Below are 72,089 nucleotides of genomic sequence, written 5' to 3' on the forward strand. Positions count from 1 at the left end.
TAGTTGTGCATGTGGTGCACGGCCGTGCACGCATGCACGGCCCCTGGCAGACTTTTCTTCGGCTTCGCTGCCCCCGCTACGCTACGGTGCGACGACAGCTAGCATCCGTGTCGTTGTATGGTCACGTCGCTTTCGAATGAGATATTTCGCTTGGAGCTTTGGTAGGTACAACAGACAAATATACGTATATATATTTATTATTAATATATAATAGGCCTTGTCACAATCAGCACACAAGGTTGTTGACTATTCATACGTGCTCAATCGTATGCTACGGGCCCAACCGTCACATTTTTTATGAGCAAGGTGCGCGATGACTTGACTTCATATAAAGATCAGCGCAGCGTGGCGTCAGTTTATATGTTAAGCTGCCCGTGGCCGGCCTCTCTTGCCTGACAGCCTGAGCAAAGTCGTAGCAGTTGCTAACTTCCTCATCCGATAGATGGATCGTCTTCATCAGCAGCACATCCAGCTCGCGGCTACTACTTCCCGTGGCGGTGGCACATCTGCAAGTGCCGCACCCACACCGGCGCCGACGCAGCCGCAACATGATGATGCTACATGCTTCACCGGCATGTGCCCTATCCTCCATGGCAAGGTCTGCCTAGGGGAGATGACGGAGGTCATGGCGATGCTTCCGAGACAACAAGTCGCAGCGGTAGATTGTCGACCCACTGGTAACAATATGACCTCACAACCTTCTTTCTTTCTTTTTCTTCTGAATTCATTGTTTGTTGCTACGATGGGAGTGGGCCAACCCGGCCCTAGGCCTTGGACCTAGTCACCTAGCCCCATGGCCTCAAGATTGATTTAAACGGCCCTGAGTTGACTCATTTCACTTAAATAAAAGGCTATGGCCTAATTGGTCCAATTAGTAGTATGGATCCACCTAAATATTTTTCTGTTATTTTAGTCCATGAATACTATCAAAACATTCAAAGAAGATCAGATACAAGACTGAAAAGTATCATGATAACACGTTAAAATGTTAGTAATAAATCAGATTCGATAAGTTTGTAAGTGAACCATAATTTTAATTTTACATATTTACACTTCCAAAATATGATATTTATTCGTGTACTATCAATCACAGATATGGTGGCAAAGTTATGATCAACCATGCTTATTCAAAAATAATAATAAGGAAAACTAACAAATTAAAGGAAAAAATTATTATACATGACGAGGGGTTCAACCCATTGTGCTCACTGGGTCAATAGGTTCCGGCCCTATCGACCCATTTTAGACTCTGAGACTAACCCATTGGTCTTAATTACTTTTCTGGGTTGGGTCAACTAATCATTTAGCATACGAATTGCTATTTATGCCAAGGCTTCCGGCCCTCATTTCATCGAAATTTCTCATCTCCTTTCGTCCTCATCGGAGGGGAAGGAAACATAGTTCATGTGTTTTAAAAGAATCTAGCTAGTGCTCTCTCCTTAGATCCAAGCGATTAGACAAAAGGAGTCTGATAAAAGACCTGCTTGCCCCTCACTAATTAGGAAGTAGTTTGTTGAAAAACTGGGTCTCCGACAAGTTAGAGGTGACAGGGTCTTCGCCTGGGCGGGGGCTCCAGGCAAAGGTGAATGAGTAGGTGGGCTCAGGTACTATTAGGGTTTCATAAATGAATTCACCAACATCCTTTACATAGGATCCGGCTTCCCTTTTTATAGGGCACTATTTGCTACCATTATATTGTACATCTTTGCCCTATGACAGCTAAGGTACATTCCTGGAATATCCTTAAACTAGTACAAGTCTCCAAGGGCATCCCAGGTCTTTTACTCTTGCACCGCCTTTGCTTCTTGGGCCTTAGCCGTAGGCCCACTTCCGACCCTGGGTCGCGGCGCTGCGAGTGTTCTCCTCTCTAAGGCGGGGATCGCACGGCCTCCGCCCCGAGCCGCCTGAGCCTCCGCCTTCGCTCTGTGCCCTTTGCTATGAAACTCCTCCGGATATCTTCAGAGCTGTGCTTGGGCCTCCGCCCTACCAGAGATCGGACTCGAAGGCTCCTCTTGGCGCCCCTACCTTGGGCCTTCACCTTGTCACATGCCGAAGGCGAAGGATTCTCCTGGTACACATGCGCACCATTACACATATGAACAGTTGACATTAATTTGTGCAAGCCTCCGCTGCTCATATGTCTATGTCACAACATAGTTTAGTTGTTATTTTTCTTAATTAATCCTTGTTGTTTTGGGTTACGGTAAGTTTAAAAGGAATATTAATATTTTCCACCAAAAAGATAGAGAAGAGAGAGGGTTGAGAACTCAGAATATATACTTAATATTTTGGTACAAAATTTGAACTCTAGATCCCTTATATTACAACATGGAGGTAGTAACAATCTATTTATATTGGAGTTACACATTATGACACTACTACTGATCACTACACCAGACACTATCAAAGCGATCACTACGGAGAGTCCATTTTAGGAGAGACAAACTCTTTGATTAACAGAGGCGAATACATCTAGAGACCCTCCATAAATGGTCAGTTGGCCTCCAGAAAAATATAAATGCCCACCTCTGAAAATCATTTATAGAGACAGGTACCTGGCCGCCTCTAGAAATCATGGAGTTAGGCACAAGGAGCACATTATTAGTGTAAACCACAAAAAGAAATTAGCACCACACTCCAAATCCCACCTTCTTGTGCTTCTCCTTCCTAGCTCCAATCCATCCTGGCTCCTTCATCCTCCTTGAGTATGAACCACACGCCACACTCCTTGAGCTCCCTGTAAAATCCTGCGTCTGAAATCTACTTATGTCCTAGCTCCTCACATGGAATAGGCCCACATACGCGTAGCACCACTCTTACACTTTCATCCTTGATTTGTGTAAAAGGGTTAACCCGAAGAAATGTTAGAACAACCAGGATTATAAACTGGTGTTCACCCTCCTAAACTTCAAGGTTGTACTAAACCCATCAACCACCACCACACATGCCACGTGGACCAACAACACAACTACTACGTACAAGCTTCTAATGGGTTGGGGTGTTACACCCTGCCCCCCCCCCCCCCCCCCATATATTGATTCATGTGCGGCCCTTGATCCTACGCAGTGAAGGGATCCATGTGCCACCGTTAGGCATGATCTAAAAAGAAGGGACTAGGATGATAAAGTAGGACTGCGAATCTAAAGTCTGAGATGAGACAAGCACTAGCAGAATCTAGAGATTTCGTGAGAGTGCAAAACACGTCATGAAATATGTTTTACTCTCACAAAAATAATACGTGAGGGTACACCAATATGGTTTTACTCTCACAAAAATAATACGTGAGGGTACACCGTCACGCATCAGCTCTCATGATAATAGACACGAAAATACCATTTTCATGAGAGTTCACCGCCACGGATTATTTTCGTGGCGGGAGTCTGTGACGGCCACCCTCATGAAAATCACGTTATCGCCAAGTTTGCATCGATGTTTTCATGACGGCTTTTTTGTGGTATTTCGTGAGAGTTCACCTTCATGAAATGATTTCGTGAGAGTTTTGTATTTCGCGAGTCACCGTCGTGAAATGGATTTCATGAGTCACCCTCATGAAATTGATTTCGTGAGTGTCACAAAAACACAGAGAATATAGTATTTCGTGAGAGAACACCACCACGAAAACAAGTTATTTCGTGAGAGTATAAACCACCATGAAAATTACCAAACGTGAGCATCTCAATCCAAATTCCAAATGCACACATATGGTCCAAATGTCAATCCAGAACACAAATACAATAAATACCAATACATGGATATATGTATCTTATTCCAATCCCAATATATTCCAACTTCATCTAAGTGTTCAACCATTACATTAAAAGACAATATCGGTTCATAGTCCTAGCCATTCAACATAATAAGTTCTAGTAGTACATACATATATATAGGGCATATAGATACTTATGTTGTCATCCTCTTCATGGCTGCAATTTATGCTACCTCTTCACGTACAGCATATGTGTTCAAAGCGCTAGTCTTCTCGGAGCCGAACTTATATTCCTACATGACCACAAAATGAATGAAGTTACAGAATAGGCTAAGAATCTGATTTTGCTAAATTACATTATATTTCAAGCAATAATAGTGCCGAACAGAGCAAGATTTATGACTAAATAAATTACTCAAACTGAACTGCTTTCTGCATCAATGGAAATAAGTAGCCTATGTTAATAAATGAACTACTTTCTGGAAATAATGATGACATTAATTTGACTGCATCAAGATGAAAGGTGCTTAACTGTTGTGCTGCAGAACTGCACTGCTGCTACTGTATTGAACCAGCTAAAGTTAAAGATTTTAATCTATATTTAAGGTTTTAAACTATATTGATAGCTAATAGAACAACGGTAAATCTGTTAGTGTCAACACACATGCTGCTATTGATCTAGTGCAACTGTCAACACACATGCAAGCATTCTATAAAGCTTAGTGCAAGAGAGACTAATAGCCAAAAATTCCTATTCATCATTACAAGCCAGTTGCAGATGCTGCTATGCAAAACATTTATGAACAGAATCCAGCTTGCAAAAACAACTGACAAGCACTAAACAACATGAATGAATTAAGTAATTCTTAAGTGCTAGCATATGCATTAACCAAAATGACATATCTGGCTAGAGGAATAAACAAAGCACAAGTTAATATAAAGACTGTTCACTGTAGAATAAAAAGGGCCTAGCTGATGTCTCTGCTTGCAGAGTGCACAGAGAGATCCTAAAAGCATGGGTACCCACGAAAGTATGTACGCCGGGGATGGGGCTCGCTGTGGATGTAGCTGTTGGAGGAGGAGGAGCTCCCTGGCCGCTGAGGTCGCCGCACCCTGTATCAATCCGGGCTCCAAGCCCCGTGCCGCCACCATACTTCATTACAGCATGTGTTCAAAGCGCCAGCCTTCTCGGAGACAAACTTATATCCCTACGTGACCACAAAATTAATGAAGTTACAGAATAGGCTGAGAACACGGCTGCAAGGTAATTTAAATTTCACGATGGTCAAAGTTAACTTGAAACCAAATAGGTTCAAATTATCATGCTAATGCGAGATAAAGAACATACTGATATGAAGGTACTAATAGGCATAGAAAAAAATAAATCTGTAAAGAAATAAATTATAATGCTGGCTGCATGAAGTATAGATAAATAATCACTGAGCAGTCAACAAGTTACAGAATTGTACTGCATGAAGTCCAGAGAAACAAATAATCACTGAGCAGTCATCACCTCTCAGGCATTCAGGCCCTTCAAAATCTGAAGCCCAACATAATATGGAGCAATGCCTGATCTAATTTCTAGATATGTTATCTTGCATTTTAAAATCATATTCCTAAAAATCTATAGTAGCAGAATCTTTACTTTTCGAAACCTAAAACATAGTATGGTGCAAAGGCTATGATGTCCTGATTCCATATTATGTCTATTCCGTGTCTGCAGAATCTTTATATTTCTATTCCTAAAAGTTTATGGTAGCATAATCTTTGCTTTCCAAAATCTGAAATTTTATTATACACTAGCATATCTTATTTTAGTACAGCTATGATGCCCTGATTCCATATTAATAAGATAGTGGCCAGAACTGAAGCAACAAGTGAACTAGTTTACCAAATATTAGATTGAACCTAAGAAATAAGATTAACTTCTGACTTAGCTCCTGAAAGTTTGCTTTGCCGCTCTACTGATGCCTTTCGGTGTAAATCAAATTATTACAATAGTCTATGGAGATAATGATATAAGAACCCAGGAAGCTGCAAGGAAAAAAAAGATGAACAGAGCCTCTATTCATAATTAAAAAGGGAAGAAAACAAAAGAACCATATTTTCATCATATAATTTATACAAAATTAATGTCTTTTATATATATGATATGATTGATAAATCATCTTGTTTTGGAACCTCCTCAAGTACTACTGCTCAGATTTGTTCCTCAAATGTTTTTCTGCTGGAAATTCAACACCTCAGCACAATACTTAGCTCTCAACTCTCTACTCTTAGACTATCATTTCAGGTGCCAATCTCAGGCTCTCGACATATACTGCCAACTCACGAAGATATATATGAACCTTTGATATCTGCTTTGTAATTACCCATTCTAGTACTACAATAGTCAATGCTGCATTCTAGTACACACAGAAAAATCTTCCATAGTATATGCAATGCAGACACGGAATGGTAAAGGAAGTAGGCAGGGGCGTGCGAGTACATGTACCTGTGAGCTCGAGTTTTGCCGGATGGCTGCAGTGGTGGCCACGGAACGAAGTACCGCTTGCAGAGGAGGAGCGGTCGAGAGCCCTCCGCCGCCGCCGACTCCCGGGCTCGCGCTCGCCGCCGCTGCAGCTGCCTCCTCCCGACTGCACCGACATGCCTTGAGGAACAGATAGCCGGATCCATGCCTCCCTCGCCGGATCCACGCCTGAGCACCGTGGGGATGTGGGGAGAGGGCTCGGTGCGGGGCTGCGGGTTGCGGCGAGGGGTGCGGTGCAGGGCTATGGGGAGGACGCGGTGCGGGGCTGGGAGAGGGCGCGGCGCGGTGCGGGGCTGCGGGATGCGGCGAGGGGCGCGGAGCTGTGGGTAGGGCGCGGTTTGCGGGGCTGTGGGGAGAGGGCTAGGGTTTCACTCCATTTTATATTCCATGGGCGTAACGAAGGCCGTTGGATCTTGAATCGATGGTCAGCAATTATGGGCTGAGCATAGTAACGGGTTCATTTTGAGGTTTAGGCCCATTACTGTCTTATATTATTTTTATTTTTAATTTCTAGTAAAGTTCATAGTTACTATTGCAATTAATTTTGTAAACTGTAAATGAATTCATATGGAAAAAACGTCTGCTACAAAGTTTCAAAAATCATCAAGATCTACAACTTTTGTTTTGGTCATCTCTCCATCCGACTTTGTTTCAACAATTCAATATTTGAATTTCAAAATATGAAAGCTTCAAACAATATTATGATAAAGTAAATGATTTCAAATGAAACAGTCATAAAAAACAAAGTTATAGAATTCAATGATATCTACAACTTTTTTTTTGGTCATCTCTCCATCCGCCTTTGTTTGAACAATTCAAAAATTGAATTTAAAAAATATCAAATTGAAACAACAGTTTTAAAGAGTAAATGATTTTGGCTGAAAAAGTTACGAACATAAAAGTTGTACAACTTATCAAGATCTATAACTTTTATTTTGGTCATTTATTCATCCGACAAAGTGATAGTAACCGTCGGGTACCATAAAAAGGGGTCCCCTAAGCAAGAACCGAAAAAATCGCTTAGACCCTGTAAAAATCTAAGCCAAAGGACAACCGTCGGCAAAACCCCACCTTGTCCGAGGCTACCGATTCTCTGCCTCGCTCGAGGCCCCGCACGTAAGGCCTCGGATGGAGTACCGATTCTCCGTCTCGCACGAGGCCCCGCACGTAAGGCCTCGGACGGGGAACCGATTCTCCGTCTCGCTCGAGGCCTCGCACGTAAGGCCTCGGACAGGGAACTGATTCTCCGTCTCGCTCGAGGCCTCGTACATAAGGCCTCGGACAAGGTGCCGATTCTCCGCCTCGTTCGAGGCCGGCTCGGCAACAACCCCGTCGCCTCCGCCTCTACCGATCTCCCTGACAGAACGTCACGTCCAACTAGCACGACCAACCACTCCCGCGACGTCAGCCGGACGACGGCTCGACACAGCGGAGTGACCAACGAGATGGGAAGTCGCATCAACACCATGCCGTCTGGGACAGGATGGGGCAGGGGTTACCGGCCACTGTGCTCGGTACTGTGCCCACGACTGACGCCCACACTGCACTATGCTACCTAACCCCTGCTCCAAGGACAACGCGGCGTGGGGAGTCAAGTCCGGGTCACTGTAGCCTCGGAATAAGTGTACAGGATCAACTGCTCCCTCCGAGCCTCGGTAATCCGCTTCAGGGTCTCGGCAGCCTCGGGATTCGCGCCCGCCGAGCCCCCCATGATGGTTCGGCCTCTGCATCGACTAAGCCTCGGCTCTCTACACTGTCGACATACAGCGACCGGCATGTCGTCCGCCATGCCCTGCTTCAAGCTGTCACTGGAGCTCCCACATCGCGCAGGATCGGTCATGACCGGAGCGTCGCTCTAGTGCATCAAGGACAAGACCGCTCCGTCGACCATGCCGCCACAGTGATAGGCTACAGGGCTCGAACACGCCACCTCCGCTCACAAGACGCTGCGTAGCGAACACATGTATCACCCCTGTCCCCCCTTCAACTATAAAAGGGAGAGACCGGGGCCGTTTCTAGAGGAACACAGACAAGATACTCACGAGACACGAGCACGCGAGCTCATGGGTTCACGAACTCACGCGTAGACGCTCAGACGAACACACGCTCAACACTCTGTAATACGCACGCTTCCCCGCTGCTTGAGATCAACATCTCAAGCAACCCACACCGCTCCACGCAGAGACCTAGGACTAGCTCCCTCTCTTGCCCTGCTTGAAACCCCCTACTACAAGCACCTCGGTGCAAGGAATACAAGATCGATCTCTCAGACTAGACGTAGGGCACCTATTGCCTGAACCAGTATAAACCTTGTGTCTCTTTGCATCACCATCCGGGATTAGGGGCACGCAGTACATTTTCACTAGTTGGTTGAGGACCCGCCGGTCCAAAAGACTGACAGTTGGCGCGCCAAGTAGGGGCTCTACCGCGTGTCAGCTTCGTCATCCCAACAAGTTTCGGATGGCAGACCGCGTACGACCACTACGTCTCGGCACGGTGATCTGGTTCGGGAGCCTAGAGTTCATGTCTCTAGGATGTGAATACGATATGGTACTCCTCACACCCAGAGCCCCACCGACCGGCGACGACATCACGCACTAGTAGCCCAGGCGCAGACGGCGCCCGGGCCACCGCTCTTATCGCGCTCGCCAGGCATGACGCGGGTTGGACCACCCCGACACCGCGCAAGCTCAAGGCGACGCACCACGCTCCGCCGGTACCCCATGCCCGGCTGTTGGTACAGAGTCCCTGGTTGGGGACCTATCCAGCTTAAGCCTGGGCAAGGGAAAGACGCCGGTGGCATGCAGCGACGCCCCGTCATCATGCTCTGCCCTGCCACCTCATGAGGAGTCGACTCCGGCGGAGCAAAGCCCGGCGATGGCACCATCCCCGTACCCTTTCGGGTTTGGCAATACCACCGCCGCCTATGCTTCCGCCTACGCTTTCGCACACGCAGAGCCCTTAGGACGCGACCAACGCTTCGCCCTTGACCTCGACTCCACAACCTCGACCCACACCCACGCCGACTCCTCGGAGGAGGATGAGGCGTGAGCCGGAGCGGACTTCTCCGGGCTTCGTGACCCTGAAGCCATGCGCCGCTTCTTGGCCGCGAGCGACTACTGCTTCGGCTACTCCGACTCCGACAACAAAGACACTTATGACCCCACTCGCGAGTGTTTCCACATCGGGCTCAGGATGCCAAGAGCGAGCGATGAGGACGAAGGGGCAGGCAACGGCTCCCCGCGCCACGAAGGGGCAGGCGACGCCACACCTCCAAACGTCGAGCCCCTAGTGGCACGGAATGAGAACCCCACCCACGAGGAACTTCGACGTCTGGACCTAGAGCAGCTCCGTGAGCTTTAGGCCAAGGTCGAACAAGACCGACTCCTTCTGCAGCAGCTCCGAGACACTCTCGAGCAAGAGCAGCAGGGTCACGGTGACGGCGAAGCAGCCCGGCGGAGGGCTCGCGACGTCAACCGCCGCATCAACAATGATGAAAGGGGCGAGCAACCCCCTATCTTCAATCGCGCTAGCCAGAACATCGCGGCAGCGGCAATGCTACTCCAGATGATGCCCGAGCCCTCTAACGGGCCCACGGCAAGCTCCGAGACCTCCTTGAGACTGTTGTGGTGCAGCAGGCCAAAAGTTCCGCCTCTCGACGTTGCGGAGGAGCCTTAGAACTTCCCACGGCACCGCCTCGGTAGGATAGGGAGGCCTCGGTTCATCTTGAGCTCGCTCGGGCATCGACGACCAACAGGGTCCCCTCGGTGCATGACCGCCTTGGCGACTGACGCGAGGCGCAAGGCGACCATGATGTGGCCAGCAGGCGATGGTGCCACAACAACGAGGGGCCCGCCCGAGGCTACCATCCGCACCGAGGTGGCCGCTACGACAGTGGGGAGGACCGCAGTCCTTCTCCTGGGCCACCTGGCCCTCGAGTGTTTAGTAGAGCTATCCGCGCTGCTCATTTCCTGGCCCGGTTTAAGCAACCGGCCAACTTCACGAAGTACAGCGCTGAGACCAATCCTGAACTTTGGCTGGCCGATTACCGCCTAGATTGTCAGCTAGGCGACATGGACGATGACCTGCTCATCATCCGCAACCTCCCGTCGTTCCTATCAGACTCGGCGCGAGCCTGGCTCGAACACCCCCTCCCTCGTAGATCCACAACTGGCGCAACTTGGTAAAGGTCTTCGTCGGGAATTTCCAGGGCACATACGTGCGCCCTGGGAACTCCTGGGACCTCAAGAGTTGTCGCCAGGGGCCAGACGAGTCTCTTTGAGACTTCATCCGACGCTTCTCCAAGCAATGCACTGAGTTGCCAAGCGTCGGCAACTCGGAAATTGTCTAGGCTTTCCTCTCCGGCACCACCTGCCGAGACCTGGTCCGAGAGTTAGGCCGGAACATGCCAACCTCGGCGGCCGCGCTCCTCGACATCGCCACCAACTTTGCCTCGGGCAAAGAGACCGTCAGGGCCATCTTCCCTGACAACGACGCCAAGGGGAAGCGGAGGGATGAGGCCCTCGGGGCCTCGGCTCCCCACCTCCCTAAGAAAAAGAAAAAGGGTCACCAAGGGAAGCAAGTGGTCCTGTTACCATCAAATCAAGATGAAAGAATCCGACCAGCTCGTGACTTCTTTCATCACACCATTCGGCATGTACTGTTATGTGACTATGCCGTTTGGCCTCAGAAACGCAGGGGGCACATACCAGCGGGGCATGACCCAGGTCTTTGGCGAGCACATCAGGCGAACCATCGAGGCTTACGTGGACGACATCATGGTCAAGTCTAGGAAGGCCAGTGATCTCATCGGTGACTTGGAAATAGCCTTCAAGTGCCTCAGAGAGAAGGGCATCAAGCTCAACCCCGAGAAGTGTGTCTTCAGGGTCCCCCGAGGCATGCTCTTGGGATTCATAGTCTTGGAACGCGACATCGAGGACAACCCAAAGAAGGTCTCGACCGTGACCAATATGGGACCAATCCGAGACCTCAAGGGAGTGCATAGGGTTATGGGATGCCTTGCGGCCCTAAGCCGCTTCATCTCGCACCTTGGTGAAAAAGGCCTGCCTCTGTACCACCTCTTGAGAAAATCTGAACGCTTTTCATGGACCCCCAAGGCCGAAGAAGCCCTCGCCAAGCTCAAGGCACTGCTCACCAATCCGCCCATCCTGGTGCCGCCGACCAAGGGCGAGGCCCTCTTACTCTACATCACCGCAACGACCCAGGTGGTCAGCACGACCGTGGTGGTCGAGAGGCAGGAAGAAGGGCATGCTCTACCCATCCAATGACCTGTTTACTTCATCAGCGAAGTGCTCTCCGAGACCAAGACACGCTACCCCCACATCCAGAAACTGATCTACGCTGTAGTCTTGGCTCGACGCAAGCTGCGTCACTACTTTGAGTCCCACCTGGTGACCGTGGTGTCGTCTTTCCCTCTGGGAGAGATAATCCATAACCGGGAGGCCTTGGGTAGGATAGCCAAGTGGGCCGTCGAACTCATGGGGGAAGCCCTATCTTTTGCGCCTCGGAAAGTAATTAAATCTTAGGTCTTGGCCGATTTTGTGGCTGAGTGGACCGACACCCAACTGCCACCCGCTCAAGTCCAGGCGGAATGCTGGACCATGTACTTCGATGGGTCCCTGATGAAGACTGGGGCAGGCGCGGGTCTGCTCTTCATCTCACCCCTCGGAGTGCACATACACTACATGATTCGGCTCCACTTCGCCGCCTCCAACAACGTAGCCGAGTATGAAGCCCTTGTCAACGGCTTGTAGATCGCCATCAAACTTGGAGTATGGCGTCTCGATGTACAAGGCGATTCGCAGCTCGTCGTCGATCAAGTAATGAAGGAGTCGAACTGCCATGACCCCAAAATGGAGGCGTACTACAAGCTTGTACGTCGCCTTGAAGACAAGTTCAACGGTCTCGAACTCAACCACATCGCGCAAAAATTTAACGAGGCCGCGGACGAACTAGCAAAGATGGCATCGGCACGGGCCCCGGTCCCCCCGAACGTCTTCGCCAGAGACCACCACAAGCCTTCCATCGACTACGCCTCGGCGGCGGGAGAGGGCCCATCGGTCGAGCCTACTGCAAGGCCCGAGGCCTCCTCTGTCACCGAGACCCCTTCGGCCGAGCCCGAGGTCATGGAAGTCAACGTGGAGCCTCCCGAGGCCAACCAGGGCACGGACTGGCGAGTCCCATTCCTTGATTGCCTCGTTCGAGGAGAGCTTTCTACAGACAGGACTAAAGCCCGACGGCTTGCGTGACGAGCCAAAACTTACGTCCTCAGCAACAGCGAGTTGTACAGGCAAAGCCCATCTGGCATCCTCCAACGATGCATCACCACCGAGGCAGGCCAAGCCCTACTTCGGGACTTGCACGCGGGAGCCTGCGGGCACCACGCAGCGCCTCAGACGCTTGTCGGAAATGCCTTCCGATAAGGGTTCTACTGGCCAACGGCAGTTGCTGACGCCACCAAGCTCGTACGCTCCTACGAGGGATGCCAGTACTACGCGCGGCAGACGCATCTCCTGGCCCAAGCCCTCCAAACCATCCCCATTACATGGCCATTCACCGTGTGGGGGCTCGATAGGGTTGGGCCTCTACAGAAGGCCCCGGGGGCTACACCCATCTGCTGGTAGCAATCGATAAGTTCTCCTAGTGGATCGAGGCTCATCTGATCAATCGAATCAAATCCAAGCAAGCGGTGCTGTTCTTCACTGATATCATCCACAGGTTCGGGGTTCCAAACACCATCATCACTGACAATGGGACACAATTCACCGGCCACAAGTTCCTGACGTTCTGCGACGACCACCACATCCATGTGGCCTGGTCGGCCGTAGGACACCCTAGGACAAATGGCCAAGTAGAACGTGCCAACAGCATGATCCTACAGGGCCTCAAGCCAAGAATATACAACCGGTTGAAGAAATTTGGCAAGAAATGGCTTGCCGAACTCCCGTCGGTCATCTGGAGCCTGAGGAACACTCCGAGCCGAGCCACGGGATTCACACCATTCTTCCTGGTCTATGGAGCCGAGGCCATCCTCCCCACTAACTTGGAGTACAGTTCCCCGAGGCTACAGGCCTACAACGAGCAAAGCAACCGCACTGCCCGCGAGGACGCCCTCGACCAACTGGAGGAAGCCTAAGACGTTGTGCTGCTACACTCGGCCAAGTACCAGCAAGCCCTACGACGCTATCAAGCCCAGTGCATTCGAGGCCGAGACCTGAAGGTGGGTGACCTGGTGCTGAGACTGAGGCAGAGCAACAAGGGCCGCCACAAGCTAACCCTGCCATGGGAAGGACCGTACATCATCGCCCAAGTGCTAAAGCCCAGAACTTACAAGCTAGCCAACGAGAAGGGCGAAATCCTCACCAACGTTTGGAACATAGAACAGCTACGTCGCTTCTACCCTTAAATTTCCAAGCATTGTATACATTGTTTCTTGAAATACAATAAAGAAGCGTTCTTTAGTTATTCTAATTTTTCAAGAAACCCCCTGAACCTATCGATTGGGGATCAGCGTTACGATAACGCTACAAGGGAGACTCGGCTCTGCCTCCGTAGAGGTGCCCACCGTAGGGCTCGAACAAGGCTCCGCTCTGCCTCTACAGAACCGAGTCTCCCTCGGGGGCTAGAAGGGGGGACCCCCCTAAGTCCCAGGCACCATTTTTAATCATTTTTCGAATAAAACTCCTGTGCCAAACTCTCTAGCGTGCTCTGACAAATCGATTGTAAAAAACCTAAGGACCGAAAGTGTGTCTCAGGGCCAAAAGGCCGGCCAAGGCGCGAGACGGCCTACGTCTCCGGGCTACGGCACTCCCTCACCACCTTTTCCCCGAGGGGTAGCTTAGGTTCCGAGGAAGTTTTTTGCAAATGATATGAGCAGGAACGAGACAGAGGGCAGAGGCTCAGAAATACAATAAAAACGATTAAAAGGCGTAGACACATAAGTATTTTAAAAAAAGGGGCCTCGACGGCCACAAGCGTCACGGTACGATAATCCTAATCTATTTACATGGCCCCTTTGGCCCAGGTCAAGGCTCAGGGTCTCCAGCATAGGCGGACGGCGTGGGAGGAACCACCTCCTCTTCGAACAGCTTCGCCAGTGCCGCGCCGGGGCCCTCAGCCGCCTCCATCAGCTTCGTGACCTCCTCATCGGCCTCCTCGTCATCCTCAGCCAAGACGTAGCCGTCACTGACGGCCTCAAGGTTGATGCCGGCATAGTGTGAAGAGACGACGGCCAGGGCACGCTTGACACTCATGTGTAGCGCCCCCCAGAGTCGCTCGCGCACTTGGCCGCTCAACGCGATCAAGCGGCTCCTAAGGGAGCTGCCCGACTCGACCCCCTCAACCTCCAAGGCCTCGCAGATAGTATGGGCGGCGCTCTGCAGCGCGTTGTGCTCCCCAATCTTGGCCTCAAGCACCGCTTGCACTTCAACAGAGGCCTCAGCTGCCCGGGAAGCCTCCTCCTCCAACCTTGCGTCAAGACAAGCAGGATGGGGTTAAGCGCAAAAGAAAGTAAGCCAAACAGGGGCGAAGGCCTACGGGACTCACCCTCGGCTTTCTCTTTCCAGCGCTGGACCTCGACCTAAGAGGCCTCAGCTGCCCGGGAGACCTTCTCCAACCCTGCACCGAGACAAGCAGGATGGGGTTAAGCGCAAAAGAAAATAAGCCAAACAGGGGCGAAGGCCTACGGGACTCACCCTCGGCTTTCTCTTTCTAGCGCTGGACCTCAACCCTAGAGGCCTCGGCCGCCCTGGAAGCCTCCCTCTCCAGCTCTGCATCACATTAGGGAGTGAGGGGTCGAACAAAAGAAATACAAATAAAACAAGGGGAATAGGACTCACCCTCAGCCTTTCCCTTCTAGACCAAAGCCTCGGCCCGGGAGGCCTCGGCCACCTTGAGGGCCACCACCAGGGCGCCTTTCATCAGTAGGTCGTGCCCTGCTCCGCCCCCAGCTACCCAGCGATGGCCTTGGCGGAGGCCGTCGCTTCTTCAGCCTGGGACCTGAAGGTGTCCCGCTCACCGGCTACCCGGGTCAGCTCCTCCTCCAGCTCCTTGATCCACGCCGCCAAAGGGGCGGCCTGCTCCTAAGCCATGGCCGCCTCGGCCTTCATATCAGCACAGCGAAGGCAGAGGTCCTCCACCTCTATGCTCCACACCGACAGAAGCTCGTTGGCATTGGCGAGCAGGTCCTTCAGCTATCGGAGCTGGTCCCAGACGTCCCTCTCCCGCCAGAGGAACAATGACTTCCCAAGGGACCGGGCCTCAAGCTCCTGGATAGGCAGAACAGGGGTCATGCACTGTGAGAAAACTCAGAAAAAGATGACACCGCACGAGAAAAGAAGACGCATACCTGGGCAACACTAGGCAGATCGTTGGCCATGACGGACAGTGCTGTCCACAGCGACCGCTCCACTAGACGACAGTATTGCTCGAAAGAGCTCCAGCGCCCCCCCTCCTCGGCCGCGTCCTTGAGGGCGAACAGAGGCTCCCCCTCAGGGTCGTCCCAGCTCCGCCACAAGACATGCAGGTGATCCCACCCACGGGGCTTGGGTTGTACCCGCACGAGGGCCGAGCTTCCCTCGCCAGAGGTCGGAGCTGGCTGCTCCACGGGAAGTATCATCGGAGGAGATCGAATGGACCTCCACTTCCTAGGCGCTCTCCTGCGACGACGGTGGGCCTTGGACTGGGGGTGGTATTGAAGCTAGCCCCGCCTCCGTCTCCGCTTCCTGGGCCACCGGCTTCGCCGCGCTCACGCCGGCCTCCGCCACCCTAGCCTCGGTGGTCCTGGGGGCTTTGGCCTCTGCCACCTCGGCCTCAGTGGTCCTCAGCGCCCCGGCCTCCGTCGCCTCAGCCTTGGAAGTCCGACGGGTCTCGGACTCGCCCTTGGTGGCCTCGGTGACTGAGGGCACCTCGGCCCCATCTAACTTGCAGGCCTCGGCCTCATAGGGCGTAGGCTCCTCCTCCTCCGCTTGCTTCGTGGCCGCCTTGGTAGCCACTCCCTAGGCGACCGGCTCCTTCGGGTCGGCCCTTGTCGATGCCGCGCCACGTTGTATGGTGGCTTGCACCTCCACCACCCATTGGGCGGTGGAGCTGGTGCTCACCTTGAGCGCCTTACGTGGCGCCAGGGTGGGCACTTCCACCTGATGCTTTCGGCTGAAAGCAAAGCACCGACAAGGTCAGCATACGACCAAGGAACGAATGGGAGATACTGCCAACTCCATCGAAAAAACACTCACCTCAAACAGGGACACAACTGCTTCGGCACTGCGTCCCTCCTCTGCAATGGCGGTGGCACGGCCGCCGCGTCCACCAGTGCCGGCCGGCCTTCGCCAGACTCCGGCGCCCCCTCGACCCTCTATGGAGGTGGTTGCGCCGCCCCCATCGCCGCCTGCTCTACCTCCACTATCGAGCCCACCAGGCTGACGGTGCGCTTCCCTAACGCCCATGCCTCGGGCGCGTCGGCCTTGTCCCCGGGGTGGGCGATCGTCGTCCCCAAGGTGTCCTCTCCTCCTCCTCCTGGAAATGTTGGGCTACTCGCCGATGCCCTGAACGCGGTCCCCCTGATGTCTGGGAGATGGTCCAGGATACCCCGCCCCGCCTCGCTCTCATCGTCATCGCTCGAGGAATCCGACAACGACGGTGATGGGGATGGCTCCACCGGGAGACCCTCGTGCCTCTGATGCCGACGACGTTTCTCCAGCTCTTCGCGCTCAAGGATCTTCCTCTTGCGCTTTGCCTCCTCGGCGTCCTTTCGCTTCTTCTGCGCCTCGGTGTGCGCCCGGTTCATTGCCCGCCGCTCTGCGTCCTCAGGAACAGGCGGCGGGGAGGCTCGCACATCCCTCATCCCCTGTAGGAACGGTGAACACAAATAAGGGAACAAGAAACGGTGAGGAACAAGGAGGCCTCGGGGGCTGCAGCAGCATGTGACTTACTAGAGAGAGGTACCCCCGCGATGGGCGCATCATGAACGGGGTTAGACCACCGCTCCTCAGCCACCCCTCCACTATCTCTCTCACCCGACGTAGAATCTCCTCGTCGGAGAGGGCGATGGAGGACATCCGGACGCCCTCGATCGGCTCATCTGGTGTCATGTCAAACAGGCGCCGCCGCCGAGCCATCAGCGGCAGCACCCTCCGGTGGTGGAAGGCCGCCACGACCACAGCCACCGTAAGGCCGTGGCTGCGCAGCCTCTCCAGCCCCTCTAGGAGCGGCTGCTGCTTGGGCTGGTCAACCACCGGGACGCCGTACTTTCACTTCTCTGGCTGGCTCTCCATGACCCGCCTGGTGTAGGGGGAAGTCCACCGTCATCGTTGCGGAGGTAGAACCAGCTATTGTACCAGCGGTGGTTGGACGACGCGAGCTGGGCCAGGATGTAGAGGAGCTGCCGGTCTTGGCGCACTTGGAGAGTGCAGCCGCTGGCCCTCATCGCCTTCCTCATGCCCGTCGTGCCCGTCGGCTTGGTGGTATGCCCCTCCCGGAAGAGGTGGAGGCACAGCTCCTAGTTGAGGGCAATGCCCAGGTACCCCTCGTAGATGGCGACGAAGATGGCCACCTGCGCAATGGAGTTGGGGTTGAAGTTGTGAAGCTCCATGCTGTAATAGTGCGAGAGCGCCCGCATGAACCGGTCCGTCGGCAGGCCGAAGCCGTGCTCATGGAAGGCCACGAAGCTCATGATGTACCCGTCGCGTGGCCTCGGCTCCGGCTCGCCCCCCAGAGCAATCCACTCCGGCCTGGTGGGGTCGGTAACCAGGCGGAGGAGGCCATCGTCGACAAGCGACTACAGCGTTTCCGCCGACATGTTGGATGGACCCCAAGGATCCACCTGAAGGACAACAGCGCCGCCGGCCATGGGTGCGGTGGAGAATGCGGCTAAGGCGGTAAGGCTCGCTCTCTCTCCCCCTTCTCCCTTCTTCTCCCCGGTGCTCTCTGTTCCTAGCAACGGCTCGAGGGCAGCAAAGGCAAATGCAGGCAAGGTAAGGAGGAGAGGGGCGAGGCTCATTACGTATTTATGCGGGAAGGGGGCAAAACGAACGGGCGATGAAATCGGGGAAGTTTCCCTCAGATCTGGCACAGTTAATCCAGATCCGATTAAACCGCCCACGCGCCCACCTTTTCCTTATTAATCGTGTGCACAGTAACATCCCATCCGTTGACATCGCGTCGCATCTGACCGCAGCAACAGCAGGCGCCGTTCCGTCTCCCCAAGAAACCGCCTCAAAAGGCACACCTGCCATTGTCAGCCGATGGGAAGGGAATATCCCCCACCCGATTCCTTTCAGACGAAGGAACTGGGCACTGAGCCCGTTACGGTCCAGGGGTTCGAAGGCTAGGCCCCCGAGGGTCTCGACAGCCGCCCTAGGACAACAGAGTCAGGGACAACTATGGGCGAGCCCGTACATGGCCGAGGCCCGAGCAAGCGATTACTCAGAATGCCCTAAGTCGTGTCTGAGACCAGCACGGAGGTCTCTGAATGGGATCCCACCGCAGGGAGGCGTCGAGCCCCCAGGGCCCATCAAATGGCCCTGGGACCCACTAGAGAAGCCCTCTAGTACTTTTGGAGTGCGTCTCTAGACCACCAGCCGACCCTTATCGAATGGGGCACGGGCCTCCACTCGGACTTACCCGATAACAGCTCACCGGAGGTGCCACTGCTCGCGCCCACCAAGGGTAGCCTGGCATACTCCACCCCTCCTTCTGAACGAAAAGGATGCGCGAGGGTCGCACAAAAAAGACAGGGAAACTCCTGATCACCCTCTCGCTCCGTGTAGAGGCTCGGGGGCTCTTCCTGCAACCAAGTCGAGACCCAGCGACCCAAACTCACACTCGAGGGCTCAGCAAACAAACCCTCCTTCTGAACGAAAAGGATGCGCGAGGGTCGCACAAAAAGACAGGGAAACTCCTGATCGCCCTCTCGCTCCGTGTAGAGGCTCGGGGGCTCTTCCTGCAACCAAGCCGAGACCTAGTGACCCAAACTCGCACTCGAGGGCTCGACAAACAACCCCTCCTTCCAAACGAAAAGGATACGCGAGGGTCGCACAAAAAGACAGGGAAACTTCGGATCACCCTCTCGCTCCGTGTGGAGGCTCGGGGGCTCTTCCTGCAACCAGGTCGAATACCAGCGATCTGAGCTCGCACTCGGAGGCTTGGAAAAACGTGATAAAGGGCATCGAGCCCGTTACGGTCCAGGGGTTCGAAAGCTAGGCCCCCGAGGGTCTCGACAGCCGCCCCAGGACAATAGAGTCAGGGATGACTATGGGCGAGCCCGTACATGGCCGAGGCTCAAGCAAGCGATCGCTCGGGATGCCCTAAGTCGTGTCCAAGACCAGCAGGGAGGTCTCCGAATGGGATCCCACCGAAGGGAGGCATCGAGCCCCCGAGGCCAATCGAACGGCCCTAGGACCCACTAGAGAAGCCCTTTGGTACTTTTGGAGTGCGTCTCTGGACCACCAGCCGACCCTTATTGAATGGGGCACGGGCCTCCACTTGGACTTACCCGATAACAGCTCACCGGAGGTGTCACTGCTCGCGCCCACCGAGGGTAGCCTGGCATACTCCACCCCTCCTTCCAAACGAAAAGGATGCGTGAGGGCCACACAAAAAAGACAGGGAAACTCCTGATCGCCCTCTTACTCCGCGCAGAGGCTAGGGGCTCTTCCTGCAACCAAGCCGAGACCCAGCGACCCGAACTCACACTCGTGGGCTCGGTAGACGCGATAAAACCCCTCGCTCAACATGTGAAAAGCCCCTGAAGGAATAAATCCACTCCTCCAGGGCCTCGGTGGCTACACCCGGCGGGTGCGCTCGCGCGCACCCACCGAGGCCTCGAGTACAAAACGCCATCCCGCCAGGAGCTGCCGCAAACCAAGTCTCGTCAAAACCTCAGGGAGAGCGCTCACGCTCTCCCCGAGGCTCGGGGGCTACTGTCGGGTACCATAAAAAAGGGGTCCCCAAAGTTAGACCCTGCAAAAATCGAAGCCAAAGGACAACCGCCGGCAAAACCCCACCTTGTCCGAGGCTACCGATTCTCCCCCCACTCGAGGCCCCGCACGTAAGGCCTCGGACGGAGTACCGATTCTCCGTCTCGCTCGAGACCCCGCACGTAAGGCCTCGGACGGGGAACCGATTCTCCGTCTCGCTCGAGGCCTCGCACGTAAGGCCTCAGACGGGGAACTGATTCTCCGTCTCGCTCGAGGCCTGGCACATAAGGCCTCGGACGAGGTGCCGATTCTCCGCCTTGCTCGAGGCTAGCTCGGCAACAACCCCGTCGCCTCCACCTCGACCGATCTCCCTGATAGAATGTCACGTCCAACTAGCGCGACCAACCACTCCCACAACGTCAGCCGGACGACGGCTCGACATAGCGGAGTGACCGACGAGATGGGAAGTCGCATCAACACCATGCCGTCCGGGACAGGATGGGGCAGGGGTTACCAGCCACTATGCTCGGTACTGTGCCCACAACTGACGCCCGCACTGCTCTGTGCTACCTAACCCCTGCTCCAAGGACAACGCGGCATGGGGAGTCAAGTCCGGGCCACTGTAGCCTCGGAATCAGTGTACAGGATCAACTGCTCCCTCCGAGCCTCGACAATCCGCTTCAGGGTCTCAGCAGCCTCGGGATTCGCGCCCGCCGAGCCCCCCACGATGGTTCGGCCTCTGCACCGACTAAGCCTCAGCTCTCTACGCTGTCGACATACAGCGACCGGCACGTCGTTCGCCATGCCCTGCTTCAAGGTATCACTGGAGCTCCCACGTTGCACAGGATCGGTCGTGACCAGTGCGTCGCTCCAGTGCATCAAGGACAAGACCGCTCCGTCGACCATGCCGCCACAGTGATAAGCTACAGGGCTCGGACACGCCACCTCCGCTCACAAGACGCTGCGTAGCGAACACATGTATCACCCCTGTCCCTCCTTCAACTATAAAAGGGAGAGACCGGGGTCGTTTCTAGAGGAACACAGACAGATACTCACGAGACACGAGCATGTGAGCTCACGGGTTCACGAACTCACGCGTAGACGCTCAGACGAACACACGCTCAACACTCTGTAATACGCACGCTTCCCCGCTGCCTGAGATCAACATCTCAAGCAACCCACACCGCTCCACGCAGAGACCTGGGACTAGCTCCCTCTCCCGCTCTGCTTGAAACCCCCTACTACAAGCACCTCAGTGCAAGGAATACAATATCGATCTCTTAGACTGGACGTAGGGCACCTATTGCCTGAACCAGTATAAACCTTGTGTCTCTTTGCATCACCATCCGGGATTAGGGGCACGTAGTACATTTTCACTAGTTGGTTAAGGGCCCACCGGTCCAAAACACCGACAGTAACATTGTTCATAAATTTTACATATCTCTCATATAAACTAATGAGAGATATATAAAATTTGTGAACAATGAGAGATTTGTAAAATTTATTAACAATGTTACTATTATTTTGTCGGATGAACAAATGACCAAAATAAAAGTTGTAGATCTTGATGAGTTGTACAACTTTTATGTTTGTGACTTTTCAGCTGAAACCATTTACTGCTTTAAAATGTTGGTTGAAGTTGTCATTTTTTGATATTCAAATTTTAAATTGATAGAATAAAGTCACATGAAAAGATGACAAAAATAATAGCTGTAAGAACACAATAAATTGATAGATCATGATTTTAGAAACATTTAGGAAAAAGAATCACCACATTTGGAGTTAGCATGAGGGAGAAAGACTAGTTACAAAATTTCGTTGCAGATTAAAAGAAGAAAACTTTTATTCATGTTTTTCAATTTCTAGTATTTAAGCAATTATTTTTGTACTGAAAACCAGCTACCCATATTTCGTGACGGTGGAATTTGACTCTCATGAAAATAATCACTCTCATGAAAATAGACAATTTCGTGGCGGGATAGTCATTTTCATGGGGGTATTCAAGTACTCTCACGAAAACAGTTGATTTTCATGATGGTGTGTGGAGCACTCTCATGAAAATATAGTTTTCGTGGTGGGATTTACATCACCCTCGTGAAAACGATTATTTTCATGAGTGTGTTTGCCACTCTCACGAAAAACTATCCCCCTCACGAAATCTCTAGTTTCTAGTAGTGAGGAGAGTAGGCAAAGTTGTACCAGTAATGACGAATCGGTGCTCCAGATGCCGATACCAAGAATCCATTTCATCTTCATCTCCCTGCGGGTAGGGATGCAAACGGATTGGATATGGACGGATATCACTGATATTATATCTGCGTTTTCATACTTCTATTCGGATTCAAATACGGATAGTGTCAGCTATGTCGGATAGGGTATGATTGGATATCGATATCATAAATATACGATTTGAGTATTCAGATATGGATACGGTATTAGATGTTGAATATCCGGACTCGGATACGGACATAACTAAACTCCTCTAAATAGACTCGGTCTCGAATATGGTCGAAAAATATCTGTACCATTTGCATCCTTACCTACAGGTGCATGAGCTCCTCCACGTATCGTGCGTGGTCACCACCGCCTCCAAGCAGAGAGAGGTCTGCCTCCGCACCAACTAGAGTGAGGTGGAGGGTGGTGGCATTGGGTGATGTTTATGAATCTGGGACAAAGGGATAATAGAAATGTGTGGCATTAGAACATCTTTGTATAATTTACTTACTGAAATATTGACTTTAGCATGTTAACAAAATAAGTAGCAGACTCGATTTATCTACTTCTACAAGAGTTTTCTATATGAACTTTCTGAAACAAAAAAAAGGCCACATTGTTTGTGCAGCAATTTTAGGTCCGCACGACATCCCTGTAGCTCCAACTCTCATTATTAGGCATTTTTGACAGCCTTAGCAGGCGTCGTTGCCCCTCCTTGCTCAGCCAGTGAGTTTGATTGGTTCTAATCATTGGATCTTTGCTAACATTCAACCAAGCTGACACAATCAATTCATGCATGATCTTACTAAATTTTTTCTGCCTTTTCAATTTGGGCCTAGCAAGGAAACGATTGGCAGGGAGCATGTACCTTCAAGGGGCAGCGGTAGGAGTTGGGATGCAGGGGCAGCCAGTAGGTAGGCAACAGCGTGGTTGCCCAAATCAACGCGGAAGAGGCGGGTTCAAACACTGGGGGAAAACACATAACACGGGCGACTATGGAGTTTCTGTGAGTGCTAGAAGTTACGAGTCTGGGGAGATTTAGCAACTTCTTATTTTTAAGAGTTGTTTTACCGAGTTGTTGGAGGAGTCCGGTTTTTCCTTTTTACCAAAAAAAAACTCAAATAGGGAGTTCATTTACCAAGTTCCTGGAGAAGCTAAGGAGTGGCCTAGGGTTTCTCTCCCCTCTCTTATATACTATGAGTCTAACCGTAGGCTAAAACGAATGTATAACAGGTAGAAGGCTAGACCTCAATAAACAGTAGACTGACTCTGAAAATCTCCCTCGTTTTCAGAGGTGGTCAACTTAAAGGATCCGCCTCTGTTAATTCATTTTAGGAGATGGTAGTTTATTAAGTGTCTCCATGAATGGTTCATCCATCTTTAAAATTGCTGGCTATTTTTAGAGACATGGACTCCTTTTGCCGATTCTATAAATAAAAAGAGTTTTCTCTTAAAATCATTTTGTAGTAGTGTCAAACCTTCACCGGAAAACAGTTTGATACGATATAACATTTTGGTTTTGTGCATAGTAAGGCCTGTCATAACTTTCACGGTTTAATAACTCAATTCTTAGCGATTCTCGCTGTTGCTGATGCAGTTTAATAACCTTTTCCTTTGTGCCGTGTTCATGTCTGGTCTTTTTTTTTTCCTTATACGTGTACTTGCATGTTGCGTTGGATGCTTGCGTTGATCAGAAGGGGAGTTGATTGTGGACATGCAAGAAAAAGAGTTTGAAGTATTTGAGACAGGCAAGTGTCCTTATCATATTGTATTTTATCCTTTATAACGCTTTAATCATGTATATACTTGTTTGGGACAATATGATGGTCCAACTGTATATGTCGCTTTACCTATCTTTCTACATTACGTATCCTTGTCACCTAGGTTTTACTTTGCCATGTCAGGTGGCTACATGCATGCCTAGTGGAGAACTATAGGTTAGTTAGGATATATAAATTTGTTTTTGTTACTAACTAATGCAATTGTGACGACCCTTTTTTCACATAGAAAACAAGACAAAGTGTTTGTGTGTGCGCGCGCGTGCATGCGTTTGTCTTTATTGAGACACATGTAGGCTCGCAATGTTTTTCAACGCACAGTTGGTGAGATTAGGCCAGACTCTCAGTGGGGATTTCATATCCCAGTTTGCAACACTCTCCTATGTATGTGCTGAAAACAGTGTCGACAAATTTTATCACCATGAAACTCATTTTATCTCATAGAACTTTTATTATCTCTCCCTTCATCTATATTATACCATGTCATCTTATTTAAAACCCATAAAATTCTCATAGACTAGCCTTAGACCCCACATAAATTGCTGATAGTAATGCAATATTTTTTCCTTTCAACCTTGTTTTTCAAAACTTTGGTAGATTATTTGCACACATGTAAACAACTTCAAATAGAAATAAATCCAAAGTTATAGATTTCATTAAAAACTATAATTTGATATAAAGTTAGTTTCTATCTGTATCCTCATGATAAATTTGTGAAACTTTTCTATTCAAACTAATGTTCAAATTTAAATGAGCGGTCATGGGACTTATAAAGTTTGCCCAGCATCGTGAAAGAAGAGTCCCACATGTTGAGGGCAGTATGGATGAGTGATTTCATGATAGAAATTGGTTGTCCTGCATATAAAATCCTGGGTACTATACCACTTACACCTAACATTCAGCAAACCAAAAAATAATCGACATTTTAATTTTTTTGCGAGGAAATCGACATTTTAATTTGACCGGGTTGGGCTCATTGTATCTTACTATTAGAAATTAGGGGACTAACAAAATCTCCACATTAATTCTCATTAGGCATGCTAGAAAAAAAGATACATCTAGAAATTTTGACAAAATATAATTAGGAACAATTTGTTTTAATTTGGTAGATTATAATCATCATCACCAAGAATTGACATCGGATCTTTTAAATTGCCCACCTCCACAATTAGGAAGGATAATTCAAAATAACCCCTTAATTTTTTTTTATAAATTACCCATCTATGTCATTATGTTAGATAATCCAAAATACCCCCCCCCCCAATTTGCATCTAAATTACCGAACTCCGTCACTATGAAAGATAATTCAAATAACCCCCTAAATTTTTATATAAATTACCAACCTCTATCATTACAAAAGATAATTTAAAATAATCCTCTAAGTTTGCATCTAAATTGTCCACATCTGCCATTCTGAAAGATAATTCAAAATAGCTCCTTAACTTTGTATCTAAATTACCTTCTATATCATTGTGAAATATAAATTAAAAATGACCCCTAGTACTTTTTTATAGATTGCCCACTTTTGACATTATGAATGATAATGAAAAGTAACACCCCCTAAGGTTACTCCTAAATTAAACATTTTATTTTGTATCTAAATTAAGCACCACATATGTTATAAAATAAACAAAAGTATCTCTGAAATCTACATGTAAATACTAATATAAGCTATTAGTAGGCAAGATAATTTAATATCCACAAAGTATGATATATATTTCTAATTTACACACTTCTACAACGGTTAAGTTCAAAGTAAGCATAATGCTATGTTCCATGAAATAGATTAAATAGACACATATACATTAGAATAAATATTTATTTTAGTAGCTTATTAAGTGTGGAAAAATGTTCTCTTAAAATCTATATAGTAATAACTCTTTAAGCTATATTAGTAGTGCATGATAATAAGTTTTAAAAGTTTTTATTTTAAATAAGTGCATACAATTTTGACCAAAACGTTATGTCATATTAGTATTTGTAATATAATTTTAAGCATTCTATGTTTTATAAATATTGTTACACATATAATTCTATGATATAAAAAATTATGTATGCTAAGTGTCATGGTGCAAGTTGGAAGGACAATTTGTGCCATTGAAAGAACTAAGAGGGTATCCTAGGATGTATAATCTTGTTTTATGAAATAAAAAATAAAAATTTAAAAGATACAATAAGTAATGGAGTTTTACCTGAACATGATGCAACAAATATACTAGTCAAAAGCTAAACTCAGGTTCACGACGTCACAGAAAGTGATGTAACAAGAGATTATATACATCAATATTAGGTTTATCTGTCTACATCTCGCACTAGAAGAAACAAAATAAATTCTAGAAATTGTAACTAGAGGTCATCGATGGTTCCTCCATGTTAATACTCACAAGAACTCATATAAAAACAAAAGATAAAGCTTAGAAATTCTCACAAGAATAGAAACATCTGGTCATCAATTTGGTAGCCTCTGATCTAATCACACATTGAATCTATTCTATTTCCAAAATCATTACCCACCTCTGCGATTATATAAAGCAATATAAATTAACCCATGAATATATGTTTTCACAATCATAAAAATATTTCCATAACTACTCATATAGTAATGATTCTGTCCGCTCCCTGTCTTCTTCCCGCCTCCACTCAGTCAGAGGATGGAGGCGCCTCCCTGCATATTAATGAACACAAAACGGATGGTGATTTGAAGAAGGGCGTAAATGTCATTTTATACTCCCGATTGCTATAATAATTAAGATTGCCAAACATGATTGATTCTCCATGCTGATGATTGTTTTGACGCGGTCCCAAACACGTCTTATGTCTTCTCTGGCTTGTACGGGACCACGGGGTTGGTAGAACCGTGAGTCCGTGACCAATAATCTTGGTTATTTTATAATTTGCGTATTTTATCTCTTTCAGGCATCTATAAGCATGGACAGTGCAGCATACACGAGGTGACTGCTGGGAGGAACACCGTGCTACATGTGGCTGCGGCGCAAGGGCACCATGAGCTGATCCGGGAGCTGTGCCTCAGGTTCCGGGATCATCAGGGCCTGCTCTCTCGCCGGAACTTAGCGCTGGACACGCCGCTGCACTCCGCGGCAAGGGCTGGGCACGCCACGGCCGTCAAGATGCTCGCTCAGCTGGCCCGGGACTGCGGCGAGAGCATCCTGGGATGCAAGAACGAGGCAGGGGACACGGCCCTGCACCTGGCGGCGAGGCACGGGCATGGCACTGTGGTAGAGGCGCTTGTCATGGAGGCGGCGGAGCTGGCGGCGGAGCTGAACAACGCAGGCGTGTCGGCGATGTATTTGGCGGTAATCAGCGGGTCGTTGGAAGCTGTGAGAGCGATTACGACATGCCGGGCCGCGTCATCTGCCGGGCCGAGCTCGCAGAATGCTCTGCACGCTGCCGTTTTCCACAGCACAGGTTAGGTTCTTGTTGGCATATCTTTTCTTTAAGTCGTGTCCCACCCTAATGATCATGGTTCTTGTTGCATTGGGTGCATAGTATAAAGATTACTAGAAGCATATCTCGCGTGTTGCTGGGGAAATTGCATATGATTTAGAATGAAATTGGACTACATATAATTACTTATATAAAAGAATAAATCATTATAAATTAATGTTAATGGATAATGTAGCATGCTTATATAGACACCTAAATGCATGCTAGTGGATGACGTGCATATCACAAATGCACGTGCTAGTGAGTTATAATAATTAGTGCTAGTGGGCTGATGAGGCGGACAGATTACAGCATCAGGTAGACGTAGAATGTTAGTGGGTTGAGGATTATAGGAGACAGAGATTACCCCGTACCGTACTAAAAAAATGCAATTCTAGTTTTGATTAAAGTTATCTTAAAAAATGCAATTCTAATTTTGATTAAAGTTAAGTTTTCCAAATACTAAAGATTTTCTATAAAGTATATACATCATAATTATTATAATAATATTTATTTGATATCATAAATGTTAGTAACTATAGATTTTGGACGAGAAAAACATCTTTTGAGACAGACTTGCAAAAAAGAATTATATATAAATTCTAACGCTGGCCACCTACAGAAATGGTTGAGCTGCTACTGAAATGGAGCCCGGAACTGGTGGACCAAGTCGACTCCAGTGGCAGCACCCCGCTCCACTTCGCGTCGTCCGACGGCGACCTCACCATCGTGCGCGCAATCCTGAGCACCGCGCCCCCGACGCGAACGATGTATAAGAAGGATTCGGGCGGTCAGTCAGCTCTTCACGTCGCGGCGCGAATGGGCCACGCCGGCATAGTGGTGGAAATGGTACGGAGATGCCCCGACGCTATCGAGCTCCGTGACAACGACGGCAGGACCTTCGTGCACACCGCGGCCAGGGAGAAGCGCTCCAACGTGGTGGCTCTAGCCACCACTACCGCCTTCCAGCGCGGCCACCTAGACACGCAGGATAGGGACGGGAACACGCCGCTCCACCTCGCGGTGGCCGCGGGCGCGCACAGCGTCGTGAAGGACCTGCTCCGGAAGGGCAAGGTGAGGACCAACGTCCTGAACAACGACGGGCACACGGCTTTCGATCTCGCCGCGGGATCGACCAACTTCTTCACCATGGTAAGCCTGGTGGTGACGCTGGTCGCCTACGGGGCGCAGCTCCGGCCGCAGAGGCAGGACCACCTGAAGCCGTGGAGGTGGAGCGGCGGCAACGACGCGGCTACGGCAGTGGGGTGGCAGGGGATAGACAAGACCTCCGACAGCCTCGCCGTAGTAGCCGTGCTCATTGCCTCCTCCGCGTTCGCCGCCGGGTTCAACCTGCCCGGCGGGTACAACGGCACCACGGGCGAGGCCATCCTCTCTCGCAAGGTCTTCTTCAAGTGGTTCCTCTGCCTGGACACCGTGGCCGTGGCGACGTCCGTGGTCGCCGTGGTCCTGCTCGTCTACGGCAAGGCGTCGCGCTCCGCGGGCTCGTGGAAGAGCTTTGTGCTGGCGCTGCACTGCATGTGGGTGTCGCTCGTGAGCCTTTTGCTGGCCTTCTTCGCGGCGCTGACAGCCGTGGTGAGCGCAAGAGAGGCCTTCTTCTACGTGCTGTTGGCGATCTACACGGCCATCTATTTCCTGACCATGTTCATCGTCGAGTGGATCGGGCCTCGCACTGGGTTCCGCATAGTCTGGAGGTTTCTACGTCAGTACAAGCGATTGAAAGCACCGCATGTCATCAAGCGGCAGTATCCGCTCGCCGGCGCTATCGTTCTCAACTTGATTGTGTTTTGGGTTACAAGTTTATCAGCGTACGTCGTTATTCTTTTTATACGTGCAAAGTCCGACAGCGAGGTGCGACTGGCCACCTCACCTGCACCTTCTCCCCTTTAGAAAAACTAGTCCATCAACCCGTGCTCTCTCACGGCTTAGAATTTAGCGGATATAGGTATTATTAGGTACTGTTTAATTATCCGTTTATTCTAAATTATAAGACAATTTTGGTTTTTTCTAAATATATTGTTTTTACGATGTATGTAGACTGTACATGTACGTGAATCAAAAGATATGTAATTAGAAAACTCAAAACGTCTTATAATTTGAAATGGAGAAAGTACATCCGACTACTAAAGAATTACTTATATTAAATTGTATATTTTCTCTTTGTTTATTTTCTAACATAGTAGACAGAGTAGATACTCTGTAGCCAATATATAGTTATCATAAACTTATTAATTATTATTTCTTCAAGGGAGTAATCTATATATTTTTATTCATATTCATATTTTTTTCTTTGCATGGCACCTCTATATATTTTAAATATGCAATTACTTTGAAACCTTACCATTAATTATGGTGGCTCTTGTTACACCATGTTCGTATATCTTATAAAGTCATGAATCTAAATTTTGATTTTTCAAATTTTATTCTTGTCTACTGCTACGGATTTTTCTCTCGTCGTGTTAATTTGAAACTGTTGTGCTTATTGTATATTTCATTAACTCTCCTTTTTACACTTTTTAAAATAAGGATTTTAGATCGTAGAGTATGTTCTTAAGTACTACAATAGCATAAGACATTATTTGAAGCATGCACCATATTGCTTAATATAAGTCATAGAGCTTGAAGTGAGATCTCGGACTGAGGTAGCAATGCTAACGTCAAGAGAATTTTAATACTTAAACTTTGTAATGAACAATTTTTACTCTAAAGTGTTTTTAAAGGGCCAAAAAATATAGCCACCAGTGGTCTCCCACACTTCTCAAGATGATTGAATTTTACTATCAAGGAATTATATTTACAGTTATGGTTATACTATCAATATAGACATGTCAAATATTTAGTTAAAATATATAAATATATATAAAGTAATAATCTCTTAAATTGAATTTTATGGTTACTAATGTGGTTTTAAATAATTTGTTAGTATCATTTGATTTGAGTTATTAAAAAATATTATTTATGTGATGAAACATAACAAATGTATTTTGTAGCTCATGCATGTTGGCACGATACATATATTTACTTTAATCAAATCATACTATACTAAATTGATAGAGGTTTGTAATGTGGAAACATATACACGATCTATTTGTTATCTAAGCAATTTTTTGTAATAATAGGAGATGTTGATAATTTAGATGCTGATTTTGCGGGCATCTAATTTTTCTAATAATTAGATGAACATTGAGTTACGTAATTTATCGATCATAATAAGAAGACATCGGTACTTAATTGCCAATTTAGGTCTACTTTAGCTCATGTTTTTTAATGACATATGGGGGTAACATAAATTAGAGTCATTTATATTGTTTTACAAGATAGCACAAAAGGATAGTTATTTAGAAAATAGAATAGATCCAATAGCTATTATTATTATTGATGGTAAGATATTTTAGACTTTTATGAGAATTTCTAAGATCTATCTTTTGTTTTCAAATCAAGTCTTGTGAGGATTAACATGCAGGCCCTAGTGGGGACCTCTACTTAGAATTTCTAGTATTTATCTTTTTTTGGCGTGATATGTATTTAATTGAAATCTAGTCCTGAGATATATAAACTCTTGATAAACCTATAGTTTATCTTTTAACTTTTAATTAAGCTACAATTTTTTTACATGTTAATTAGATATTCTAGTATTCTTTATCTTTTATTAAAAATTGATTTTTATTTAAAAGAGTCTATATCCTAGTAGTACTATTTTCCATATAAGTTGAAACTTGGCTTGCATCCTGACACTTGTTATATCACAGGATTATATGTGTGTAGTTTTATTTATATATATCATAGAGTGCATAAAATTAAATTAATAATATTGACACAATGTTTCAGTAAAAATATATAAACTTATGTAAAATAATAACTTATGAAATTTATTATCATGGAGTATTAATATAGAGTGTTATTGCTACCTGGTTTGTTAATTGAACAATTTTCCATGTTTCATAAGTTATTAAAATAAATATTTATCCTAATGAATACACATATATTTGACATACATGGTGGAACATAACATTATAGTTATTTTATTTCATGATTACATAACTCTATAATTAATTTAGATATGTATATATCATACTTTATTATATTGAATTAATTTTTTCTAATAATATATATTTCTATTTATGTGTAGATTTTAGAATTTTTTTGCTTATTTTTTTATAATGGCCAAGGTACACACAAATATAAAGGTAATACCTTTTATTATCTTTCACAACGACATATATGGATAGGTTAAATACAAACTTAGAATATTACTTTGTATTATCTTTAATTAGGATGTATTTTAAATTATCTTTCATAATGGTAGATGCGGGTAATTTTTTGACAATGGTAGATGTGGGTAAATTTAGATACAAAGTTAGAGGATTATTTTAAATTATCTTTCATATTGACAAAGCTGGGTAATTTAGACGCAATGTTAGAGGGTTATTTTAAATTATTTTTCATAATGGCTATGGTGGGTAATTTAGATGCAAATTTAGGGGTTATTTTGAATTATTTTTCATAATAGCAGACATGGGTAATTTATATACAAATATAAGGGGCTATTTTTAATTATCTTTTGTAATGGCAGAGGTGTGTAATTTATATGCAAAATTAGGGGTTACTTTATGTATTATTTATAATGGCAGTGGTGGGTAATTTTTTAATAAACTACAATAGATCCAACGGCTAATATCGGTGCTGATGATTATAGTCTATCAAATTAAAGGCCAGATGTTTCTGATTATTGTGAGAATTTCTATAATTTATCTTTTTTCCTAGCGCATTTGGTGAGAATCAACGTGGTGCCTCCGTTGTGCCTCTAATTAGTAATAGTAAGATGAAGTATATATAGCATCCCTGCAGGTGTGTTAGTTCAAATACGTGTTGTAAAACATATATTATATATATAGAATCTCTGTTATCTAGCCAGGAATAAAATGAGGAGGAATTTTAATTATAAAAGTACTTAAGAACTCAATATTTGTCCTATATTATAAAGTATTGTAGGTGAAACGGTGAATTAACTCTCTCCCAAAACACCAAATCACATATTGGTGCCGACCAATAAATTCAAAAGATGGTGTCGGGTTCATAAACCCGGGGTCTCTCGTGTACCGGCTTCCCAACAAAGGCTTGGTCCAATAGACAACATTGCGAGCAACCCGCAACTCATGGGCCGGCCCAAATACCTAAACAACAGGACAGATGGGTGATTCAATCACCGATCGGAAGGCCTAGCCGAGGAGAAACAGCACCCGCTTTCCGACTCCAGCCCGCCTCTCCGATCGGAGCGCTCGCTTCGGTCTCCAGCCCACCTCCGAACGGCCTCTCCGACCGGAAGGCCTGGCCCAAACACTGCTTCTGGCTCTGACCCACGTCTTCGACCGGGGATACGCCAAACCCTGCTTACACTGCTCTTCTCCAACTAGCGCATTCAGAGCCGACTAGGACCAATAGACCGGGGACGCCTGCTCGGTAAGGACCAGGAAACAGACGAAGAAAGTAAGGCAGGGTGCATAAGTCAAACCACAATACCAGGGTCCATACCCTATACGCCTATAGAAACAGTACTCTACAACCTCCCTGGCACAACAGAACCCAAGCAGTGTTGTAGACGCCGACATTTTCCCCTACAGTATTGTGGGCGCCATTAACTCCCATACGGTAAGGCACCCCCACATGCCTCTAGGCATCGACAGTGTTGTAGGCGCCGACATTTACCGTTCTAGGGGAACATGGTAAAACCCCTTGCATGCCTCCAGGTTTCAACAGTGTGGCAGGCACCGACGTCTGCCGTACCCAAAGGAGACAACACAACCTCCCACATGCATCTAACATTCAACAGTAACATCAACAATGTTGTGGGTGCCTACAGTCATCTTATACCCACCGGCGTGGGCAACAAGGATTAGTAGCATACGTACTCTCTCCCTCTCACTTGTAAGGCCATCCCCTTCATCTATAAAAGGGGATGCATTCTCTCCCAAAAAACTCAGTTCAAGTAAGTTGATTTAGATTCATTCAGATCAGTCAAGTTCACTTAGCACATAGCGGAGCTCCCGTAACTCTTGGCCCCTCTGACTAGAGTCCGACCGAACCTCTCATACCCCATCTTACTCCTCGTTTGTAACCCCACTGCAAACTTCGAGCACCTGGGCTCAGGAATAAAGTCACCGACCGACTCAAACTGGACGTAGGGCACGCTGCCTGAACCAGTATAAACCATGTGTCATTGAGTGCTAGGCCACCTCCGATCACAACGTACGGCAAAATTACAAATATTTATGTGTTGGTCACTTTCGGCACCGACAGTTGGCGCCGTCCGTGGGGAAGATGTTGTACGTTCAACACATTTTGGTCATCGGATGGCCCACTTTTCCTCCACTTTTGCCATGGAAGGCTCGAGCGATACGACTTGCTTTGGCTCACTAGAGTTTTCCGCACTCCCACCTGTTGGGATGTGGGTTCCACCCCTCTTCGAGCCATCCCAGGCCTTCCTCCTCGGAAGCCTGGACTTCACCACCAACCGGCTTGGCGTACTACACCTCTACGAGGAGGCACTCGTTCTGGCGCCCATTGGAGGGGCGCCCTCCATCGGCTCCAGGACACACGATGACTTCAACAATGAGGCGCCTGCGCTTCATTCCGAGCAAACTCTCTGCTCAAACCCCACTGTGAGTAATGTACATGCTGTTATTTACTCACTATTCTCTATCTTCCGCTGATTATCCAGAGGGACCCCGTTGTCCCCGACACGACCGCCATGCGACTGGTTCCCCTATGGCCTCGCATCCCCCACGGACGCGCATGCTCAGGGGCTCTAAAGGATGTCGACGCCGCCCCCTCTCACATCCGAATTCATGGGGATGGCGAGCTATGCTCCCACCTGCTTCATCGACCTCATGGATGATGATGTTGAGAGTGATGGCTCCAGCATCGGCGACGTGGTGCCTAGCCACTGTCCATCCTAGGAGTGCGCTATGATGGACGCTTCAGGATAGCCACCGGTGGTAACGGAGACCTTGCAGACTCACACCCCTCCAAACCCTCATGTGGAGACCCCCGCGCTCACATGAGAGCACGACGAGGAGCTACAACAACAGCGGCTGAACCAGCCGCCGACTGCGCCAGCGCGCTCGGCGCACCACACTGTGCCCCGCGCGCATAAACCGGTGAGCAGCGCCTGGGTTCGCCCCCGTCGGGTCCAGCGCAACACCATGGATAAGGGGAACAATCCCCCATAGTTCGCTTGGGCCAATCAGAACATCACCATTGTGGCGATACTTCTGCGCGGCCTTATCGAGTCGAACGACCCCCAGGAATAGGCGATCCACCGAAACCTCTGGGCACTAGCGGAGACCACCGCTATTCAACAGGCGGAGAGCTCCGCATTGCTACACTGACTCATGGCCTCCCTTCCCACCAGGGGAGCGGGGATGCACCAGATGAATCTCTCCACCCGCTCATCGCTATAGCCACCGAGCGCGGCATAAGAGGCCACATCCGCACCTCGTCTTGACTTGGCGACCGCTCTGCACTGACCGCCTATACATGAGCGGTTCAGGCCGAACCGAGACGCTCGCAGCAGCAACCGGAGTACCAGCCCGGATGGCCCGGGACCATGGGACTTTGTCCAACGCATCCAGAGAATGCTGCTCACGGCTGGTGCGTTCCAACAGAGGCTGAGGCAAAGGCAAAGCCAAGCGCCAGGATTAGGACTAGGGCCCCTCCACGCAGAGGGGAAAAAGAATAGAAAAGATCACTGCCGACCGGCCAACTCTGTGTTGGTCGCCGCGGCTGATCACACAGGCAAGCAGCCCCAGCAGGACCTTCTGGCCCACTTCCATGAGCTCATGGAGAGCCCATGCACCAACCACGCCTACCTAGTCAAACACCTCTACAAGGACTATGAGCTCCTCAAGCGCCTTCTACGATATGCCGGCGGACCGAAGTAAGAAAAAGGCAAAAAAGCAGTGGCCAAGAAAGGGAGCATAGCGAGCAAGGATCCGGACGACTAAAGGTCAAGGTGATCCAACCAGACGCCTACCGATTGAAGGATGACAACGACAACACTCTCACCAATGCTTGGAACAACTATGTCATTTCTTCCCCTAAAATTCAGTCTTACCATTGTTTACTTAACGTTTGCTCCTATTAAAGCGCCCTGACCTGAACACTTTTGGCCTGGGTCACTCGGGGGCTCCACGAGGGTGCACTACTACCTCTCTTTTCGTTTACTGACATATGGTAAAACTCCTTCCTACCCAAACAAAAGGGTAGTTCGTTCCTTTAAATTGCCTTACTTAGCTTTGCTTTAAAATATTCCGACCGATTGCACGCCGCCTCTACCTACGATTACGAGTAGGTAAGCCTCGCGGGCCACGCTCGGGCTCCTAAGGTTGTAGCCTATGGGACGAACGGGCAAGTACGAAGAAGAAAGAATAAAAACAAAATTATGCTAAGGTAAAACTAAGGAATGAAAGGGACAAGCTTCCCCGAACGAAGTGACCCCGTCACAAAAAACGAAACCAATTGTAGTCATTGAGTACACAAGAACGTTTACACGGGGACTCCCCCATGAACTTAAACTTTTTACATCTGTTAAACTACTTATACTTTACAAGCTATTGGGGCCCCCCGGTGGCATCTGCTGTCAGTGCGACCAGGGAAGGCACGGGTTGCTCACTCCTCGGCTGGACGACATTCGGCTCGGTTGAAGGCGGGGCGATGTCCACTTCCGACCCAGGCTCCACGCCGTCCGTAGGCTGGGCGACATCCCCCTGAAGCACGCTTCCAACCATGTCCTCACGATGGGCATCCATCACCCACTGTGCAGAGACTTGCTCTGCCACCAACCTTGCGTGCGGCAGCAAGCTCTCCCCGAGCGATTGGATGTCCTCCATGCTCAAGCCGTCAGCATACCTGCTGTAGATAGTGGCGAAGTCTAGATTCGGGTGGTGCGTTGCCACCGAAGTCAACACCCCCCATGCTCCATAAAATAGCCCATGTGTGATGAGGGCCCGGACCTCATCTGGAACCTTCGCCAACCGGATGGTTGGCGCGCTGGTGCTTGGCACCGACCCGAAGACCTCCGAGACGATGAGCTGGGCAACATTATGGATTTGGTCAAGTTCCCCCTTGAGAGCACGTCGCTCCTCAAGGGACTTGGCCAGCGCCTTCGCATTCCAGCCAAACGTCGCCTTGGCCGTCTCTAGGTCCCGCTCCAATGACTCCACCTTTCCGCGTAGCTCTAGAAGAAGGGTGACAAGCTCAGAAACAAGCTAAAGGAAGAAACCAACACAATGAAAAACAGAAAAGGTACATACCGAGGTGGAAGTTCTCGAGGGCGGAGAGTCCCTCTGCCTGCCGGGCCACCTGCTCGCGTAGCCGGGCATTCGCCTCCTCCGTCCCCATCACCTGGCCCTGAAGCACGAGCACTTCCTGGTCTGCCTCAGACTGGGCCTTCCGTTCCGACTCCAAGGCCTGTCGCGCCGACCCTAGAGCATTCTGCTCCGACTCTAGTACGTTCTGCTCTAACTCAAGGGTCTCTAGGGATTTTTGGAGCGCCGCCTCGGTGTCCGATAGGGATTTCTATAGCCCCACCTCAGTCTCTGCCTAGCAGGCCTTTGCCGCCTCAAGCCCCCGCTCAGCAGCGGTCGCCCGCTCCACCGCACGTTGCTCCTCCACCCGCACCACGGTCACCTCAGCCGCTAGGTCCTAGGACTCATGGTGGGAGGACTCTAGCTGACGCTCAAGCTCGGCCATCCAGGCATGCTACATCCGTAGGAAATGGGACTTTTGGGACGACATCTCCTGCAGACCCTATGAAAACGAGAAGCAAGCATGCTGAGGAAACCAACAAGAGACTAAGAGCTCAAGGACAAACACGAGAAACTCACCTCCGTGGCGAGCTACAGGTCGACCTTGACCACTGCTGGGTGGACTTAACCCGCTCCTGGGCGTCCTCAAGCTTCACCGATAGCTTGGCAAGATCGAACTCCATGGCGAGTCATTTCCCCCAAGGATGTCCCAAAGCTGGCACTCCTAGGAATCCCGAAGGACGAACCAAACCTTTGACGGGTCCTCAGGGAAGGGCCACTCCAAGTAACCATCCTCCAGCCTACCGGAGGACCCAGCCTCCGACTAAACCACCGCCAGTTCTCGTGATGACGTCGGTAGGTCCACCACGTCATCTGCTTCATCGTCAGAAGGGATCTCCACCACCTCGGTTGCACGGGCCACCGACAGGTGTTGTGACTCCATCCCAGCCACATCTCCCCCTGGTGCCTTTAGCTCCAACTGCGAGGGTGAGCCATGCAGCCCTCCACCCGGTGAGGCAGGGAGCTCGGTCTCCCTCTCCTCTTCCGCCACAGCCGATGGAGGAGGGGCCGCAAGGGACACCTCTAGCGAAGCCTCCATCATCCCCACTGGGATCGCTGCCAGCACCGTCGCCGCTGCTACCGCCATACTAGAAACCGACCCGGGGAGCACCACCCCCGGAAGGGAAGGGCTCACTACCACCACCCTGTTCCCCTCGCCGCTCACCGCGATGCGCTGCAAGGTGGGCCTCCAAGCCTCCTACATGGGAGTTAGGGCGATGCTCAACCCCATCACTGTTTAGCCGCTGACAAAAAGTATGGGTCAGTTGTACTCCAAAAAGGCTCAACAGCAAGATCGAAAAGAAACAAAAAGGCATACCGAGATGTAAGCGGTACAACTCTAAAACTCGATGGGACCACAGGGCGAGGACTGCTCCTGGGCTGTGACCCACGACCCCTCACTTCGGCTAGGGGTGGAGTCGACTCAACTGGCTCCTACCTACCCCATGAGTCACCACGCCCTTCGGCTCGGGGCACTCCGACTGGAGTAGCAGGCGGGGCATCCTCCTGTTGTGAGTCGCGTGCTGGCACCGGCCTCGGCAATGTGTGGGTGCAGGCCCACTCCTCTGACCGCCTGGCTTGCTCGGCTATGCTCGCAACATGCTTCCTCGGCACGAGGACATCGTTGCGCCTCTCCGCCTCCCGCTCACCGCCAGTGGACACAGCCGTGGGGTCGTGACGCTCCGCAAATGTCACAGTGACCTCCCGGCTCTCCTCCTCCTCGAAGAAGATCATGTCATCCCCCACCTCTATGGGGGCCTCCGACTCGAGCTCTAACTCAGCGTCGCTCCTATTTTCCCCGGCCTTCACGAGCTGGGCGATCTCCTTGTCCTTCTCATACTTTCGCTGAGACTCCTCGGCTTTCTTCTTCCTGGCATCTGTCGCCTCCTTCTGGGCAGCCTACCGAGCCACGCCCTTCGGCCCCTTCAGAAGGTGCAGCTGGGACTTGTAAACATCAAGTCCCTATGAAACAGGCAACTCAAAATCATAAAGCAAGAAAGCAAAGGGGAAGAACACGGAGTAAAGAGAGGGAAGCATACTAGTTTGGACACCACCGAGGTGTTGAGAGGTCCGGGCTTTCCATCAACCTTCTCTTTGGGCTTTAGCTGCAGCACCTGGTCAAGGCGGCTCCAGACCTCGTTGATCGACAGCTCCTCCGACGATGCACGATCGGGGCCGTCGGGCCATCATACTTTCACATCGGCCGCGCCCTCTCTACCAACGGAGCAACCTGATGGCGGTAGAGGGTGTGGAACACGCGCACCATGTCAAGGCCGCACCGCACGAGCTTCTAGAGCTCCGTCTCAATGATCTCCACCTTCTTCTTCTGCCAGTTAGCGGGCCCCATGACCAGCTATCCAGCCTCTCCGGCCTCCTGCCGGTGAAAGAAGGAAACGACGCCTTTGCCGGGTTCCTGATGTAGAACCATTCCCCATGCCACCCCCAATTGGAGTCGCAGGGGATGTACGCGGGATATGAGCCCCCCGTGCTCGGTTTCTTCTACAGCGCGAAGCCCCCCACCGATGCGGCCTCGGGCAAATCTCCCATAGACAATGTTCGCCCAGAGAACAGCCACCGGAAGAAGTCCATGTGTGGCTCCATCCCAAGGAAGGCCTCGCACACGGTGATGAAGCCGGCGATATGCAGCACCCTCATCGGATTGAGGTGCTGCAACTCCAAACCCCACTCATTGAGGAGCCCATGCAGGAACAAGTGCGCGGGGTATCCTAGCCCACGCTCATGGAAGGCGAGGAAGGAAACCACCTCGCCAGGCCAAGGTTGCGGGAAATCCTCCCTCCCGGGAGCCCTCTAGTGCGCCACCTCCTTCGGCGGCAAAAACCCCTTCACGACGAAGGCCTCCAGCACCGACTCCCTCACAGTGGATGACCTCTAGCCCAACATTTTGCTCTAAGTTCGCGGATGGATTTGTGAGTCTTCTCCTCTCCCTCGCTCTCCCCCTTTTTTCTTTTCTCTCCTAGGAACCACCGTGGCACTTAGACGCTCTAGGCGAGAAGGAAGAAAGAGAAGAGGCGGCGGAAAGAACAGGGCGAAAGCCCTCTCCCTTCTCCTACTTAAAAGAAAAGGGCACAGCGGTTGGGGAAGGCATGGTGATCAGGGAAAGGTGAAACAATGGGGGTGAAAAACCCTCTCCTTCCCCATTTAATGCAGATGGGATACGATGGGATGCTCCCTGACCGATGAGACACACCCTGCCCGATGGAATGGCGCCTGATCAGATAGGACATGGCCTAGGTATGACCCACCACTATCGCATGACCGGGCATGAAAAATGAAGCACCACCACGCGCAGATAGCCCTCCGCCTACCCAGGTGGGACTTGGAAAAACCCAAAACAAACGGGATCTCCTCCAGGAGAGACCAACGGGCTTCCTGAGTCAGATCGAATGGCTTAGGCGAACACCAAGAGACAGGTAGGGAGCAAAGGGATGCCCCATGTAGGCCATGCTGACTCTGTCATGAACGATGAGCATGGGTTCCGGTCGGATATTTCTAATTGGAGCTCTTCAAACCCAGTCACTCGAGTCATCAAGGTAACACTATCGACCCCGCTATTTCTTTATATAATTATTCATACATTCATACACGCATTCATTTAATACGCCCGTGCCCCCTGGACGATTCGGGCCCTAAACTGCCCGGGTGCTCGGGAACTAAGGCATCATACATGCGGCGAAATGCACCACAATGCTCCGTGTTGCGTCACGAAGCTGTAGTTGCCTCATTCAACATGAGCAACGATCGACCGAGGTATGAAGGCCGGCCCACGAAGGGCTTGAGGCCGCCTCATGTCAAATAGAGCCAGGGGAGAAAATGTAGATGAGCCCCGTGCAACCCTAGCCTAGTCTACCCCAAAGCGGATAGGGTCATCTCAACCTTCTCGTTCGATCCTAAACCTCTCGCCAAGCCCACAGAATCTCCATCGAGGGGAGGCCAGCAGGCCACCTAGGTCGGTCTCCGGAACGACCCAGGCATCTATCGGGTTGTAGGTAAAGGAGCAGTGGAATGTCATAAGAGGGCTATGCTGACCCGTCATGAACGACGAACCCAGATTCACGTCGATAATACCCGTTAGCGAGCTCATCGAGTGCGTCACTCAAGCCCAAGAGATCGAGGCAGGCGACAAAGCTCAGCCCCTCCGGTTGTGACAAACCGAGGATGGGGTAATGCACACAACTCAAAGCGACCCCTACCATGCACAACGGGGCTCGGGGGATCAAGGCACTCCAAACTCCTAGGTCTGTGACCCCAAACTCGCCCCATCCTTTGGCTGCACTCCAAAACTCCTAGGTCTGTGACCCAGAACTCGCCCCATCCCTTGACTGCACACCAAACACCTGGGTCTACGACCCCGAACTCGCCCCATCAAGATCCATGACTCTGACTCTCTCGATCCCACGACGCGCACCGATGCCAGCATCCACGAGCTCTGTCTCGTCTGATCCCAATACTAAAATGGCCTCGGCGACTCTGACTCGCCTGATCCCACGACGCGCACCGATGCCAGGATCCACGAGCTCCGTCTTGTCCGATCCCTAAACTAAAACGGCCTCGGCAACTCCAACTCACCCGATGCCACGGCGTGCACCGACGCCAGGATCCGCGAGCTCCATCTTGTTCGATCCCTAAACTAACTGCCTTGATCCCACGGCACGCACCGACGCCAAGATCCACGACTCCGACTCGCCCGATCCCACGGCATGCACCGACGCCAGGATCTACGAGCTCCGTCTTGCCCGATCTCTAAAAACTAAAACACCTCAGCTATGCAACGACGCCTCGATTGATGACTCCGTCTCGACTAAAAAACACGCACACACGCCCGCTGACTAAACCCCCTAGACGATTCTGCCTGAATCACCCGAGGGCTCGGGGGCTACACTCACGGGTGCGCTCGCGCGCACCCGCTGACAAAAACAAAAACTTCCCCCGCTGGCAACACGAAAAACCCCCCAGACGATTCCACCCGAATCGCCCGGAGGCTCGGGGGCTACACCCGTGGGTGCGCTCGCGCGCACCCGCCGTCAGAACAAAAATCCCCCAGACGATTCTACCCGAATCGCCCGGGGGCTCGGGGGCTCCTATCGGGTTCATAAATCCGGGGTCCCTCGTGGACTGGCTTCCCAATAAAGGATCGGCCCAACAGACAACGTTGCGAGCAATGCACAACTCATGGGATGGCCCAAATACCTAAACAACAGGCCAGAAGGGCGATCCAATCACCGACCGCAAGGCCTAGCCAATGAGGAACGGCACCCGCTTTCCGACTCCAGCCCGCCTCTCCGACCGGAGCACTCGCTTCGGTCTCCATCCCACCTTCGGACGACCTCTCCGACCGAAAGGCCTGGCCCAAACACCGCTTCTAGCTCTGACCCGTGTCTCCGATCGGGGATATGTTGAACCTTCTTACACTGTTCTTAACCAACTGGCGCATTCAGAGCCGACTGGGACCAACCGACCGGGGACGCTCGCTCGGTAAGGACCAGGAAACAAACGAAGAAAGTAAGGCAGGGTGCACAAGTCAAACCACAATACTGGGGTCTGTACCCTATACGCCTGTAGAAACAGTACTCTGCAACCTCCCTAGCACAACAGAACCCAAGCAGTGTTGTAGGCGCCGACATTTTCCCCTACAGTATTGTGGGCGCCATTAACTCCCATACGATAAGGCACCCCACATGCCTTCGGGCATCGACAGTGTTGTGGGCGTTGGCATTTACCATACCAGGGGAACATGGTAAAACCCTTTGCATGCCTCCAGGTTTCAACAGTGTGGCAGGCGCCGACGTCTGCCATACCCGAAGGAGACAACACAACCTCCCACATGCATCTGACATTCAACAGTTAGATCAACAATGTTGTGGGCGCCTACAGTCATCTTGTACCCGCCGACGTGGGCAACAAGGCTTAGTAGCATACGTACTCTCTCCCTCTCACTTGTAAGGCCATCCCCTTCATCTATAAAAGGGGATGCGCTCTCTCCCAAAAGACTCAGTTTAAGTAAGTTGATTCAGATTCATTCATATTAGTCAAGTTCACTTAGCACATAGCGGTGCTCCTGTCACTCTCAGCCCCTCTGACCAGAGTCCTCGTTTGTAACCCCCCATCTTACTCCTCCTCGTTCGTACCACCCATCTTACTCCTCGTCATTTGTAACCCCACTGCAAACTTCGAGCACCTAGGCTCAGGAATAAAGTCACCGACTGACTCAAACTGGATGTAGGGCACGTTGCTTGAACCAGTATAAACCCTGTGTCATTGAGTGCTAGGCCACCTCCGATCACAACGTATGGCAAAACTACAACAGGCTAGCCCAGCACTGGCCTTCGCCTCCCTAGCCCCAAGCACCAACCCCCAATCCAGGCGTCTCCTCCTCCTCCTTCGTTTGCAAGACTGTGCTCTGAACCCTGGAAGACCGGAATCAATGTCCGAGACGAGATGAGCGAGCAAGCTGTGGTCATGGCACTCCTAGTCGTAGAAGCCGAGATGCTCCACTGTTTCTCTCAGTCACGGCCGTCGCCCGCTGACGCCGTGCTAAGCACCAATCTCAGTCCCTCCACCGCTCTATGTCTCGCCGCCGCTCTCTGTCCTGCCGCCATCGAACCGAGCTGGTATGTCTTCTTCTCAGCCACGTACCCCGTTGTGCTTTGTTCTACAGATCCCTTCTTGCTGCTTCTCCCGCTGTTGCGGTCTGCTCGTGCGTTGTGTTCGATGTGAGTACACCTCAAATCCTATTCCTTCAGTTCTTCCTGCAGTGCCTTTTTATGTTGCTATATAAGCTTCTGTCATGTCACCTTGGGTTTGCAATTTTTGGTTTATCCTAGCTGTTGTTATTGTTGATTCTGCAATCCCCTAGTTTCTTATTTTTATCATAGTGTACCCAATTTTCTCTAGCTATTTAGATTATCTCTTTATGGCAAGTTACTTAAGAATGAAACTTCATTCAGTTATCTTGTTATGGCAAGCTACTCAAATGCTATTGACATTACTTTTTGCTAGATTTTAATTTTTGATGCTAGCATTACAAGAAAGGGCGATAAGTGTTCATGTATCACATATATATTTTAGTTAGTGAACATGCCCTACTTACCACCTATTGCAATTGATCTGTGCAGTTTAACTAAACACCTAGTTAGGTGTGGTAGTGTTTATATTTTTTTTGTTGTGCAGTCCATCGATCTATAACAGCAATCATATTGGCTCGTTTGTTCCTTTGTTTCCTGCAGATATTGTGTTTCACATCGAGTAGTAGCAACAACTTGCTCAGGCTTCATGTTTTCATGCTCATCAGCTAGCCATTACAGTCCAGCGACAGGAACATGAAAACACACCAAAGTCCTAAAAACACAACAATAATGGAGAGAACTTATATCTAGTAGAGAGTATTGAACTAGCTCAGCATCACATTTGGGAACGGCACTTTCACTACCATTTCCAGTAAGTGACTTACCAAGTTGCATAGAAGTTAAATAATAAAGGCTTCTCAGACTTCTCCTTCTCCAACAACTCATCAAATGAGGACAAAGTTTGCTTCTTAGCTTCCACCTATCCATCCAAAAATTAAATACAGGTAAAATATCTGAAGAAATAGCAGAAATCCACAAGTTGTCTTTTTGGGGGGTAAAGAAGAGATATGCAACACTAATGAAAAAGGATACATGTAAGGAACTAGTTATAGGACTATAAGCACTCATAAAAAAATCGCAAATAGTACCGGTGGCACTTGCTCACTTCTAGAGTTACTCAACGGATGAGAGCAGCACCTACAATTCCAGAAAACTGGAAAGTAATCCGATGAGTATTAAAAGGAAAAAACATCACCACATAGCACTAATTTCAGATACTAATTTCATGTTCAGTATAGTTCACTCAGAACAATGAACTTAACTATTTAAGTTGTGTTCAGTATTGTTCCGTTATAGTTCAGTATATTTCTTGTTTGTAATTTATCAATTTCAGTTTTTTATTCCAGTTCTTAATTTCATGTTCTGTATAGTTCAGTCAGAACGATGAACTTAACTATTTCAATTTTGTTCAGTATTTTTCAGTTTTTTTTCATTGTTATTTCATTATAGGTTAACATTTTAGTTATTTTCTTTTATTGTTGTTCAGTATTGTTCATTTTGAATTTCAGTAATAGCTATTTCAGCTCCTCTCTCTTATCTTTCCATCATCAGTTCCGTTTCAGTTTATATATGAGTTTTGAGATTTAGTTTTTGACTTTCAGTTTTTAGTTTTGTTCGCTTTCAGTTTTAGTTTTCTTTCATTTTTCTTTGAGTTTTGAGGTTATAATTATTAGCTTCTAAGCATTCTCTGTTTCTATTATTTTTTTCAGTTTTTTGTTTTGTTCTCTTTCAGTTTCAGTTAGCTTAGTTTTGTTGGCTTTCAATTTCAGTTTCTTTCATTTTTCTTTGAGTTTTTAGCTTATAATTATTAGCTTCTAAGCATGCTCTATTTCCATTATTTTTTCTGTTTTTAGTTTTGTTCTCTTCCTGTTTCAGTTTTCTTTCATTTTGCTTTGAGTTTTTAGATTATAATTATTAGAAAGTATGATTGTGCTTGGCTGCTTGCAATTGTTCAACTGGGAAATGGTTAAAGTAGTTTCTAGTAGCTATTTCAGTGTTTCATTTTTTTTAAAATTTTCCTTTTAGTTGTATGATTTTTTTGTTACCTTTCGGTTTAAGTTTTCTTTCAGTTTTTAGCTTCTAATTATTAATTTCTATGTATGTCCTGTTCTATGCCGTTTCAGTTTTCTTTCAGTCATTTATTTCAGTTTGTAATTTCAGTAATTTATTTTAGTTTTCCATTTCATTATGCATGGTACAAGGGTAATATGATTGTGCTTCGTTGCTTGCAATTGTCCAACTAGGGAAGGTTAACTTGCTGAAGAATTTGAACTGTTGGCGACAAATGAAGGATGACAGTTTTTCAACTATGTGTCCCATAACTGTACTGGATTCTAGACTAGTCTTACAAGTTACGATTGTTGATGTAGTGACCACAACTTAGGCGAATAATTTCCACGAGCTGATAGTGTTTTTTATTTTTTATTTTAAATTTTGTTTGACAGCACGAGGAAGTCATTTTGTAATTATCAGAATTTGACATTTGAGTTGCCATACATTTTCACGATAACTTGCTACTTGTTCAAAATATAACTCACCCCAGTTGAAAGTCATGTTTTGGTGCTGGTATAATATTTTTTTTAATAATGTGTCCTCCAATTGATAGATACTCGTGTTTTTTATATTATTTTCCCCCCTAGTTAGCATCTTGTCATGTTTTAGGGTGGCTATAATGTTTTCAATAATAAATTTTGCCCCTAAGTTGGTACGTTGTCGTGTTTTGTTGTCCATACAATTGTTTTTTATGAAATTGCCCTTGAGGATAGTTATTCATGTTTTTGTGGTTCCTATAATGGTGTTTGTATTATTTTGCCACTAGTTAGCAGTTAGTCATGTTTTCTGAGCACTGCAATGGGTTGTGTAATAACTTGCCCCCCCCCCCCCCCCCCCACCATCGGTTGGTAACTTATGCAATGTTTGTTCTAATAATTTGCCCTTTAGGTTGCAACTTATCTTGTTTGGTCCCACACTACTCTCGTTTTTCTAATAAATGCTGCGCTGGGTATTGCGGTGTCGTCGGCCTTCTGCTGTCCTTCTGCCTGACGAGATTACTATAAGAGGCTGTTTGGATCCTTTCATTTTAGAAGAGGAATTGAAATCTACTTAATAAATTAGTCTATTTGGCTTAGAATTTGGCATTCCACAGCTTTCCCAAGTTCACGTATAAGCCTATCTTAAATTTATAGGGTGGGAGATAGAAAATGATTTTATATATCACCATGCTATATTCCTACTCTATAAATATGACATGCTCTTCAACTCGCTTCCGTACACTAAAAATGCAATATATAAGGATCTTCCTGGTATGGCTAACAATAGTATACAAATATATTCCTTATACAACCGTATTAGCTTATTTAATCTGTGCTTAAATTATAATTATTAGAATAAATTCAATTCCAATGATCCAAACGGGGCCTAAGAACAAAAATTTGAAACGTCAGTAAGGTAAACCGTTTTAGTGTTTTAGTGGTGACACATGGAATAGCTATGCTGCTTGTCCTGTTCCGACCCCAGTAGTATGTGCTGTGCCTGCTGGCACTGGTAGTGTTAGTCCTCGGTTTTAATTTATTGAGTCAAATATTGGCGAGTACCAGAATTTTAATTATAAAATGAAGAAAGTATTTAAAGAAATATCACTGTCGGTGCGGGACCCACGGGATACCCCGTACAGAAGGGAGAACTAGTCTAACTAGGATTCTTTCCCTGTAATCTTAGTAGTAGTATTAGTCTGTAATCCTACTAGGAACTCTCATCGTAAACCGACTAGGACTCTGGCCTCTTGATTATTTAAAGGAGGGCAGGGCTCCTTGGATCGGGGGTTAAGAGAACAATTGTACAACACAACACTTTACAATCAATCCAACGCAAAGGCTAACGCCGACTGGACGTAGGGCTATTACTCGATCAAAGATCGAGGGTCCGAACCAGGATAAATCGACTGTCTCTTGCGTTTACCGTCGAGTTTCGCATACGCTGAAGCCCGAACAATACTGCCCCGGGGACCCCCGTGGCAGGTTATCGGTGGTCAAACATCGACAGTTGGCGCGCCAGGTAGGGGCTTTCGGCGACTTTGCACCCGAGAGCTCGATGGACCTCGACAACATGATCTTCTGAAAGGGATCAATCTTCATCTTCGATTCATGGATCTATGAGGCAGGCGACGATGGCAAGCTCCAAGGCCGTCTCCTCGAAGATTCAGATCATCATCATGACTTTTTCATTTCGGCGACAACGACAGATCAGCTTGCCAGAAGATTCACGCAGCTCGTGATGTCCAATCCAACTCGGATTTCGCGACTTCACGCATCCGATTCAAACTCAAGTTCCGCTTCCGAGACGGAGTCTTATCCGGGTTCTTTCGGAAAACTGAGTTCTTTTTCGACAAAGCTCCGGAACACGACGTCAACCTATTAAGAATACTACTCGGAGTACACTCGGAGTACTTCAAAGAAGTCGGGTCCTCTTCCGTTCGGACTCCACAACATGGCAACATCTTATCAGACATGGCCCGAAGGATCCACCTATCCCGTGCTTAGAATGCCGCTGAAGGGAGCCCAGGAAGGTCTCGTCTTAACTATAACATCTTAAGAATGCATCGTCCATTGGCCAGGTTCCGTTCCAGAAGATGACTGCACCCAACTAGTCGACAATACGACAACAGCGACTCTACCCTACCAAGAAGGAGACTCGATCTGTGACTTTGAAACCTCTACTGAAGTTATCAACAGCTCTGGTAGTACGGAAATCAACGACGATGACAGAACAACTCACGCTAGAGAAGTATTCATGATTCACCGTCCTCGATCACCATTAATCCCCCCAGAAGCACCCGACGTCAGATCTTCAGATGAATCAAAATCCAACATATCACCATTTATCCAGGGGCACGATGATGAGACTGAGAGTCAGAGGCAAGCCAGAGAGAGAAAGAACAAATTGAAACAAGGATGTCAACGCCGTGCTAAGCAGCGAAAGGACACTTGGTTCAAATATGAGTCAGACCTAGCCGAGTACAATAGAAGAAAATCAGAGCGAGAGGTCAAAGAAGGACGAGCAGCGAATACACCCTATGATAAGATCCGAGAAGCACTAGAAGAACTCAGAGCAACTTCACATCCCAATGAAAAACAAGAACAGCTCCGGGACCTCCTCCGATCAACAGTCCTAAGGACGCACGACGGAAGGGCCCGCTCAAGACTACTAGACAGGTCAACATCTCATGAACAGGAAGATCAAAATCAAAGGAAGTCCGCTTTCAAAAGACTTGGACCGAGTGGAAGTCACAACAGAGAAAGTAGAAGGAATCATAGTCAAAACGACCGGGTCGAACAAACAAGAATAGCCAGAAGCAAAGCACCCACACGGTCAGCTACGCAAAACAACTCTCACTAAGACAACAGTTGGCAAGAAGGGGGTGCTGAATCAGAATACACAGAAACCAGAACGCACGATAGGTTCCCCTGTTTTGCAAACAGACTTGCTTCAATACGACTACCTCACAAGTTCAAGCCGTCCAACCACTCCAAGTATGATGGCAAGACCGAACCAAAGCAGTGGCTCAGGATTTACTCGCAATCAATTGAATTGGCCGGAGGAGATGTTGACATCAAGACCTTGTTCTTTCCCATGGCCCTAGAAACCATGCCACTTCAATGGTTTGACAAAATGATTCTAGGATCAATCAGAAATTGGGAGGACATGCAAAAAGCTTTCTGTGAAAATTTCGTAGGTATTATTACACACCCAATCACCCATGCAGAGTTAAAAGGACTCAAGCAGAAAGGAGGTGAAAGTCTCAGAAATTACTATCGACGATTCGACGAACTACGAGCTCAAGTACATGACATCACACAACGAGAAGTAATCGAAGCTTTCTCCCATGGAATCATGGCTAGGTGGCAATTTCAAGACTTCTGCAAAGAAAATCCAAGAAACAATGAAGAATTCAGACGAACAGTGGAAAAGATGATTACTGCAGAGGAAAAGACACGAGAAAGATTCCCGGATAGAAACAACAGAGACAACCCAGACAGGCAAAATCCTCGAAACAACAGACATCAGGAGAGAAAGCGCGGTCCAGACAACACAGTAGCAATGGCGAACAAATCAAAGAAGTTTTCAAAACCCAGAAGACATGACGACATTGAAAACATACGTTGCCCCTTGCACCCCAATGGAAAGCACACCATCGGAAATTGCTACACCTTCAACGAAAGATACACTAGAAAAGATAGTAAGGGGAACAATAAAGAAGAAAATCAGAAAAAAGAAGAAGACAACCATGAAGACAAGGGATTCCAAAAATCCAGGGGGACAGTGGCAGTAATCTTTGCCGGGGTTTTAGATTCCAGAAGCAAACATCAAGAAAAGCTAGCGTTATGAACCATCATGGCAGCAGAACCTGCTACACCAAGATATCTTAATTGGTCAGAGTATCCAATCCAATTTTCAAGAAAAGACCAATGGACCAGCATAGGAAATGCATGCCATTACCTACTGGTTCTAGATCCAACCATTGTCGGTATGACTATTATGAAAGTACTAATCGACGGAGGAGCCGGACTCAACATCATTTTTTAGAAACTCTAAGGAAGATGGGACTACAACTTGCCGGGATGATCACACTAACAAGCACGCCTTTTTATGGCATAGTACCCGGCAAGGCAGCAATGCCACTTGGACAAATCAGTCTACCGGTTACTTTTGGGACTCCCTCGAACTACCGTACAGAGTTCATCAAGTTTGAAGTCACAGACTTCGATTCATCATATCACGCGATCCTCGGGCGCCCAGCACTAGAAAAATTCATGGCATACTGCATTATTCGTACCTGTTTCTTAAGATGCCAGGGCCTAACGGTGTTCTTTCTCTTCGGAGTGATCTGAAGCGTGCATTTGACTGTGATGTTCAGGCAATCCAAATTGCAGCAAAAGCACAAGCCGATAATGGTAGAAAAGAAATAGCCACTATTACCGCAGAAATAAGCCAAGAAGAATTAGAGATACCGGCTAAAAAGCCCAGCATCCTCGCACCACCAAAAGAAGCCGACGTCAAGCAAATCGACCTAGGCACTAGCGATCCCTCCAAAACAGCAACCATCAGCGCCCACCTCTCGGCAAAATAGGAACTCGTGCTCATCAACTTTCTTCGGGACAACAAAGATATCTTCGCTTGGAAGCCAGCTGACATGCTAGGTGTCCCAAGAGAGTTGGCTGAGCACAGAATTGATGTCATTGAAGGCTCCAAGCCTATGAAGCAACGACTACAACAATTCTCTCCCGACAAGAAGACAGCAATTAAAAAGGAAATTACGAAACTAATGGCAGCCGGATTCATCAGAGAAATCCTCCATCCAGATTGGCTAGCAAACCTAGTTCTGGTACAGAAAAAGAATACGGACGAGTGGCGCATGTGTGTCGACTACACAGATCTCAACAAACACTGCTCGAAAGATCCGTTCGGACTACCACGCATTGATCAGATAGTTGATTCAACAGCAGGATCTACCCTATTGTCCTTCCTTGATTGCTATTCAGGATATCACCAGATTGCATTAAAGGAACAAGACCAGAGCAAGACATCTTTCATCACTCCATTCGGTGCCTACTGCTACAAAACCATGTCGTTTGACTCAAAAATGCTAGTGCAACTTACCAAAGAGCAATCCAAACATGCCTTGGTGATCAGATCGATGAAAACGTAGAAGCATACGTGGATGACGTAGTGGTAAAGACAAAGAACCCGAATACACTAATCGAAGACTTAAAGCAAACTTTCAAAAACCTGAAAGGATGGAGGTGGAAACTGAATCCAAACAAGTGTGTATTCGGAGTTCCTTCAGGACAACTACTCGGATTCTTGGTCAGTCATCGTGGTATCGAAGCAAGCGCCAAGCAGATTCGAGCCATAACAAAGATGGGCCCTCCTCGAAGTGTCAAAGATGTGCAGAAACTAACAGGCTCAATGGCGGCCCTCAATCATTTCATATCTAGGCTAGGCAAAAAAGGGTTACCTTTCTTTAAATTACTAAAGAAGACAGACAAGTTCGAGTGGACAGAAGAAGCCAACGAAGCTTTCAAGAAGCTCAAGGCATATCTCACATCCTCACCTGTTCTCACACCTCCAAAGAAATACGAAGAAATGATGTTGTACATTGCGGCAACTTCTACTGTGATCAGCACTGCGATTGTCGTAGAAAGAGAAGAAGAAGGGCGTGTATATAAATTACAACGCCCCATATACTACATCAGCGAAGTACTGTCAGAATCAAAAATCCGGTACCCGCATGTGCAAAAACTACTCTACGCCCTCCTGATCACTTCACGCAAGCTTCGTCACTATTTTGAAAGTCACCAGATTACCGTGGTGACAGATTTCCCACTCGGAGACATCCTACACAACAGAGATGCAACGGGGCGCATATCTAAGTGGGCAGTTGAACTTCATGCTCTCAATATTGATTTCACCCCATGGAAGGCAATTAAATCTCAAGCCCTGGCTGATTTTGTTGCTGAATGGATAGAAATTCAACAACCTATGTCAAATATCATCCTTGATCATTGGAAGATGTACTTTGATGGATCACTCAAGCTAGGCGGAGCCGGTGCAGGTGTCCTCCTAATTTCTCCAGACGGAAAGCAACTAAAGTACGTCCTTCAGATATTATGGCAAGCTACAAACAATGAGGCAGAATACGAAGCCCTCATCCACGGGCTACGAGTGGCAGTTACCCTCGAAATCAAACATTTACTCATTTATGGAGATTCAGCAGTAGTAATCAATCAAGTCAACAAAGATTGGGACTGCACCAAAGAAAACATGGGCGCTTACTGTGCTGAAATACGAAAGCTCGAAAAACATTTTCAAGGATTAGAAATTCTACACGTCCTGCGCGATTCTAATATTGCGGCACACATCCTCGCCAAGCTTGGATCAGACAGGGCGAAGGTCCCACCCGGTGTATTCATAGAGGAGTTATCAGCTCCTTCTATCAAACAACCCGGTGAGATAACCCCTGAAATCTCAGCCAAAGACACCCAGATCTTGGCAATCATCACTTCATGGACCCAGGTTTTTATTGATTACATCAAAGAAAATAAGTTGTCAGCGCAAAAAGAAGAAGCTACCCGAGTTGTTCGTAGAAGCAAGAACTACGTCCCAGTAGGAGACAAGCTCTACAGAAGAGCTGCATCATCAGGAGTACTCCTAAAATGCGTCTCATTTGAAGAGGGCAAAGAGATCCTAGACGAAATACACTCAGGTTGCTGTGGAAATCACGTCGCTTCAAGAACACTAGTCGGAAAAGTATTCCGCACCGGTTACTATTGGCCAACCGCTTTGAAAGACGCAGAAGAACTCGTTAGAAGATGCAAAGGTTGTCAAATGTTCGCAAGACAGGCTCATGTGCTAGCTCACAACCTCATCTGCATCCCACCTGCTTGGCCTTTCTCCTGCTAGGGGCTGGATCAAGTAGGACCCCTCAAGAAAGCAAAAGGCGACTTCGAGTACATCTTCGTAGCAATTAACAAGTTCACCAAGTGGATTGAATTCAAACCACTCGCAAAATACAGCGCAGCCAAAGCAATTGAGTTCATCCAAGACATTATGCACCGCTTCGGCATGCCCAATCGAATCATCACGGATTTGGGTTCTCCCTTCACAGCCACAGAATTCCAAAGTTGGGCACAAGACTGCAGCTTCAGAATAGATTATGCATCAGTCGCACATCCAGAGGCCAACGGACAGGTCGAAAGCGCAAACGGACTCATACTAGCTCGATTAAAACCAAGATTGTATGAAGAACTAATAGACTATGGATCAAAATGGATTGAAGAATTACCCAAGGTTCTATGGGGGCTACGGACTCAAATAACCAGAGCCACCGGATACTCACCTTTCTTCCTGGTGTATGGATCAGAAGCAGTACTACCCACAGACTTGATCTGGACGTCACCAAGGATAGAACAATACGACGAAGGAGAAGCAGAACACACCCGTAGATTAGAACTCGATAGTACAGAAGAAGTTAGAGTAAACGCTACCCTTCAATCAGCAAGATACCTCCAAGGACTAAGACGCCATTACAACAAGAATACCCAGTCTTGATCATTACAAGATGGAGACCTAGTACTAAGAAGAATACAAAAAATCGACGGACGCCATAAACTACTCAGTCCATGAGAAGGTCCTTTTATCGTCACAAAAGTCACCGGACCAGGCACATACAAGCTGATAACTGAGGACAGAAAAGAAGTCAACAATATATGGCACATCAGTCAGCTACGAAGATTCTACGCATGAAAACAACTTAAGGGAAAATATGTATACAAGACACAAGAGATCAACGATCATGATCAACAAAGATAGCGCTCATCAACAACATATGTATTATTATGGCTTATCAATGATTCAAGATCAATAAAGATGGTCTTTCCACAAAACATATGCCTTGTTATGACTTTCTCCAAAGTTGTCTTCACTAAGCAAAATGGCTGAAACATGCCTGAGCATACCAGCTGAGAGCAAAATAGCTGAAAAGACGCTTGAGCCCACCAATGAGGGTAGCTAATAAGCTAACACCCGAATTAAAAAGCAAAATGGCTAAAAAGACGCCTGAGCATACCGGCCGAGAGCAAAATAGCTGAAAACATGCTTGAGCCCGCCAATGAGGGTAGCTAATAAGCTAACAACCGAACAAAAAGCAAAATGGCTGAAAAGACGCCTGAGCATACCGGCCGAGAGCAAAATAGCTAAAAACATGCTTGAGCATGCCGATGAGGGTAGCTAATAAGCTAACACCCGAACAAAAAGCAAAATGGCTGAAAAGATGCCTGAGCATACCGGCCGAGAGCAAAATAGCTGAAAACATGCTTGAGCCCGCCGATGAGGGTAGCTAATAAGCTAACACCCGAACAAAAAGCAAAATGGCTGAAAAGACGCCTGAGCATACCGGCCGAGAGCAAAATAGCTGAAAACATGCTTGAGCCCGCCGATGAGGGTAGCTAATAAGCTAACACCCGAACAAAAAAGCAAAATGGCTGAAAAGACGCCTGAGCATACCGACCGAGAGCAAAAGAGCTGAAAACATACTTGAGCCCGCCGATGAGGGTAGCTAATAAGCTAACACCCGAACCAAAAAGCAAAACGATTGAAAATAAACCTGAACATAAATCAGAGCAATTTCAAGACAAGACCCTCCAGCTCCTTATTCCAAATAGCAAGAGGATCGAGGGCTACACTCAGAAGATCCCAAGAAGCGCTACACGGTTTCGCTCAAGAAAGCACCCGGACAACGCTTGTTCCTGCTCAACAAGACTTGGAGAAAACAAGATGAGGCTTCTAGAGCTCTGCCATGAAGTGCTCGGGGGCTTGCCGGTCCTAGGATACTTTTGCAACCAGAGATAGGACCAGATGCCGACCACACTACGAGCTAAGCCAAGAAGAAGAAGCTAGAGATATCCTAAGTCTTTTCAGTACTAACAAGAACGCAAAGTTTGTTGACACAACGGGCTATACCGAGTTGTTTACAAGTCACAGACGAAAACCAGACAAGTACTCGACGAGTCAAGGAGGTCTGTCAAGACATCAATCTACATACTCCGAGTTGTTTCACACGGCACAGACGAAAGCCAGACAAGTACTCGGCAAATCAATAAAATTTGTCAAATACAACGATCTACATACACCGAGTAGTTTATACAACGCAGATGAAAGTCAGAATGGATAGCTACTTGGAAAAAATTCTGATCACTTGGACAACACATTTAAAGAGTAAGCAAGGATTAGACATCCAGACAAAGAAGACATCAACAAGAGATAAAGGATCTTCATTCAAGAAAGAGTATAAGTATTCTGTTACAAAAGCCGGAGTGCAAAGATCGATTACATTCAAGCATTGTCATCAGGAGTAGAAACATCAATTTTAAGATTGTCTACAATCTTCCTAGCTAAGTCATCGACCTTAGGCTCCAACCTCTCAACAGCATCCAAGTACTCTTGGCTCTCAGCTTCATCGGCAACCTTGGACAAAGAAAAATCCAGAGAAAGAACCCGGACCTGGGCAAGAACGTTCCTTGTGCAAAGATGGGCACACCGCTTCACGAACTCCTAGAAACGGGTGGGCACTTGGGGAATGAATTGAGCCCAAGAATGACCATTGTCTGCTGAAGTCCGAAGAAGGTTGGCTACTGACCGAAAAGACTTCCACAAAGCTTTCTAGTTTTCAGTAGCCGTTGCCAACTTACCAGACAAGTCTTTAATAGTCTTTTGAGCCTGCACAAGATCTCTGTCAGCCCCACGCCTAATCAGTTTGGCAAGCGCGAGTTCTTCTTCATCTCGAGTAATTACCTCCTCAGCTTTGTTGTGGTTAGTGCGGACGAGTGTCTTCATTTCTTCGATATTCTCCGAGAGCTTCTGCTTTTCAACTCGGAGAGCTAGGCGAAGCAACAAAAACAAGTCAGCAAAAAAGGAAGTCAGAATACAAAAGGAAACAAACAGAACCCGCAATACCTTTGCACTCGTTCTTCATGGACTCCACCGCAGCATCCTTCTGCTTCTCCGCCTCTACCACCCGGGCACGAAGAGCCTTCTCCTCCTTTTGGTGTGTTTGGCGCTCAGTCTCCAACTCGGCCCGGAGGAGGTCAAGATCGGCCTTCAAGGTGCTCACCTTAGAAGATAACTTTTTCTCATTTTCAGACGAGAAAAAGAAGCTAGTATGATCATGAGAGAAGGACTGAGCAAAAAGAGACAAAGAAAAACAGGACATAAGGACAGAAGAAAAACGAACATCCAAAGAAGGAACGACAGAAAAACTTACCTGGAGCTTGTCCCCAAAAGAAGTCGCAAGGGTCGATAAGCTTCCCCAGGTGGCAGTTAGCTCCGATAGCCGATGAGTGGCATCAAACTACTACACCATGTCATCGGCAAAAGGCGGACCACCGGAGGCAAGAGAAGGAGAAGGAGAAGCCGGTCGAGGCGAAGAAGGCACGACCAGTGCAATCTCCTGGGAAGCCAAGGCCAATCCCTCAGATGGACCTACCGCCATGGCCACGGTCACTTTAGGAGCTGGCAAATCAGCAGCTGCGGACTCTATTCCCCTCACAGCCACCTCGGCGCCCGTGCGTTCCGATTCCTGAGACTCAGTACGCAAGGGTGCACTAGAGGTTTGACAAGAAGTCGACTGGAGGCTCGAGGAAGATGAAGGCCTAAAAGATGACAAGGAAACCCATCAAAAAAGAATAAGAAAAAAGAAGAATAGAAGCAGAGAAATAAAACCAGAATTCACTCACTCAGCTATCTTCTTCCTCATTAAACCAAAAGAAGACATCGCTGGGGGAACCACGGCAGCAAAAATGTCCCTGCCACTCGGTAGCAGGAGCGGCGTAGCCGATGCCGAAGCCCCGGAAGAACTCGGTACTAGGGCTATGGAAGAACTCGGTACCGAAACTACGGAAGAACCCGGTGTAGGAGCCTCAGAAGAACTGGTACCCGACGACCGCTTACTACAAAGAGATCAAGACCAATGTCAAAACAAAAAGAAGATTTCAAGTACAGGAAAATAAGAAAACAACTCACCGCCGCGTGATAAGGGGTGCATCATCATCCTCTTCTTCCTCAGTCTCGACCAAGGCCACCATAGCACCAGCTGAAAAAGGACAAAAGTACTTGGTTAAAGATGAGAACAAGCAACAGAAGGACAGAGCGTATTAATGTGCTCACCTAAGAGCATGCTAGCTATAACTTGAGTACCTGGAGAAGTACTTGACCGACGAGCTTTCTTAGCAACAGGCACACCAGAAGAAGAACCAGCCACTCGCCCCCTCTTGCCGACGCTATGAGCAGCTCAGGAAACTGAACGAGGAACGTACTCTACATATACATCAGGGTTCGCGGAAGAAACACTAGGAAGAATTACGGCGGTTTGTGACTTACTGGTTAAAGAACCCGCAGCAAGACTACCCCCAGCCCCCACAATGGCAGGGAGGTCGTGAAGGGGAATCGGGTCAACAAAGTTACGCCCCAATTCCTACGAAAAGAATAAGACAACAAGACAAGGAAGATTAAGCGAAAATAGATACAGCAAAAAGAAATACAAAAAGTACCCGCACAAAGAGAAAACAACTTATAGCTGGAGGCGGGTTCTTTGCACAGTACTCGGGGATGATAAGCAGGGCAACGCTTGCTCCTTTCAGCATCTTCTGAAGATGCTCGAGTACCTCCTTGTTGGTCAACTCAAGGGCAGGGACCATGCGTGAAGGATCCTCAGCCCTAGAGTACTTGAAGCCAAAGTTCTCTCGCTCCTTCAGAGGCTGAACACAACGGCGAAGAAAACTCGAGACGATTCTGAAACTGGTCAAGCCCTGCTACTTCAGAGTGCTTATCCGCTCAAGAAACGACTGGATCACCTGGAGCTCGTTCGACGTCAGGGAGTTCTTTTCCCACCAGTCGTTAACCGAGGGACCAGATCCAGAATGAACGACGAGAGAAGGAATCAAATTGGCGGCATAGAACCAGTCAGCACGCCAATCCCTCATAGAATCAACCAGGTCATAGTCAAAGAACTTGCTTTTAAGACCCTAGCAAAACTGAATCCCGCAGCCGCCAAGAACATTGGTGTCTTCACGGCGGGGTTGAGGCTTCAGACGAAAGAAGTGACGGAAGAGAGAAAGAGAAGGAGGAATTCCAAGGAAAGCTTCACAGAGATGTACAAAAACAGAAAGATGGAGGACAACATTGGGAGTAAGATGATTCAAGCTAACCCCAAAATAATTGAGAAATCGATGAAGGAAGGTGGAAGCAGGAAGGCAAAGTCCAGCATGGATAAAGGAGATGAAAAGAATGATCTCACTAGGACCTGGAGCAGGGACCCAATGCTCACCTGGAGCTCTCCATTCAGCAATGTCCTTGCTCTGGATCAAGCCATCGCTGACAAGCTCGCGAAGCTAGTCTTCAGTCGTTGTTGGAGCCAGCCAAAACTTCTAGGCAGCCTTCATGGCCATGAACTCTTGGTTCTCGATCACAGAGAGGGATGACTCCTCATCCATGAAGGTTGCCTAGGACTTGCTCGTAGCTTTCTTCCTACCCATGTACTAATGGAGGCAAAAGGCACTAAGGAAAGAGAAGGCACGGACGGTGGCGCTCAGATGGTGGCAGCAATGGCGACGGCGGAGTTGCGAAGGCTAGGGTTTTTTAAGGCGAAGACAGAGTACCAAAGAAAAGGAGGACAAAGGCCTTTAAATAGATTTTACACCAGTAAAAATGCGGCCCACCAGGCCCGTTAAAACACGGTGTGAGAACACAACGGTCCATTTACTGACACAGCTAAAATGATGGAAGGCACAAATCCACACAATGGTATAGTTCAACGGGCAGATTTTAGACTTATCCATCCAGCAAAACGGCAGAGTTACCATATGGCTACAAAAAGAACTCATCAGCCATGAAAAAACGGGAGGTTACCTCACAAGGAACATAACAACCCGGTTCTAACATAAAGAACTCGGAAATCTCATAGACAACCAGGACATCAGCAGAATAAAGAATGACAACTCAGAAGACAAGATTCTCTCTATTACAAATGACTTCAAAAGATACAAGATTACACATCTTATAAGACCCAACGAACTCGGAACTATGACAGGCAAGTAGCAAAAAGGAACCCGGAAACAACTAGGCTCTGGAACGACTATGTGTTCCAAATCGCTACTCGGTAGAACAAACCGCACTCGGCTATACTATTTTCTTCAAAGGACGGACGCAGTGCACCCAATGCGGAAATCAGCAGGACGGCAGGACAACATGGAGCAGAGAAGGCCGGCAGGCATCTGTCTACCCAAGTCCGATGTGATGCTGGATATGGTGTTGATCTGCACCGGACAGTCTCAAGACAAGCGGCGAGGATCAACCCAGAACTGCCAGATGAAGGAACGAAGCCCACATCACAAGACTCCCTCCAACTACTGCCACGTACATCCTGGTACATTGCTGCTGCGGGATTAGCCTACCTCTAATCCCTATCACAAGACTCCCTCCAGCTACGGCAAGACACACAAGAACTACAAAATAAACCCGAGGGCTGCTCTACCTCACAAACTACCATATTCATAACTATAGAGACTTCAGAACAAGAAACAAAACGCTCAACGAATCAAAACAGTACTCTAGGAGGGTATTTATAGACCGAAGGAGCGGTGCACATAGACCAGGAGCACCAACGGAACAAGCCGAACAAAGGACAGTGAAAAGACAGAACTCAATAATAAAAGGGAACTCAGGCGTGAAGGAACAGTACTCAACAACAAGCATATTCGGGAGAATATACCAACACAGTACAACCCGTGAACAAAAGGCATTTACACTCAACCACCACCATACAACTACACTTGACTACAGCAGACTCTACATCTGACAACAACAGACTACTAGAGAATATGCCAGGATCCTGTATCCGAGCTCTTTTTGAACAATGCTCGGGGCTGCAACAGGGGAAGTTTTCAATTCGTTGAACAACTCAAATTCAAGACCCTCCAACTTTTTGTTCCAAATAGCAAGAGGCTCGGGGGCTACACTCAAACAGGAATTTTCAAACAGCATAAAGATTCAAGACCCTCCAACTTTTTGTTCTAAATAGCAAGAGACTCGGGGGCTACACTCAGTGAGTGCGCTTTTTTATTAAAAAAAGCGCACATCACTCAGAAGACTTCTTCAAGACAGACGACTTCAAGGCCACACGACGAAAAGAACCCAAAAATAGCTATATCCAAGCTCTTCTCGACAAAGAACCCGGATACACGCACGGGAGCCATTCGACGAAGAATCAAGGCGATTTTAAGAAAAGACCCTCAAGCTCATTGTGCCAAATAGCAAGAGGCTCGGGGGCTACATCTAAATGGGAGTACTTTTTTCTTCAAAAAGGTACACACCACGCGAAGGTCTCACGAAGCGCTACACGGTTTCGCTCAAGAAAGCACTCGGACAACGCTTGTTCCTGCTCGGCAAGACCTAAAGGAACAAGATGAGGCTCCCAGAACTCAACCATTAAGTGCTCGGGGGCTTGTCGGTGCGGGACCCACAGGATACCCCGCACGGAAGGGAGAACTAGTCTAACTAGGATTCTTTCCCTGTAATCTTAGTAGTAGTATTACTCTGTAATCCTACTAGGAACTCTCATTGTAAACCGACTAGGACTCTAGCCTCTTGACTATTTAAAGGAGGGCAGGGCTCCTTGGATCGGGGGTTAAGAGAACAATTGTACAACACTTTACAATCAATCCAACGCAAAGGCTAACGCCGAATGGACATAGGGCTATTACTCGATCAAAGATCGAGGGTCCGAACCAGGATAAATCGACTGTCTCTTGCGTTTACCGTCAAGTTCCGCATACGCTGAAGCCCGAACAATACTGCCCCGGGGACCCCGTGGCAGGCTATCGGTGGTCAAACATCGACAATCACTTCATTGGTACCTCTTGGAATATATTCCAACCGTCCTGAAGTAGGGGTATTCAAGTTTCTTCTAAGTCAAAATGTATTTTTTTTACATCAACTAAGTCAAACTGTATTAACTTTGACCAAGATTATAGAAGAGAAGAATGATAGTTACGACATCAAATTCGCATCACCGGATACATTATCAAATATATTTTTATAATTTTTACATCTTTGATGTGATAGATATTATTATTATTTTCTCAATAAGTTTGGTCAAACTTTACATAGTTCGACTTTGAAACGTGAATATTTGTGTTGAATGGGTGATCCAGCACCACCACCGTCACGGGTACTACCATGGTGACCGGTTGCTCCGGCTTCTACGTCCGCCTGAATAAACTTAATGAAACTACACGACTTACGCAAAAGAATGCCCGTTCGTCGTCGTCAGTCGTCACGGCCGTCAGATCGATGTTGTTCATCGATTATTGGCGCACGATGCGCTCTCCGGCCGGTCGATTTTATCTTCTTCGGTTTGAGGAATGAATCCTGATAATCTCAGCTTGTTTATAGCCAAGCTACATGAACAAATGTTTAGGTGGAGGAAAGAGAAACAAGAAGAGCCTAGCTAGCTGATTGTCGCGAGCTGCAACGTCGAGTGCTTGCACAGTTCTCGGTAGCTTGTGGTCGCGCTACCACCGGAGCTCCCGTCCCTTGAGCTCCCGTCCGCGGCTCCGCGCCTAGCAGCGCTGGCATAGCGATGCCGGCCGTGGGGTTACTCCTAGCCTCTCACCCCCGCTGAGGGACACGGGGGAGAGGCCAAGGGTTTCCCATAGGTGAATGACTAGACTGTCGTAAAGGGATGAGCGAGGATATAGGAAAGTGAGGAGATGGAAAAATGCAGATTAAACGCCCATTAATTTGTCCAGAAAAAATGGTTCTCTCCTTATTACACGAGCGCTCCAGGTATTTATAGGCCATACCCGGAGATGTGGTGGAATTACATTAGGGTTAGACCCTAGCGGGTAAACGCTGTACAAGAGCCAAGGGTACGACGATAATCTCCTTTCCTCAGCCAACCACTCCCGGGCCCAATTGCCCAGACGAGGCCATCACCGCTGCCGGGATGGTCCTCTCCATGGCAGGCGCTGAACCTTCGCGCGCTCCCGGAGAGAGTCCTCACGCCGTCATCGTCTCATGACCTTCTTGCCACGCTCCTCCGGCGCAGCTGACCTTCGGGCGCGCCACCTGAACACACAGATGAAGTAAGCCAATCAAGGGAACCCTTGTCGCTGGGGTGGCACCCAGGACGAGGGTGGATTAGTTTCAGCCAGCGCCAGGTCGAGGGTTAGGGGAAGAGCGGTGCCAGGGGTACCTTCCCCCAACAATAGCCCCTCGAGGGTCGGGCCCAGCGTGATGGGTCGGAGTAATGTCAAAACTTGTGGAGGGAGGCACGCGTGGGTACCTAGCTTGTAGCCCTGGTCCAGCGACGCCCCTATCGTGCTCGATCGAAGCTGGGCCTTTCATTGATTTGAGTATATGGGCCCGGTGTGGAGTTGGATGGGACGTGGGATTGTTGGAGGTTTTCTGTTTGCGTTTTTCTCGGGGAGTGGTTCATGATTTTTTGGGATGTGTGTCAGCTTCTTTCCTTAGGTTGGGGTGCTTTGTGCCTATAAATAGTTGTGGTAGGTTAGGGTTTTTCATTGCTGCGCCTTCTTTTTTTTGCTGGCTGGTTGCTGCTGCTGAGTTTGTTCAGCGAGGTTCGATTGTTGCGAGGGTTGTCTTTTTCGAGGGTTCGTGCTTTTGCTGGCTTCTTCTACGTCGTCGTGCTCATTAAGGTACTTTTTGTTCGCTTGCGTTTTAGTTTTTTTTTGTTGCTTTGGTTGTACTGACGAGTCTGCTAGTTGCTTTGCTTTGTAGGTCAATGGCTCGCGTGAAGAAGACGGCAAGGCCTGTTGAAGGATCGGATGTTGCTTACTATGGCTCGGATGTCGTGTTGAGCTTTGAGTTTGGTCAGTCGAGGGTCACGTCAAGTGATTTGGGCGACTATGCGAAGGAAACTTGGTTTGCTCGTGACTTTGCGAGGCCGTTTGGGGCTGAGACCGTTCCTGACCCTGAAGATGATGAGGTTGTCGTTTTCAAGGAGTTTTTCGAAGCTGGGCTGAGGTTTCCGCCGCATCCGCTTGTTATTGGCGTTTTGAAGAGGTTCAATCTCAAGTTCAACCAGTTGAACCCATCTAGTTTTGTGAAGCCGAGTATCTATGTTTGGGGATGCAAGTCACAGGGTGTTGAGCCAGATCTCGAGGGTTTCATTCGACTTCACCGATAGAAATTTGTGAACAACTTCAAATAGAAATAAATCCAAAGTTATAGATTTCATTAAAAACTATAATTTGATATAAAGTTAGTTTCTATCGGTATCCTCATGATAAATTTGTGAAACTTTTCTATTCAAACTAATGTTCAAATTTAAATGAGCGGTCATGGGACTTATAAAGTTTGCCCAGCATCGTGGAAGAAGAGTCCCACATGTTGAGGGCAGTATGGATGAGTGATTTCATGATAGAAATTGGTTGTCCTGCATATAAAATCCTGGGTACTATACCACTTACACCTAACATTCAGCAAACCAAAAAATAATCGACATTTTATTTATTTTTTTGCGAGGAAATCGACATTTTAATTTAACTGGGTTGGGCTCATTGTATCTTACTATTAGAAATTAGGGGACAAACAAAATCTCCACATTAATTGTCATTAAGCATGCTAGAAAAATGATACATCTAGAAATTTTGACAAAATATAATTAGGAACAATTTGTTTTAATTTGGTAGATTATAATCATCATCACCAAGAATTGCCATCGGATCTTTTAAATTGCCCACCTCCACAATTAGGAAGGATAATTCAAAATAACCCCTTAATTTTTTTTCTAAATTACCCATCTATGTCATTATGTTAGATAATCCAAAATACCCCCCCCCCCCAATTTGCATCTAAATTACCCAACTCCGTCACTATGAAAGATAATTCAAATAACCCCCTAAAGTTTTATATAAATTATCAACCCCTATCATTAGAAAAGATAATTCAAAATAATACTCTAAGTTTGCATCTAAATTGTCCACATCTGCCATTCTGAAAGATAATTCAAAATAGCTCCTTAACTTTGTATCTAAATTACCTTCTATATCATTGTGAAATATAAATTAAAAATGACCCCTAGTACTTTTTTATAGATTACCCACTTTTGACATTATGAATGATAATGAAAAGTAACACCTCTAAGTTTACTCCTAAATTAAACATTTTATTTTGTATCTAAATTAAGCATCACATCTGTTATAAAATAAACAAAAGTATCTCTGAAATCTATATGTAAATACGAATATAAGCTATTAGGCAAGATAATTTAATATCCACAAAGTATGATATATATTTCTAATTTACACACTTCTAGAACGGTCAAGTTCAAAGTAAGCATAATGCTATGTTCCATGAAATAGATTAAATAGACACGTATACATTAGAATAAATATTTATTTTAGTAGCTTATCAAGTGTGGAAAAATGTTCTCTTAGAATCTATATAGTAATAACACTAGCAATTCACTTCAACTCTTTAAGCTATATTAGTAGTGCATGATAATAAGTTTTAAAAGTTTTTATTTTAAATAAGTGCATACAATTTTGACCAAAACATTATGTCATATTAGTATTTGTAATATAATTTTAAGCATTCTATGTTTTATAAATATTGTTACACATATAATTCTATAATATAAAAAATTATGTATGCTGTGTCATGGTGCAAGTTGGAAGGACAATTTGTGCCATTGAAAGAACTAAGAGGGTATCCTAGGATGTATAATCTTGTTTTATGAAATAAAAAATAAAATTTTAAAAGATACAATAAGTAATGGAGTTTTACCTGAACATGATGCAACAAATATACTAGTCAAAAGCTAAACTCAGGTTCACGACGTCACAGAAACTGATGTAACAAGAGATTATATACATCAATATTAGGTTTAGCTGTCTACATCTCGCACTAGAAGAAACAAAATAAATTCTAGAAATTATAACTAGAGGTCATCGATGGTTCCTCCATGTTAATACTCACAAGAACTCATATAAAAACAAAAGATAAAGCTTAGAAATTCTCACAAGAATAGAAACATCTGGTCATCAATTTGGTAGCCTCTGATCTAATCACACATTGAATCTATTCTATTTCCAAAATCATTACCCACCTATTTCCAAAATCATTACCCACCTCTGCGATTATATAAAGCAATATAAATTAACCCATGAATATATGTTTTCACAATGATAAAAATATTTCCATAACTACTCATATAGTAATGATTCTAACAAATTATTTAAAATTATATTGATAAATATGACATATAATTTTTGTAAGTTGTTAATTTAAACATATTTATACATTTGAACTATGTCTGACATATCTATATTTAATTCCTTGATAAAAAAAATTCAAACATCTTGAGAAGTGGAGGGAGGGGAGGTTAATGCAGACGACAGCCACAGGTGGCCATCCTTCTAGTCTTTGAGATTTCTTTAGAGTAACCAATAATAACAAGGCTCAAATATTAATATGATCTTGAGGTTAGCATTGCTACCTTATCCTAGATCTGACTTCAAATTCTACCACTAATCTTGTGACCGGGTACAAGTTTAAAATGACTGATGTCCATGACCCAACATACTTATTTTCAAAAGAATTACATAGGAGAGTTAATAAAATATATAATAAGCATAAGAGTTTCAACTTAATTGAGATTAAAAATTATCTATAGCAATCTATAAGATTAAAATTTGAAAATCAAATTTTAGATTCAGAACATCATAACAACCATTATAGTTTATAAGCTAAACTACATGCATATTGAAAATACAGAGATACCAAGGAAAGGGAATAACTGAATAGAGACTACAGAGTAGCCTATTATGCCTATCGTGTTAGAATTTAATATAAGTAATTTTTATTAGTCGATGTAATAAACAATAACTAGTGTTTATGGACATGTTTGGGACTGCTTATAACCGGATTCTAGATGAAAATAATCGAGAATCCCACCCAAACGGACTCGATTATTTTTTATTGTTTGGGAATCAGGCGATCAAAACAATTCAGGTTTCAACTAGCACCGGCGTTTTGTCCACCGCGAGATTTCCCCCCAACTATAGATTTTGGACGAGAAAAACATCTTTTGAGACAGACTTGCAAAAAAGAATTATATATAAATTCTAACGCTGGCCACCTACAGAAATGGTTGAGCTGCTACTGAAATGGAGCCCGGAACTGGTGGACCAAGTCGACTCCAGTGGCAGCACCCCGCTCCACTTCGCGTCGTCCGACGGCGACCTCACCATCGTGCGCGCAATCCTGAGCACCGCGCCCCCGACGCGAACGATGTATAAGAAGGATTCGGGCGGTCAGTCAGCTCTTCACGTCGCGGCGCGAATGGGCCACGCCGGCATAGTGGTGGAAATGGTACGGAGATGCCCCGACGCTATCGAGCTCCGTGACAACGACGGCAGGACCTTCGTGCACACCGCGGCCAGGGAGAAGCGCTCCAACGTGGTGGCTCTAGCCACCACTACCGCCTTCCAGCGCGGCCACCTAGACACGCAGGATAGGGACGGGAACACGCCGCTCCACCTCGCGGTGGCCGCGGGCGCGCACAGCGTCGTGAAGGACCTGCTCCGGAAGGGCAAGGTGAGGACCAACGTCCTGAACAACGACGGGCACACGGCTTTCGATCTCGCCGCGGGATCGACCAACTTCTTCACCATGGTAAGCCTGGTGGTGACGCTGGTCGCCTACGGGGCGCAGCTCCGGCCGCAGAGGCAGGACCACCTGAAGCCGTGGAGGTGGAGCGGCGGCAACGACGCGGCTACGGCAGTGGGGTGGCAGGGGATAGACAAGACCTCCGACAGCCTCGCCGTAGTAGCCGTGCTCATTGCCTCCTCCGCGTTCGCCGCCGGGTTCAACCTGCCCGGCGGGTACAACGGCACCACGGGCGAGGCCATCCTCTCTCGCAAGGTCTTCTTCAAGTGGTTCCTCTGCCTGGACACCGTGGCCGTGGCGACGTCCGTGGTCGCCGTGGTCCTGCTCGTCTACGGCAAGGCGTCGCGCTCCGCGGGCTCGTGGAAGAGCTTTGTGCTGGCGCTGCACTGCATGTGGGTGTCGCTCGTGAGCCTTTTGCTGGCCTTCTTCGCGGCGCTGACAGCCGTGGTGAGCGCAAGAGAGGCCTTCTTCTACGTGCTGTTGGCGATCTACACGGCCATCTATTTCCTGACCATGTTCATCGTCGAGTGGATCGGGCCTCGCACTGGGTTCCGCATAGTCTGGAGGTTTCTACGTCAGTACAAGCGATTGAAAGCACCGCATGTCATCAAGCGGCAGTATCCGCTCGCCGGCGCTATCGTTCTCAACTTGATTGTGTTTTGGGTTACAAGTTTATCAGCGTACGTCGTTATTCTTTTTATACGTGCAAAGTCCGACAGCGAGGTGCGACTGGCCACCTCACCTGCACCTTCTCCCCTTTAGAAAAACTAGTCCATCAACCCGTGCTCTCTCACGGCTTAGAATTTAGCGGATATAGGTATTATTAGGTACTGTTTAATTATCCGTTTATTCTAAATTATAAGACAATTTTGGTTTTTTCTAAATATATTGTTTTTACGATGTATGTAGACTGTACATGTACGTGAATCAAAAGATATGTAATTAGAAAACTCAAAACGTCTTATAATTTGAAATGGAGAAAGTACATCCGACTACTAAAGAATTACTTATATTAAATTGTATATTTTCTCTTTGTTTATTTTCTAACATAGTAGACAGAGTAGATACTCTGTAGCCAATATATAGTTATCATAAACTTATTAATTATTATTTCTTCAAGGGAGTAATCTATATATTTTTATTCATATTCATATTTTTTTCTTTGCATGGCACCTCTATATATTTTAAATATGCAATTACTTTGAAACCTTACCATTAATTATGGTGGCTCTTGTTACACCATGTTCGTATATCTTATAAAGTCATGAATCTAAATTTTGATTTTTCAAATTTTATTCTTGTCTACTGCTACGGATTTTTCTCTCGTCGTGTTAATTTGAAACTGTTGTGCTTATTGTATATTTCATTAACTCTCCTTTTTACACTTTTTAAAATAAGGATTTTAGATCGTAGAGTATGTTCTTAAGTACTACAATAGCATAAGACATTATTTGAAGCATGCACCATATTGCTTAATATAAGTCATAGAGCTTGAAGTGAGATCTCGGACTGAGGTAGCAATGCTAACGTCAAGAGAATTTTAATACTTAAACTTTGTAATGAACAATTTTTACTCTAAAGTGTTTTTAAAGGGCCAAAAAATATAGCCACCAGTGGTCTCCCACACTTCTCAAGATGATTGAATTTTACTATCAAGGAATTATATTTACAGTTATGGTTATACTATCAATATAGACATGTCAAATATTTAGTTAAAATATATAAATATATATAAAGTAATAATCTCTTAAATTGAATTTTATGGTTACTAATGTGGTTTTAAATAATTTGTTAGTATCATTTGATTTGAGTTATTAAAAAATATTATTTATGTGATGAAACATAACAAATGTATTTTGTAGCTCATGCATGTTGGCACGATACATATATTTACTTTAATCAAATCATACTATACTAAATTGATAGAGGTTTGTAATGTGGAAACATATACACGATCTATTTGTTATCTAAGCAATTTTTTGTAATAATAGGAGATGTTGATAATTTAGATGCTGATTTTGCGGGCATCTAATTTTTCTAATAATTAGATGAACATTGAGTTACGTAATTTATCGATCATAATAAGAAGACATCGGTACTTAATTGCCAATTTAGGTCTACTTTAGCTCATGTTTTTTAATGACATATGGGGGTAACATAAATTAGAGTCATTTATATTGTTTTACAAGATAGCACAAAAGGATAGTTATTTAGAAAATAGAATAGATCCAATAGCTATTATTATTATTGATGGTAAGATATTTTAGACTTTTATGAGAATTTCTAAGATCTATCTTTTGTTTTCAAATCAAGTCTTGTGAGGATTAACATGCAGGCCCTAGTGGGGACCTCTACTTAGAATTTCTAGTATTTATCTTTTTTTGGCGTGATATGTATTTAATTGAAATCTAGTCCTGAGATATATAAACTCTTGATAAACCTATAGTTTATCTTTTAACTTTTAATTAAGCTACAATTTTTTTACATGTTAATTAGATATTCTAGTATTCTTTATCTTTTATTAAAAATTGATTTTTATTTAAAAGAGTCTATATCCTAGTAGTACTATTTTCCATATAAGTTGAAACTTGGCTTGCATCCTGACACTTGTTATATCACAGGATTATATGTGTGTAGTTTTATTTATATATATCATAGAGTGCATAAAATTAAATTAATAATATTGACACAATGTTTCAGTAAAAATATATAAACTTATGTAAAATAATAACTTATGAAATTTATTATCATGGAGTATTAATATAGAGTGTTATTGCTACCTGGTTTGTTAATTGAACAATTTTCCATGTTTCATAAGTTATTAAAATAAATATTTATCCTAATGAATACACATATATTTGACATACATGGTGGAACATAACATTATAGTTATTTTATTTCATGATTACATAACTCTATAATTAATTTAGATATGTATATATCATACTTTATTATATTGAATTAATTTTTTCTAATAATATATATTTCTATTTATGTGTAGATTTTAGAATTTTTTTGCTTATTTTTTTATAATGGCCAAGGTACACACAAATATAAAGGTAATACCTTTTATTATCTTTCACAACGACATATATGGATAGGTTAAATACAAACTTAGAATATTACTTTGTATTATCTTTAATTAGGATGTATTTTAAATTATCTTTCATAATGGTAGATGCGGGTAATTTTTTGACAATGGTAGATGTGGGTAAATTTAGATACAAAGTTAGAGGATTATTTTAAATTATCTTTCATATTGACAAAGCTGGGTAATTTAGACGCAATGTTAGAGGGTTATTTTAAATTATTTTTCATAATGGCTATGGTGGGTAATTTAGATGCAAATTTAGGGGTTATTTTGAATTATTTTTCATAATAGCAGACATGGGTAATTTATATACAAATATAAGGGGCTATTTTTAATTATCTTTTGTAATGGCAGAGGTGTGTAATTTATATGCAAAATTAGGGGTTACTTTATGTATTATTTATAATGGCAGTGGTGGGTAATTTTTTAATAAACTACAATAGATCCAACGGCTAATATCGGTGCTGATGATTATAGTCTATCAAATTAAAGGCCAGATGTTTCTGATTATTGTGAGAATTTCTATAATTTATCTTTTTTCCTAGCGCATTTGGTGAGAATCAACGTGGTGCCTCCGTTGTGCCTCTAATTAGTAATAGTAAGATGAAGTATATATAGCATCCCTGCAGGTGTGTTAGTTCAAATACGTGTTGTAAAACATATATTATATATATAGAATCTCTGTTATCTAGCCAGGAATAAAATGAGGAGGAATTTTAATTATAAAAGTACTTAAGAACTCAATATTTGTCCTATATTATAAAGTATTGTAGGTGAAACGGTGAATTAACTCTCTCCCAAAACACCAAATCACATATTGGTGCCGACCAATAAATTCAAAAGATGGTGTCGGGTTCATAAACCCGGGGTCTCTCGTGTACCGGCTTCCCAACAAAGGCTTGGTCCAATAGACAACATTGCGAGCAACCCGCAACTCATGGGCCGGCCCAAATACCTAAACAACAGGACAGATGGGTGATTCAATCACCGATCGGAAGGCCTAGCCGAGGAGAAACAGCACCCGCTTTCCGACTCCAGCCCGCCTCTCCGATCGGAGCGCTCGCTTCGGTCTCCAGCCCACCTCCGAACGGCCTCTCCGACCGGAAGGCCTGGCCCAAACACTGCTTCCGGCTCTGACCCACGTCTTCGACCGGGGATACGCCAAACCCTGCTTACACTGCTCTTCTCCAACTAGCGCATTCAGAGCCGACTAGGACCAATAGACCGGGGACGCCTGCTCGGTAAGGACCAGGAAACAGACGAAGAAAGTAAGGCAGGGTGCATAAGTCAAACCACAATACCAGGGTCCATACCCTATACGCCTGTAGAAACAGTACTCTACAACCTCCCTGGCACAACAGAACCCAAGCAGTGTTGTAGACGCCGACATTTTCCCCTACAGTATTGTGGGCGCCATTAACTCCCATACGGTAAGGCACCCCCACATGCCTCTAGGCATCGACAGTGTTGTAGGCGCCGACATTTACCGTTCTAGGGGAACATGGTAAAACCCCTTGCATGCCTCCAGGTTTCAACAGTGTGGCAGGCACCGACGTCTGCCGTACCCAAAGGAGACAACACAACCTCCCACATGCATCTAACATTCAACAGTAACATCAACAATGTTGTGGGTGCCTACAGTCATCTTATACCCACCGGCGTGGGCAACAAGGATTAGTAGCATACGTACTCTCTCCCTCTCACTTGTAAGGCCATCCCCTTCATCTATAAAAGGGGATGCATTCTCTCCCAAAAAACTCAGTTCAAGTAAGTTGATTTAGATTCATTCAGATCAGTCAAGTTCACTTAGCACATAGCGGAGCTCCCGTAACTCTTGGCCCCTCTGACTAGAGTCCGACCGAACCTCTCATACCCCATCTTACTCCTCGTTTGTAACCCCACTGCAAACTTCGAGCACCTGGGCTCAGGAATAAAGTCACCGACCGACTCAAACTGGACGTAGGGCACGCTGCCTGAACCAGTATAAACCATGTGTCATTGAGTGCTAGGCCACCTCCGATCACAACGTACGGCAAAATTACAAATATTTATGTGTTGGTCACTTTCGGCACCGACAGTTGGCGCCGTCCGTGGGGAAGATGTTGTACGTTCAACACATTT

The 72,089-nt window shown here is 46.9% G+C and overlaps 2 protein-coding genes across 2 annotated transcripts; both read left to right on the forward strand.

Moving 5' to 3' along the window:
• The first annotated feature begins 383 nt into the window (after nt 1-383).
• LOC136485888 (ankyrin repeat-containing protein At5g02620-like) lies at nt 384-29,756 on the forward strand. The gene is made up of 4 exons (XM_066482698.1): nt 384-677; nt 24,079-24,132; nt 27,079-27,588; nt 28,229-29,756. The coding sequence occupies exons 1-4, from the start codon at nt 443-445 to the stop codon at nt 29,512-29,514; spliced, it is 2,085 nt and encodes a 694-aa protein (XP_066338795.1). The 5' UTR covers nt 384-442; the 3' UTR covers nt 29,515-29,756.
• A 36,599-nt stretch (nt 29,757-66,355) lies between these two features.
• Nucleotides 66,356-67,881, forward strand: LOC136485889 (ankyrin repeat-containing protein At2g01680-like). The gene has a single exon (XM_066482699.1). The coding sequence runs from the start codon at nt 66,356-66,358 to the stop codon at nt 67,637-67,639; it is 1,284 nt and encodes a 427-aa protein (XP_066338796.1). The 3' UTR covers nt 67,640-67,881.
• Nucleotides 67,882-72,089: the final 4,208 nt, after the last annotated feature.

Source organism: Miscanthus floridulus, chromosome 10 (genome assembly GCF_019320115.1).
Source record: "Miscanthus floridulus cultivar M001 chromosome 10, ASM1932011v1, whole genome shotgun sequence".
In the NCBI taxonomy this organism is placed as follows: Eukaryota; Viridiplantae; Streptophyta; class Magnoliopsida; order Poales; family Poaceae; genus Miscanthus; species Miscanthus floridulus.

Excerpts from the sequence above, each read along its gene's own strand:
- LOC136485888 (XM_066482698.1), top strand. The coding sequence starts at position 443 with ATGGATCGTCTTCATCAGCAGCACATCCAGCTCGCGGCTACTACTTCC. Across the intron at positions 678-24,078 it reads GGTAGATTGTCGACCCACTG|AAGGGGAGTTGATTGTGGAC; the intron begins GTAACAATATGA and ends TGCGTTGATCAG. Across the intron at positions 27,589-28,228 it reads TGCCGTTTTCCACAGCACAG|AAATGGTTGAGCTGCTACTG; the intron begins GTTAGGTTCTTG and ends GGCCACCTACAG.
- LOC136485889 (XM_066482699.1), top strand. The coding sequence starts at position 66,356 with ATGGTTGAGCTGCTACTGAAATGGAGCCCGGAACTGGTGGACCAAGTC.